We start from the raw sequence: 72,089 nt of genomic DNA on the forward strand, positions 1-72,089 counted from the left end.
AAGGTGAAATAAACGCCACCTAGCTAGGTAGTGGGCATAAGTTAGCTCATCACCGCGGCCCATTTTGAACATCAAATGTGTCTGTTTTGGTCTATTTTGATGAAAACACTAACAGAAAATCAGCTGTGCCGACCTCTTTGTCATTTTGGGTCGGGCAGCGGCCCGGCACATTTTGGTCCACGTTGCCCTTCTACCTCTTGTTTCTCCATTGTCACCCAATTGGCTCATATAAATGGAAAAGAATAATGTTGCAATCAAATTAAATTAAATAAATTATTTCAAATAGTGTGAAACAAAATAAACAACATAGTCCAACAAATAAACAACATAGTTCACATAGGAGAACAAACAAAATGAATGAGATGAGATGACTACTAGTCTCCTGCCAATGTCCACTGGTACTCAATCAAATTTGTTTGAAGTCGATTGTGGGTATGACGATCATAGATCTCATGATGCACATGGAGGAACTCAAACGTTGCTGGCCCAGGCCACGGCGCAATCAAATCGCCATGAAATTGTCACCCTTGGTTAAGGATACCTTCGTCATGCTCATTCTCAACGATCATGGTGTGCATGATTACACAAGCAGTCATCACCTCCCACATGGTCCCAACGCTCCATGTTCTAGCAGGGTGCCGAACAATAGCCCACCAAGATTGAAGCACCTCAAATGCATTCTGTAAGCATCTTGTGGTTTTACAAACCTCTTCTTCTCTTCTTCAGGAGCACAGATTGTTTTCACAAGTGTGAACTAGTTAGGATAGATGCCATCTTCTAGATAGTAGACCTTGTTGTATGCTTGGACATTGATCTCATGGTGAACAACTGGAGCATTGCCTTCCGCAAGCCTAGAGAATATCTAGGAGCGCTGGAACACGTTGATGTCATTGTGAGAATATGCCATGCCAAAAAAAATAGTGACAAATCCATATATCTTGTGATGCAGTAGCTTCAACAACGACATGTCATGCAAAGAGACAGTTGTTTCACTCTCAATGCATGCAATCTATGATTTCAATCATTTCCGGAAACCTCGTTGATCGACAACAGCCAAGAAGTGTCGTCAACATTTGGCTCCCTCAAGTAAATATCATTGAACGCCTCAATCACGGCTTTTGCAAAACTTTTATGTCAAGTCAAGTCATTTGGTCTCCTTTATTCGCAAGTACTCATCAACAAGATCACCAGCAACTCCATATGCAAACATGTGAATAGCTGCAAAACATTTTTGGTATAAGGTAAAGCTAAGATTATAGGCGGCATCAGGCATGCATCTGAAGTATGAGTCGTGGTCCCTCATGCCTTCCATAATCGTAAAGAACAACTTCGTTGACATCTAATAGCAGCACTAGAATATGTGCTTCAAATAGATTGGATTGGTAGAATGGAAGTAGTCTCTGTAGAGTCTCAATTGCGCTTGATATTGCCCCACACGCCTTCAGTGCCAGAGCTTTGAAGGCGAGGAACCAACCCAACCTTTTTAAGGGGCATTGGCGGCGGCCATTTCCTCGCACATGCCATTGCTATTGTCCTAGCCCTCACCACCTGCCTTCTCCTGACCTACGCCATGGGAAAAAGCTGGCCCTTCTGCAAGACGAAGCACGGCAGCAGAGCCAGCTCCTCGCGTGGTGGCAAGAAGCCGCAGCAGCGCCGCTACGTCCCGGTGGAGTGCCATGGTCAAATGCCAGCCTACCAGGTGTCGGTCCCTCGTGTGTGAGATCCGGCGGTCACCGGTTCATACTGCTATCGAACATGCGCGATGATCCAGCGTTCACCCTCAACCATACAATTGGATCACGTTCGGGACATGGGAGTTCGAACCGCACCACTTAGTGGGATACCTCAAAGACGTCGAGTTTAACAGGGAACTCGTGACCGGCCTCACCAACGACGACGAGAACGAAACCGATGAGGGCGAAGTCCAAGACTTTGTCGAGGGCGAAGACAACGACCACGGCGACGAGCACGGTGCACAACGGTGGCGATCGTGGGCTCTGAAGCATCAACTGCGACATCACACGAGGCCGAGGCACATAGAGCATGTGCCATTGCCTTAGTGGGATGACCAAAATGCATCCATCTGCTGGAGATCGCGATGACGAGTGAAGCATGGTAGTATACCTAGGCATGCGAAGCGCGCGTAGCCGTTGCCTTCTCCGGTGGTGTGGGATCCATGGCCTGAGCCGATAGCTTTGGCTCCCCTTCCTCCTCCTCCTCCTCCGCCGTCGGTATACAGTATGCCGCCGCCAGTGATGGACTGGCCATGGGAGATTCCAGAGATCGCCAACCTCAACGGCAACAACTAGACGCCCAGTAGGCATTGCTCCGTCGTTGCTCCGTTTTAGATTTTCCTATGCTTTTTCTTTTGTTTAAGCTATATCAACTATGTATTTCTATTAATGAAAATTATTTTAAAAAATACGTCGGGCCGCTGGGCAAATAGGTGCAAACGGTCAATCGTGGCTTGAAGATCAATTTCACATACACTACCCGATGCAAATAAACGCAAATAGACGTGTGCGGTTACTTTTGGTGACCAAAATGCATCCAGCTGCTGGAGATCGCTTAAAGATTGAAAGATGGTAGTGGTGCGTATGGGTAGGCAAAGCAAGAATACTACCGAGACTGGTCAGCAGCAGATGGGTCCTCACAGTACAGAGGCAAGGTTGCACTGCACTGTGGGAGGGCACAGTACCTTTGAATTCTGGTCACATGCAAGGGGTGGAACCTTGGAGGGGTCGTGGTGCCACGGGCGTGCATGGAACACGTACTTTGTCGATAGAGAATCGCTGTCATGTTTGGCCATTGGTGGGGTGGGGCTGGGGGTGGGGCTACCCAGCTGTTTTTATCAGCGCTGTGCTTCCGCCTCTCAAACCCTCTTCCCGATCACAGGATCAACATCTGTTTTGCTTGTGTGGGTGCAAACATGCAGAGATAATAGTTACCAAATATAGAATCACTGACCTGCGCCTGCAGAGTCCCACGTTGATTGTCCAAGCACATGACCGTGTTTCTGGTCTGATTGGGGCTGCCTCTGGCCGATCATCCTGGCAATGACATGATCATCTGACGCAGTTTTTCATAATTAAACATTTACCCTTGGCTGCATCTGGCCTCTGTGTGTGTGGAGCCGGGGCTATTCCCGTCAATCAAAAGTTCTGTATTGGCTTATCACAGGTCGAGATTAGGTGACCATATCAACAAAAAAGGATATATTCAAAGACCTCGTGTACGTGCAGTTTAATTGCTAACAAGGAAACAAAAGAATGTAGATTTGCACTGAGCCCACCACGCGCATCTTCATGTGCCCGCTCTAAGCTGATGATTGTGTTTTTAATCGTCCATATTGCATTGTAAGCCCTCATATTTTTCCATCCTCCAAATGGACCATTAATTGGTGGAATGCATGGCAATCAAGTCCAATATCAATCCTTCTCCTTTTTTTTCTTTTTTTTTCAATACAGTTTGCAACTCATCATAGGTATCCTTCTCCTTTTTCAGCAAACTGAACTTGCTCCCATAGACATTAATTGGAGGAGTACATAGTGTCCCAGAATACATGATGAAGTGTGTATCGATGCATTCGCCTCGACTGTAAATTCCCTTGAAAGTATTTTGGTTTGCTCTAAATCATAATCACCATGGCACAGTGCATACCCTTGGTAGCCATACAAGGATAAATTATTGCACCTTTCAGTGATCTAGCAACCATGTGATTGGTTAGCTTTGGGGCCAGGCGCTATGATAGGCTCATGTTATACTTGAGGGGATAAAATAAAGTGATAGCGAAAGGACATGGCTTTGATAATTAAGATTGTTTGGCAGAATCTGCTAACCAGTACAGCCCCATAGATATCATACTCAAAAAAGTGTAGCAAAGCAAAGGTTTCCTGAGACATCCAATTGGTTCCTTCATGGAAACATCCAGGCAAAGATGTGTGTAGGCAGTAGCCGCGCGGCTACACTTGACAGCATATCTGATCACAATATATAAAGGTAGAGATCCATTGAGATAGGAGAATCTACATGAAAGCTTAGAAGGTTTTAACGGCACTGCTAGCTAATCTGCAAAAGGCTCTTGGGCGAGTGGAAGGGGCGCACTAGCATATCGGCTATGGAACGAACAATAGAGATATTGATTCCGCTGGGTTCCTTTATTTCATTCGTCCGTACAAGGGTTGTGGGCTAGATGGAAGCTACCAACGTGCAAAAGTAACACCTAGCTATCTCGCTCTAGCTTGTATTTGACATTCTCTATTCGATCATTCTTCCTAATTTTCACTTTGTAGGAATATTCCATTTCTCTAATTACCATTTCCAATTGTATCATGCAAGCTGCACGATACATTTCTTAAAGTTGTAGGCAGAACAGTGCTAGTTTCAGGGTAGCAATTTGTGACCGAGACTTCATGGGGAAAGGCTAAATGCAATGGACGTGCAAAAGAGATGATACTAGCCTTTCTGCAGTTAGTTCCTTTTCTATTTTTGGAAACACTGATAAGTTCATAGGACATATTCTATCAAATAAAAAATCAACAAGGACTTTAAAAGGAAAAGGCGCAGGAATTTAAGCATCAAATGCAGTGCTTTCGTGGGGGGTCTTTCTGCAAGAATGAGAATCATTAGTAGTTTTTACTCTTATATTGATTGGTTGAATATTGATTTGATCTTTTTTTATAGAGCATGATATCAACATAATATAGAGCAGCACCATATTTGCATTGTTTTCTGAGGAGCAAGACTTGATTAGACTGTGTACCTGTCAGCCTGAAAGTTGTAATGTTGCGGGATCAAGTTCTGGAACACTCAAACTAACCAACAATAGCCCTTAAAATACCGGTGGTGGGCATACCAGCGACCGGCAATCAACACTGCATTGGAAACCAATAGAGGCATCTTCAAATGAAACTTAGGTGAATCCCAATGAGGCTTTGACTCTAGACAAAGACTCTGCATGAACCATACCAAATGTGAGCACATTTAGAGAAACATAGTTCAGAAATATATTGGGGAAAATAACCTCTTAAGGACAAGACAGTTGACATGATATATGACAAGGTTCACCTTTAATGAGGTCCAGGTAAACATACACAGCCTTTTCCATCTAAAGCTGAGGCCTGTGTTGACTCCTTTTTTTCAGCACTCGGCTCTTCCAAAATGTTTGTCAGTACGAAATTGTTACATAGTGCTATCAAATTCCCACAACACGGCAATTAAAATCTCAGGTTATCTTCCACCAAATCAAGCTTACTCTAAGAACCATCACTCTTTGTGCCAAGGGCAAGATTGTTGAACTATTATATATATACAAAAAAAAAAGGCACGGCTACGTCATCAGTTAAAACAGCAAAAATATCTGTTTAGACTAATATTTTATGGCATACAGAGTTTTAAATGAAAATCAGTTCTTATGATCATAGATTCATAATGCCTCCAGGTTTGCAAGCTTTAGCTGTTTATCTGCAGCCAAGTGATCTTCCACCGCGATGCACGTAGAGCGCAGCATGTTCGCAAGAAAAGTTGCGTTGTCAGCTTCACTCTCATGAATATGATCATAGCAAGAAAGGCGCTCTCCACGAGTCAATTGTTCTGCCCAAGTGTAGATGCGAGTGGTCAACAACCAGAGCTTGTCAGCGACAGAGTTTCTAAGCTCATCCCAGATGCTGCTGGAGAGAAAGGAAGGCAGGGTGACGGGAAAATCACTCAGTACATTTGTTGGATTAACAATGAGAAGTGGCATATAGATACAACAGCTACCACAAAGCAGGCCAACAAAACGCAGTGCCTGAAATATCCGAACAAAGAGGTGTGTGAGGCAATGTGTGACAGTAAGCAATGTATGTTCATGTTTGAGATCATGCACTGTGAGGAGTGAGGACATATTGCAACTGAACATATACCGTGGAGGGATGAGCTGTAACACAGCCTGTATCTAATGCATCCAGAAGCCACTGCTTCTTTATACCATTGTCAGCAGAGTATACAGCTGTGGCAACCTCAACAAGAACGTTCCACCAGACACCTGAAACAATGTTTGTTCATTAGCTTCATTGGGAGGAGGGTCGCCCGGCGGTAAAGAACGGAAAATATAAAAACTGAACGCTACTCGGAAGAATGGCCCAACAACAAACAAGTAGGAAATTTTGAAGGATAAGTCAAAAGCCGAGGGATGCAGTTGCCGGTTACCATCAGCTGGTGTACTCAGTATGGTAGTCTTTATGTTCCCCAACTCAAGTGCAGAAACACAACCAGTAGAGCACAACCTTGCTCTGATGATAATCTTCTTTGCCGCATCAACATGTTCTCCTTCACCCAAGGATGCAGTATTGTGCACCTGATAGGAAAGGTGAATATGAAGTTGTGAAATAGACATTACATGGGATGTACAGAACTTCCTAGAAAAGTAACCAATGCAGAATTAGTTGCCAAGGCAAACTATAGCACCTGCAGCATATCATCCAGCCAACTTTTCGGAGCAACCATGAGACACTTGATAGCAGCAGACCACTCATCCATGAATTCAGGTTGACCATCATTACAGAGATTCAAGAGGGTTAACAAGCATTCGATGCATTTCTTAACATAAGAGAAACTATCAGACTCTTCAGAGATCAACTCCACCAGGCACTTGCAGATTCCTTTCCAGAAAGACATTCTTAACATGCTTCTCTGCTCAGAGGAGTAATCCAAGTATGATGACGAGAGGGAATAGAAGTACACAGTTAAATCATCATACAGTTTCTTCGATCTTGAATCAGAGAACAGCTTCATCAAGTGTGACAAATATTGGAGCAAAACAGACTGCATGTTCATTTCTAATCTCCTGAACCTGGGCAAGTCTGTCAGATCATCCAAAAACTGCAGAAGGGGACTGATATGATCAGCATGAGCTAGAGAAAAATATAAGCATTCTTCCCTTAATAATTTAGGATCTTGATGGTTGCTTGACGTATGAGGAATATGTGCCTCAACTTTCATGCACCGCCGTACTATAACCCCCCAGTCTATAACGGGCAGTCTAGGAGCTTTAGTAAGGCATTTCAGAACTGTTGCAATTGTATTTACTGGCACAATATCACCAGGCTGTAGATAAGAAAATAACACAAGTCAATAAAAGAAAACAAGAATTTCTCATCTAGCTCCACAACCCTATAAGTAGAAGAGCTGCAGAGGGTTCGCCCATAACACCAAATTGTATACTTGCACTGCTAGGAAATATACAAGCAGTCAAGCACCATGACCCAAATTATCTGTCAAGTTCAAAACTTAGCATCCAATAATATGAATATATGATGCGCATCTATGTTTTTTTTATAATTGTTTAAGATGCATAAAAACTTAAAAAGGTTAGCCCTAAATTCAAGTACCCACCCTTGCATGTATAAAGTCCACTCTCTTAAATCTCTGTATCAAATCCAAGAACAGAACAATATAAGATGCATGTTTCTTAAGAGAAATGCAAAAAAATGCCCTTATGGGTGGGTTGCAAAGTATCCCAGCCGTCAATATGCCTCTCTGGTTGATGCACTGGTAGGGATACTTACATGAAATATAAAATTTAAGCAGTAAAATATATTTTCATGTTCACCTACTGAATCAGTAGGCAAAAGAATTCGCATTCAAGAGTCGAGAAAAAAAAAGGGAACAAGAATGTCTATTTCACATCACCAGCTTGTGTTTTTTCAATGCACATCTTACCTAGGTAAACAGCTATGATGAATAAAGCATACTCTCTATTTCTAGGATGTTCAACATAAAAGCCAGATCCTAATAAACGAGAGTTCAAAGTCATACTTTTCAGGAAAGATTCAGTTCAAACCTTTTCGAAGTTAAGATCCCTCAACCAGAGACTTAAGTTCCACACTAAGCTTTCTGGAGAAAAACTTGTTGAATCAATGGAAATTCTTTGAGAAGAATCATCATCATGAAGACTCTGATTCTTTAATAACCACCTACTTCTAAGAAATGATATAGCCCATGCAGCATAATTTTGTATCTGATTATCCTCTGCATCCTTGGCAAGAAGAGAGATTTCCTGAATCATTGCCGTTGAAAGAGTCTCACCAACAGGACTTGTGAGTAAAGGACCTCGCACCAAAGATGACTCCTGTGCCCATAAAGAAACACATTATACTAAAGATTACAGAAAAGTAAATACTTAAGGTATGCAGCCAAGGAGATAGACCTTCTCATGCTTTATCTGTGAATTCATGGATTTCGAACAAATCCCAGTGAGGTCTCCAGCACCTGCACCAAATGCATTGACAGCACCAAACATGCCACCCAAATGTACAAGAGGAGGATATGGATGGGTGTATATATTTCTAAGAATGTCGAGGAACTTTTTAACATCAGCAGATTTCATGGAATGCACACCATCATTCAGTATGCAAGACAGCAAAGATCCAGCACCAATACAGACAGCCATCAATAAATTCTGAAAGACAGATCCAGATTTCTTGAGGTTCAGGAGTTCAGTAGCTAAAGAAGTGTAGCGATTGAACAGAGCATCCAGATCATCATTCAGTAACTCCACTCTCTGGCAAAATGCTATGACAGATGGAAGGGCAAGACAAGATCCCATACATAGTGATACTGAATTTATTTCACCAAATAATTCAGAGCTTGAATCAACATCTGGTATCCATGATATCAATATGTTCTTGAGTTCAATAACATCTTCATAAGCTCCAAGCCTGTATAGAGCAATAACAGAGTTTCCCAGACCAAGAACCAGTCCTGCAATAGCCCAGGGGTCATCATCTAAGCTACCATAATTTTCTTCCATTCCTTCCATGGAGAATATTCCACAAACACTTAGTTTCTTGAGGGAATAATATGAGGATGGACATAGCTTCACTATTGAAGCAGTCATAGTGTGAAGAATTTCTTCAACTGATGCACGCTCCTTCAGTTCTGAAGTTGCTTCTAATTCTGAATCGGCTGTACTATCTGCTCTGGTTAAAAGACCTTGGCAAGCATAACCTAATCCCAGTCCACAAGCTCCTTTTACAAGACAACTATCAGTTTTTGAGATAACCTGGATATGAAAGGGCATAGGACATGATGAGAAACATTTTTTTAAACGGGAAGAGGGGTCTCAAAGGACCCTGACTGCTGCATTTATATCATCATCGGTGGAACATATTTTACATAGAGGACCTCAAAAATAAAGAAAAATACAGCTTGGCCCTTAATTTTCGCACCGAAGATCCTCGAACAAAATGTGGAAAAGCAATTGAGTCCAGGTCTTCTTGCAGGTCCTTCTCCACTGATTCCTTGACAAAGCAACCGAACACGGTCAACCGCAGCACTACCGGGGACATGGCCACTTGGGTGGAGCAGCGAGAGCACACCGCCTTGGAGCCAGAGGGCCTCCAATTTGGCAGGATGACCTGGAGGTTGAACACCTTTCGCCAGCTTGCTGGCGACCAGGGTGGAAGTGGCTGCCCCACAGCCATGAGTTTCAGCAGCCGGAAATGCTTGACTTGCAGACGAAGTGTACCGTGCCTGTGGATGGCGGGGTGGTTGCTAAAAAATCTGCGGCATCAATTATGCACTGACACATCAGTCCGTAAGAAAATTTCCGTAAGAGTCTATCTGTAGGTGTAGCATTACTGTTCAGCAGCTGGATGGCAGATGGCTGTCAAGGATGCGCTGCTGAGGGTAAACTCCCGAAGATCTGGAGCGGCTGCCCTTCAGCCATGGTGGTCGAAAGCAAGCATACCGTCAAGATTCGCTCCCATATGAAGCAGCATCCGAGCCACCTCCCCGCCGAACTCCAGATCTGCAGAACGTGGTGCTGGTCCTCTTATTCCCCTCGCCTCCATGGCCGGCCGGAAGAAGCCTCGCAGCACCGCTCCGTGCAATCAGGAGATGGCCAAAACCGCCCTTATTCAAGGGGCTTCCTGCCTCAGCAACTCCTACGTTGGCATCCCACCTCAGGAGCTCGCTGGAGAAACTCAAGAACGGCCTACCAGCGCCAAGCGGTGGCACACCGGAAGGAGTAAGCCTGACGGCATCTCGCCAATCGCCATGGGGGCACACACTACAAACCCTAAACCTAAATCTACAGCGAGAAGAACTAGCCCTACTATATACAGAGGAGCCCAGCAATCATCTCCAGCTCCACTCCGACTAGCAAGGCAGGCGGAGAAGAAGAGGAGTGGCGCGACTCTCAAGGTCTGGGTGAGGAGAGAGGACAAAGGAAATGACAGCCCCCAGTGCCGCATCGATGAGAAACTTATTATCACATAATTTGAAGTTGAAGGTATACTCGTTATATCAAATAATAATATTCCAAAAACAATGTCAAAAAATGAGCTGCCATCAACCCCAGCAAGTGTCAGCATTAACATCTTCCAACTGAATGAGCATATACTAGGCACGGTTGGCTGCATTAAGCAAGGCACCATAAGCTCCTAACATTATGTGTAGGCTAGTGGCAAGCACCGAGCAGTCATGTCACAAAAATATGTATGGCAACTAGGCATGCAAGTGACATGAATGTTGGTAACTGAATGTTAGGCATGTAAGTGACATAAATGCCAGTAACTGAATGTTTGTGTGTGAACATAAATCAAGAAACAAATCACAGGTATCTAGTTCTACACTTTCTAAAAAAAAATACCAAACCTAGCAAATAAATTCGAATATCAAGAAGAGCAAGATCATGTACCTCAAAGAGTCCATTGACAACCTGAAGCTTGCTCTTTTTGTCCGTGGGATGAAAACAATTGAATATTAGTCCCAAGGAGACAGCTGCAGACCATTGTTGGTGCTCATGCTCATATTGGAGTAACCATTCTAAGAGAAAATCAGATGCAGATGAGACTACTAGATGGGCAGTTGGAGGAACAACCTGCCAATAAGATATGATGACAGGAATTACATCAAAATCAAGAACCACCCAGCAACACACATGAAATACTAGGGATACAGACTCTATTCGTCCACACTAGAACACTAAAAGTGAGCCAAGAGTAGTAACGCTTAAAGCCTTCAATCGGAGTACCACTCACAGGCACTGTGGCATCTAAAAACACCACAGTTTTTTTTACTTTCTTTGTAGGAATGTAGATAGATGAAAGTTAAAGACTTAACCATAAATATAGAAAAAAGAGCCCCAGATAATTGAACAAACTTCACAGATTCATATCCTGCATCCAGCAGTAATGAGTGCATTCTATATCTGAGGCATGAGATACTACATCCAAAATTCAACTGGCCACATGATGTTGAAAGGGAGACGACTAAAAACATGTGGCACTAAAATCATCGGTACTACATCGTACTACTGCAATCACAAGCACTCTTTTGCAAATGACTAAAATGTCAAAAAAAAAAAACTTACCAAGCACAGTGCTCCAATTGCAAGAGTAATGTTAACTGCAACTCTAGGATTAGATACAGGGACGCACTTGCACAGAATCTGCAACCACAATTAGGAAAACTTAAGGAAAAAAGTTGCCATTAACAGAGAAATGGAGCTAACTTTGTTCATGAAAGTACACGAAGGGAAAGGAAGATAGCAAGATGAAATGGATGAATGCATGTGATAGTAAAATCATGATAATTACAACCAAATGAACCAATCCCTACTTAGCCTATGTAAAAATTACAACTAACACTCCACAGATTGTGACTATTTCAAGTCAGCACATTGTCAAAAAAAAAAAACACTAGAGTATTTCAGTAAGCACAAGGCATGACATGTACTGATGTACTTCAAAGACTGCATACATACAAACATAGAAAGGGTTGTTGGAAAATCAGAAGAAAAAAAAACCTAGGCTATTAGTGTTTGCATCAGCACGTCATCATCAACTGGCACTCAGTAGCATTTGTGGCAGGTTCTAGAACAGGTTTTCTCGAACAAGGACATCTATAAAATAAATAAATAATAAATGAATACGCTAGAGATATATGTACACACCTTAAATATATCGTTGGCTGCTTTTAAAGGTTTGTTCAGCTTTGAAGATTCCTTAGTGTCAAGCAAGGCTACAACTGCCTGCATCCAATGGGAAACAAATGATTTCCATGAATGCAGTGCAAGAAGAGCTACCACCATGTTTCTAGATATAAACATTGATTCAGCCATATCAACTAATGCTTGCTCATACGCAGCATGTACTCTTGGCAAATCCTGCACATAAATAAATGTAACTGATTAATATAGTATATAAAGGATGCCCATTTTGGTAATTAAAGATAAGAACATGCAGCTTCAAAGACTACTACCTTAGATTTCCCTTCACGGACGATGTCGTCTGGGGTGTAATTGATAGTTAAAAGAGCTGCGCCAGGCAACCGATGTTGTGCCGATTTTTCTACAATTCGAAAAGTTTAGAGGATTAAAAGCTAAAGCCATCATCAGACTGTATTAAACATAGAACAGAACAAACTACATATAGTTTTCATATTTATAACATTAAAAGGACAAGTATTTGAAGAAACATGATACAATGGACAAAATATCAAGCTCCACATATTTACTTCTATAAAAATTTAATTCATTTGGATCCAGCAAGCATACGTTTAAACATGGCCTGAGGGAGAACGTCCAATAACTTCTCAAATTTATGCACCGTGGTTCTTTTCTCTGCAGTCACCCTACGGCGGTTTCTGTGTGTAGGGAAAACCCCAGTTAAGGATGTACATAAGCATCTGAACTGAGAACTTTCAGAAAATATACTAACATGTGCTCAAATTTGATAATCTCAACTTGAAAGTTCTCCATGGCTTTCAGAACTTCCAGATTATGTTCATTAGTAAAACACTCGTGGTTTCTTCTCAAGAAATCAGGAACAGAATCTTGAATAAGTGAGACCTGAAAACACCCAAAAATAAAAAATAAATAAAAAAAGATAATGTGCAGAAGCTTAGGATACTTTTTCAGTAAGTAGAGAAGCAAAGTTATAGTTACAACAGACACAACATGGGGCTAATTTACCAAGGGAAACTTGCAAAATGCCAATTGTTAGGAAGATCCAAAGTAAATGAAAAGGAATGTCTAGTCAAAATGTTACAAATATGCAGATGCAGACAATAGCACAACAAAGTGCAGCATAACCTTGTAGTGGGACAAGGATTGAAAAGCAGCTCCTCTTGCTTTAATCCAAAGACGATCAGCTTCAGCATTATTTTTCTTATATGTGCCAATGCTCCACAACGTTTGTATCAAGTTCTTTGATGTTTCAGAATAAGCTTCAGCATCCATTGCTCCCCATCTCAACAGAATGCATAGGCTGAAAAGGGGAAGGAAAGGAGTAAAAACAAAGTAAACTGTTGTGCACATTTGGATTAAATGCAACATTCTGGTGGTCTTGCCTATTTGAAACCGTGGGATCAATTGAATAATCCAGCAGCTCCTTTGATATGACTCTCCAGGCAGTATAGAAATCTGCAGACATGTGAGCTGCTTGCCTCAGAAGTGAAGTTCGGAAGACATGACTTCCTTTTGCTCAATAAAATAAAGAAGACACGATTTTTATTCTTTCTATTCCACCATATTCTTTGCTAGCTTTATGATGACATTGCTTCGTATAACATGATATTCTGAACAGGTCAACAATCTAATGAATCAAGGGATGATCAGAGATCAACTTACCTATGACATCGGCCTCACAGAGATAGGAGAGGCTCTCCAGGCCAAGAGCTTGAACTACAGAATCACGGCTCTCAATACAAGACTACAAGGGAAGTGTTAGAAAGCGGACCAAGTCAATAATACATGGTCAGCCAAGAAAGGTCACAGAAATACACACCGAGACAGATAATATGAGATCGACACCTCTATCTGGGTTCTGCTTGCAAACATCACGCAATGATGCAGCAATACTTGTGAGAACTTCTTTGTCGGTAGTGAAGCTGGAAAATGCTTCAGGCTCCAGAATTCCCTATTTCAGAAATCAGATGTTAGTGCTGATCTTGTAAACTGTAACAGAATTAGAAGAAAAAATGCAGATTGATTTTTTTTAATTAATCATACTAATGGCATGTGTATCTTCAAGAACATTAAACGGAATGTTTTCAAGACTGGAAAAGAGCCTCTGTTGTTATGTTTACATGACATGGTGCTATTTAGCATCTTCACATTTTCATACTTCAACTGGAACTCTAGGAAAGGCGGCATGATGATCCACTTATCAGTCTTGACAGGATAATGTTTAAAAATACACGACACAAAGGCATAAAGTTATCACTCTAGTCATTCAAACCTACTTCAGAAACAAATGGTATGCATAGGATTTCAATACTTTGTAACATAAACACTCATAAGAGGTGTATTAAAACTCTTGATAATGAAAAAAAAAACAACTCTAAATTCAACTTAAAGTGTCTTACTTGTAAGTTTGGGAAAGCCCAGTCTGTGATAATCCATATCTTGCAAAGCAATCGAACAGCAATAGCATATAAAATCCTGCACGAGACCAAACGGAAGTAACATGATGAAAACAAATAATATCATGTAATACAAAACAATTCGTTATGAATAGAATATTATGGCAGCAGCACATAGTGCTATCATAGTAATGATATTGTGCATAAGGTATGTGTTCTCTTGATATATATTAGACAGGCTCCTAAGAAACCATGTATGATATCTTGGCAAATTGTTTACTTGTTACTGCATGGAAAAGACTCACAGGCAACCTTTAAAACTTCCACGTCATTTTCTGGCTATGTGCGAAAAAACGGTGATGCATGGAAAAGACTCACAGATAACCTTTAAGACTCACAGGCAAATTGTTTACTTGTTACTGCATGGCAAAGACTCGCAGACAACCTTTAAAACTTCCACGTCATTTTCTGGCTATGTGCGAAAAAAAGGTGATGCATGGAAAAGACTCACAGACAACCTTACATGCATGTCATTTTCTGGCTATGTGCTAAAAAACAGTGATGCCATGTTCATACTGTCAGCTGCTTCTTATTCTTAATCTTTTTTTCTTTTTTTTCTTTTTTTCGAGAAAACAGAAAAGCTTTGTGTCTCGACATATTGATAGGAAAAGATTTTGTACAAGCCCAAGAAAGGGCGACACCCGAGATTACATAATCATGTTTTTCTCTGAAACTGCCCAGTCCATGTTGGAAATGGGTTGATACATGTCATTTGCATGATGAGTTATGTTTCCCAATGTATGAAGAGGAGTTTGTAGACAATTTTCAAATATAAGAAAAGATGAAAACAATGTGTATGCACTCCACGCCAGAACAAGCGAATAAAAAAGATCCATAAGGAAATGCGCTCAGTGATGTCAAAATTGGATAAGGAATCGAGTTACTTACGGCTTTGCATCCTTTTTAAGCATTGGCGATATAAATTGCAGAGCAAGTGGAAGCACAAAACCATGTGTAGCAAGTGATGGCAACGACTCTAGCAAACTGAGCTGCAAATGATAGAGCAAATAAATGTCAAGTATTTCCTCCGTTTGCAGTTTTTCTATTTATGAGATACTGATATGAACCAAGATGCATGGGTTACCCTTTCCAAAGGGACACTCAATTTGGCCACTAAGATAAGGTATCAACCTCTGGGAATTAACCCATGTCACATCAAACATACCCAAGTATTGAAGCACATAACAGCAAAACTAATTATTCCAATCTCTAGTTTTTAACTAATGATACAGCAGTCTCATCTGAGGAAACAAGACTGCACAGGTGCTGCAGGCTGCAGCAACTCATTATGAAGGGTACCAACACTGCTTCTACATCAAGGATGCTATATCTCACTCCTGATGTCCAGATTCTACGGTGTTTACCGCTTATACATGTGGGCTCCCTATTTGCAACACATATTAATTAAAATAGTGAAGATCAGTGTCAATGTAGTGTGAGTTGTGTTATTAGGATTTTGCGTCTAGTGTGATGTCCATTCTGGTGTGTTTTAATGTCTTTATTTATACTTTCATGTATTCATAAACCACCAGCACACAAATGGAGGACAAAGATGAACTTACAGTACTCACCAAGCTATTTATTGAGAAGTTATCATTGCTGTAAATAATCTTGCAATAGAAGAGGATAACTAGCAAGAGTGGCATTCCCAATTTCGGATCTGATGCTCCAAGAATACCCAAGGACTGAGCAGCAGAAGTACCAAGTTTTGGGTGCATTACCAAAACAGATACAGCAGAGCTTAGAAGGGATGACATTGCTACTGCAAGTAATTAGGAGGAGTGAAGTTCATACGTGTTTTAAGGATTACGTAAAGAGAAACGGAAATGCAATATATGAAAAAGTACAGGTACATTTGTCAACCTGATGACATCTTTTTTGAAGATGAGCCATCCAGTGCAAGCTTTTCTCTGGCAAGGACTGACAGATACTCATTTGTTTCCTCTGTCCAATAATTAGCTTCCAAATAGTTGGCAGACGACTCAGGCAAACCCTTGCAAGTTGCATGCTTCGTAAAAAAGAAACCTGAAGCAGACTGCAACATGAAAGACGAATTAATACAAACATATATCTGAGCTACAAACATATGGTGAACCAGCTATGAAGTCAAAGCAGCATTTCTGGGGACAGAAGTTGAGCGCAAGGTGCAAAAACAATGGATAGACTAATATCTACATGAAATGTCATTTTCTTTCTTCCAGATTTGGTTAGTTTGTAACATCCTCAGAACAAAACAGAACTCTCTTCATGGACTGGGTCTATGTCTATGTGTTTAGTACGGTAATGAGTAGTAATTACGTTGGGTGATGTCAGATATGTTTAAACATCTAAAAATGTTATAGACATTATACTCAGATTTTGAAACTGATTCTCATGTAGCTTAATGAATATATTTCGTTCGCAAAAAAATGCCACATCAGCAGCTCAATTATTGAGGATGCAGAGTGTTGGATAATTGGATTCCCACCTTCTGGAAATTCAGTTTTCAATGTGTGCAGAAGGAACAAAAAGGTCACACAAACATAAAAGGGGGTAAAACGAGCAGAGTCGCATCATTAAGACAGCATAGCAAAAAAAAACAAGGGGTAAAAATTACCTGAGACCATAGATGATGTACAAGTTTAGGAAGGATAAAGGTAGGTTTGCTTATGTGGTGAACCATTGAGAAGTCTTGTTGCTCTGACGAACAAGAAGCAGGTAACTCCAAAACAAGCAAGCTAAATCTTGACAGGACATGGGATGCCACTTCTTTAACATATCTCGATGGAGAAATAACAAGGTTGATAACTGGCAGAAGACAGAGAAGCTCCTCACTGAAGTGATGTACTGATTCATTTGTTTTGAGCGCTGCAACCACAAAACATCAAACAGTATGAGGAGCCAAGTTCATAGTGTCTGCAACATGAAAGAAAATCAAGCTGCAGGTTGCAGATAAGAGGGAGCAGTGGAGTTCTCAAAATTAGGGATGTACCATTTTCATGTCTCCATTCAATCAGAAAGGCCAGAAGTTTCAATCCAGCCAGTTGCTCATGTTCAAACTCCAACCCACTGAGAATGCAAGAAAGAGAACTGAGAACACCAGAAATTTCCGGCAGATAGCATAAACCAATGTCCTTTTGCACCGAAAACAAATATTTTGATAACCCAAGAACTACACAAGCCATTCCGAGGAGCTGGTGATGAAGTGAACATTGCGACAGAAGTGTTTCTACCAAATCCACACTACTTGCTTGGGCATCATAGGCTGGCTGTTAAATGAAGCAAGTTATAGCACATTATGATTTACTGTTGATACATAGAACTATACAAGAAGGGCGGGCCTGGTGCAGCGGTAGAGCCTCACCGCCTGTGACCGAGAGGTCCCAGGTTCGAGTCGCGGTCTCCTCACATTGCACTTTGTGAGGGTAAGGCTTGCCACTAACACCTTCCCCAGACCCCGCACAGTGCGGGAGCTCTCAGCACTGGGTACGTCCTTTACATAGAACTATACAAGGATTGAACTAAAAAAAAGGACCCTGTGAGGATATAACTGGCTGGACAGTTATCTACATGACTACCTACCTCCTGTTCCACGAATGGATGATGAAACATAGAGGAGGCTCATGTGTAATTCAACGCTAGTTTTATCACTGTGAGTTTCAGTAGCTAAACTAGGAGACTGATGCAATTGTACAAGAGAAAAAACAGTGGGCAGCTAGAGAGTGTTCATTGTACAGCCAAACTACTCGTACCTTTGGCACTCCAATAGCAAGAAGTATGCCATAACAATAACAATCATACAACTACACATGGCAATGCTTCAGCTTTTCTTTCTAAAAAGGTTTACTATAATAGCCCAGATACACAGCATTGGAATTAATATGCAAGAACTCACAAAGAATTTAATCGTAGAATATTTCAATGGGAATATATAACTAATGGTAGATTATTGTTTGTAATGTCAACTACTCCCTCCAGTCGAATTAAATCAACGCGAGCTGGGCAGCGAGAATTTCTTAGGTACGCACATAAGCGACGTACAGACCAGAGGGAGTACAAGTTAAGATATTAAATCAGACAACCAGAGAAGAATAAGAGAAAAAGTTCAATGTTGAAGTTCCAAGATAACATTTGTATCGATACTTTTTTGGTAGTGTTAGCATAACAGATAACACAAGTGCAGCACCATACTGATCAGCATGTAGGAAGCATAACATTCAGTATAAACAAACCCAGGTCAAGTGGGCGAGTTCATTAAGGAAACTTCATAACCTTCCCAGTCAGGGTGTGGTGTTTTTTTTAGGGAAACCCTATTCTACTAGCGATCATACAAAAAATAGAGAAAATTAGCTCTCCATCTATTTAAGAACTCCTATGTTCCTGTAGATAAAGGGCAGAAGTGAACTGCTCATTGTACAGCACTACAGCCAAACTAGCCATACCTTCGAGAGAACTACCCATTGCAATGCTGCAGCTTTTGTATCTAAGAAGGTTTACTATTAAGAGCCCATATATACAGCACTGGAATTAATACACAAGAACTCACAATGAATGAAATTGTACTATATTTCAACTGGAACCTAAAATTAATGGTTCATTATTGTTTGTCATATCACCTATAATTTAAGATAGTAAATCACAGAAGCATAAAAGCGAAATTTTAACCTTGCAGTTCTCTAAAATAACATTTGTACCAATACTGCTTTGGTAATGTTGTCAGTATGACAGCATAGCACAAGTGCAGTACCATACTGATAATCATGTAGGCAGTATAACATTCAGTATAAACAAACCCAGGCCAAGTGGATGAGTTCATTAAGACAACTTCACGTTCCTTCACTTCAAGGGATGCGGTAATTTTTGTGAGGGAAGCACTATCCCACTAGCGATCATATAAAGAAATACATAAAATTAGCACTCTATCCATTTAATAACTCCTTAATTCCTGTAGGCAAAAGTTTTATAACCCGAACTGTTTGGTTCTAAGTTGTAGCAACTCAAGAAGCATAGCGTAGAATATGAATTTCCTGATTATCTAATTCATAACTAACATGGCTGAATTTTAAAATATCAGTTAGCCAGGAATACACTTATCCACACATGTTGAGAAAATGGCAGAGAGCAGTACCTTTTGAGCATGAGCTAACTTCCTGAGCAATATGACATAAGCATCCACCAAGCACTCCACAGAACTAAGCCAGAGCCGTGCTTCCTGAAGAAAAAGAAACGCAGGCAAATGTATGCTCAGAGACTCAGAGTAAGCTAACTTCCCCTTTTGAGGCTTCGACAATTACAAAATATCCAGCACGTTATGCATAGTGAACTACATGTGTGTTCCTGCAGTGTGCTATATCTACTGATCCCAACTAAACAATAACAGTATCATCCAGAAGAACAGGAAACAATTGTTTGCACACCACAATGGTCCTCGTCAGGGAAACAAAATGCAAAACGACTTGGCTATGTGCCCTAGATTCCTGGCAGCATTGCCAGAAAACTGACTGATAACATCAATAGGGAATAGTAGAGCAATACGCATACCTCTTCACCCCGGCGGCCGAAATGCAGCAAGCTCTCGCCGAGCAATTTCAGCAGTGGGACCGCGGCATCGGGTTTCGCCGCCGCGGTGGCCGCAGCTCCGGCGAGTGCGCCGATCAAATCCCTCGCGAACGCGGCGTCCCCTTTCCTCACCACCGCGAACATGACGAATGGCCTGAGGAAGCCCACCACGCCGTCGACCCCCTGGGCGACCATCCTGGCGGCCTGCCGCGGCAGCTCCGCGCGCGCGCCGTCCGCGGCCGACGCGAGCGCCTGGACGAAGGGGTGGTTGTGGGGCGGGAAGCGCGAGCCGGAGCGGAGGGCGCAGGAGACGAGCGCCGCGACGGCCTTGACGAGGCATGAGGCGAGGCGAGGGGGCGGGGAGGCGGAGAGGGGCGCGAGGAGGAAGGGGAGGGCGTGGTCGGGGGCGAGGAGGTCGGCGCGGGAGGCGGCGAGGCGGGCGAGCGAGGCGGAGGCGTAGGCGGCGACGGCGGCGTGCGGGGAGGCGAGGAGGGCGGAGATGCCGTCGTGGGCCGCGGCGGGGAGGGGAGCGGGCAGGGCGAGGAGGTGGCGGAAGAAGGCCGCGACGGCATGGCGCTGCAGCGCGGGGTCCGGGACGCGGGTGCGGTCGACGAGGCGGGAGAACGCCGCCGCGCCGGACGAGGCGGAGGCCATGGCGACGCGGTGGCCGGGGACGGCGATGGCTGTTGAGTGTGGACTAGTGGACTATGGGAAGACCAGGAGTCCAGGAGCAGTAGGCTAGGCCAGATCAAGCATTCGGCATGACATGGGCCCTTGTTGCTGCCCAGCCCATACCATCGATCGTAGCCTGGGCCTAATCTTCTAGTACGTTCGAATGTGCGGCCGCTTCACGAGGCAGCTTGGGGCGTAATTGGTTGCTCGCACCTCTTTTTTTATGACTCTCGATCGCTGGTACAGCTGTTGTGGATAGTGAGAGCATCAAAGCAATTCTAGGTCAGCCTCAAGAGGAACGTTTGAATTGGCAGTTTCGAGAGCCACCCTCACGGCTGCCTCTCTGGAGCCAAAAAAAAACAACAACGTCGCATGCACGAGGTCTTGCGACCATGAAGATGGTGTGAGATCCTGCGCTGCACCCGGCGGCAGTATTTTAGTCATCCCGCGCCGAAACCCTCCTCTTATTTCTACTCCCTCCCGTCACCGCCCAAATCCAAACCACCATTTCTCCCCTTCGAGCTCTCATCTTTGGTTGTTGAACAGGTAAGTAGACGGTGCTCGAATCACCATTATGATTTTATTGGCTTAACAAAGCTCCTATGATATATTGACATTACTCTATTTGTGTAGAACCTTTTAGGAAGAAGAAGTGGTGGTTTCTTGAGACTACTTAACTTTGTTTTCTCATTGTTTTAATTTAAACACTCAATTCTTTATGATTTTTGGTTTCTTTCTCAAGGACGATCAATGTTAAGCTTGGGGATGTTGATGGTTGTAAAAAACAACCATCTTTATCCATGTTTAAATCTGATATTAGTCAAGTAATCGATGAAATATCTCTCTCAACTTGCCACTGATCACTAATTATTGCCAAGAGGTGCAAATTCTTTCTTTTATTTCTCAGTGTCCAGATATGGACATTTTATATACATAATCAATGGCACTTAATGAAGATTTCCAAATTGCCTAATTTCCCAAGTCAAAAAGTCCACGAAGAGAAGCATCGGAGAATTTGGCGACCAATAATACGACTGTACGTAGCTCGCCCGTACCATGTGCCACCGCTTTCCCCTTGTCAAACGGAACAACTTTCATGAAGGAGCCTATATATAATTGGCATCACAACCGCCGCAAAACTAGAAGAGAAGAGAACAAGATGCGAAGGAGAAGTCAGAGAAAGAAGCCACCTGAGATTAGTTTCACCAAATCACATATGAGGAGAGGGGAACCTTTGTTCCATCACCATCTTCATCACCATCTCCATCCTCCCCCCTTTTTTTTTTGAAGCACATACAGTAGGGAAGACCCCTACTGTGCCATTTTTTCATTTATATGAGCCAAGAAGGCAATATGTACATAAAACAGAAAAAGTTACAGGGGATTCATAAGGCATCTATCCATTGTTGCATACCCTCCCTAAGGCTAGGTTTTGCTCTATGCATGATAAGAACAAAAGATTCCTTGAACATGGAAAAGCATCTGTCCTGACTAATGCTTTCATTGTCAAAGATGATTTTATTCCTATGGTTCCATAGACTCCAGCATCCAACAATCAACACTTCTCTGAAGCAAACACTGTTTTGCCTCTGTTTTCCTTCAATGAGCATCTCAATCAGGGGCATCTCTGTGTTCCATTCCATCTTTAGTTTCCACCAAAAATTTTGGCTGAAATCACATTCAAAAAAGAGGTGCATCAGATACTCACGATCTTCGTTCCGGCACAAGACGCACTCATCGCTTTCGACAAAAAATTCTTTCTTAGCATCGGATCTTTAGTGTTCAACTTGTCTAGTAAAAGTAGCCAAAAAAAGAATTTATGTTTGGACATGCAGCAAGATTTCCAGATCCACTTGAATGGTGCAGGGGCAACAGGCGGTTCCAAGATAGCTTCATAAATCTTCTTGGTGGAGTAATGTGCACCCCATTCAAAACCCCATGTGTCCAGGTTAGTAGATTCAGCCATGCTATCAAGTGTACTACTCAATTCCTCACATTGTTGCATAGCAATCATAGAAAGAGGCAGATGGAATAGGCCATATATATCATTTCTGCTATGTTGAGTTGCATTTAGAACTGTGATCTCCTTATTTTTTGCAAAAGAATGCAATTGTGAGTATGTTTCTAGCAATGGTGCAGTTTTCCATCTGTCCTTCCATAGAAGTGTGGAGTTCCCAGATTTAACATTGCATAAGGCAAGTTTCTTGAAAGTGTCAATCAGGGAAGTGCAGTCTCTCCACCGTAAAAGATCCTTTAGACGTTTTGCCCTGTGGTATCTTGCCATCATTGTAATGTGCTTCCCAGATAAGTTGTACCCACGGAATATCTTGCTTATTGTAGAATTTATATAGATATTTGATGATAAGAGCCTGATTCTGCACCCGAAGACTAAGCACCCCCAATCCTCCACTTTCCTTAGGTAGACAGATAGTTTCCCATTTGGCTAAGCATTTACCACTTCGCTGTATGCTTTTGTCATTCCATAGAAAAATTCTACATGACTTCTCAATATGATCCAGGATGGTAAACTGTACCATCAGTGTGCACATAGCAAATATTGGCATGGCTGAAATTGTTGATTTGATAACTAACAATTTGCTTGAGTAAGAGAGCAGATTAGCTAGTCCAGCAAGTCTTTTGTCAACTCTATGTGCAGGATATATAAGATCTTCAATCTTTGGTCTCGTAGTTCCCATAGGAAGTCCCAGGTATGTAAAAGGCAGACTCTCTGTTCTGCATCCAAAAACATCAGCTAGTGCTTGGCATCTTTCAGATGAAATATTAATAGGCGCCATAGAGGTTTTATGGTAGTTTATTTTAAGACCAGTAGAGTTTGAGAACTTTTCCAGTTTGTCTTTCAGTATAATAAGCTGGTCCGGGTCTGCAGGGAATATTATAAGTGTGTCGTCTGCATATTGGAGGATGGGGTAATCCTGCCCAAATGATCTATCCAATGGTAGAGTGATCTCTCCCTCAATCCAAGCTTTGTTAATAACAATCTGTAATAATTCAGCCGCAAGAACAAACAAAATAGGGGAGAGTGGGTCACCCTGCCTTACACCTCTTCTGCATAAGATCTTTTTACCAGGGACACCGTTCAAGATAATAGAAGTAGATGCACTCTCCAATATCATCTTTATCCAATTTATAAATATCGGATTAAATCCCAAATGCTTGAGCATGTAAGTAATGGCACTAAATTCCACTTTGTCAAATGCCTTTTCGAAATCAATCTTGACAATGACTATCTCCTTTTTTGACTTATGGCAAATGTCCAAATACTCAAAGGCCCATGCAAGGCAGTCCTGGATATTCCTTGTTTTGATGAAACCATATTGGTTTTTGTGGATCAATGGAATGATAACCTTTTGGAGCCTATTAGCAAGTAACTTGGTGATGATCTTCAGAGCCATACTTACAAGAGAAATCGGTCTGAAATCAGCTGGTGTTTCAGGGCTATCGATTTTGGGTATCAAGGTGATGAAGGCTGTATTAATGCTTTGGAGATCAAGGTTCCCTGCATGAAATGCATCACATAGTTGATAGAATTGCTGCTTGATAGATGGCCAATATTTCTTCATGAATTGCCCATTAAACCCATCAGGTCCAGGTGATTTGTCACTGGGCATATATTTTATTATATCATCTATTTCTTGATGAGAGAAAGGTACTTCTAGCTCAAGCAGATCAGAGTTTAGAGCATGATCCTGTAGATCAAAGAGTATATTAAGATTTTCAGATACTCCAAGTCTATTCTTGAATGACTGCCAAAGAATTGCTGCCTTTTGTTCATGTTGAGTAACAATCCTTCCATCTTCTGTAGTTAGGCTAGCAATATAATTGTGCCTGTAATTTCTAGTAGCAACCGCATGGAAAAATTTAGTATTTTCATCTCCAAGTTTAGCCCATCTTATATTTGCTCTTTTCCTCCAATATTTCCTCTTAGCTTCCAAGAGATTCAGAGTGTGTTTCTTCAAAGCAGCTCTGAAATTGTTTTCAATAATAGAGAGTGGCCTTTGATCCTCCAATCCATCAAAAACAGCCGTGACATAGCAACAGTTGGTGATAATTTTATTCAACTGGGAGAGATTTCTACTCCATTTTTTAATAGCATGTCTGAGATTTTTAAATCTTGCTGCAATGTCCTGTGCTGGATTTCTGTATAATCCTTTATTTAACCAGTTGGAGGTCACCAGCTCACCAAAACCATCAATATCCAACCAGAACTCCTCAAAGCGAAAAATATTAGCTCTAGGTATAGCATTCCCAATTTTCACCTGAATGGGTATATGATCCGAGGATAATTTTGCAAGTGGAATAGCCATGGTGTCAGGATATGTAGAAGTCCATTCTGATGAGGTAAATATCCAGTCAAGCTTCTCAAGCAGTGGGTCAAGTTGCATATTACTCCAAGAAAATGCTCTGCCTTTTAAGGGTATTTCTTCCAAGTCCAGATGTTGGATAATACTGTTGAACAGCAGCATATTATTATTGTCCCCTCCTCCTCTGTTTCTATTTTCTGGACTTCTTATGAGGTTAAAATCACCCATCAATATCCACATATTATAATCATCACGGTTAAGTGAGAGCATCCAGTTGGTAAATAAAGTTCGTCCCTCAGTATTTGTAGGCCCATAAATATTAGTGACAACCCATATCTCTCTGTTGATATTGCAAGTCAATTCCACAGTAATTTCAAATTGATGCTGATGGAGAATCTTTCCACTGAACTGAGAACCAACCCAGATAATTATGAGTCCTCCAGAGTTTCCAATAGATGGCACATAGGCAAACTGGTTAAACTTCCGTGGACAGAAATTTCTTATATAAGCCTGATCAAATTCCTCCCTTTTTGTTTCTTGTAAGCAAATAACATTGCAGTTACTTTCCTCAATTTTTCTATATATATCATCCCATCTAGTTTGGGAGTTTATGCCCCTCACATTCCAATCTAATATACACCAGTAATTATTCATTAATTAACCAGAGAGGAGAAACAGGATCGCCATGTGAATACAACAGAGAGGATCCTAGATGACATGCCCAGATTATATATAGCTGTCTGTTATGCAATTTTGTATTGCTTAGAGCATTCTGTTTGTCTCTTTCCTTAGCCATATATCCTACTTGTACTCTTGATCTCATCGCATTTTGTGGCATTGTGAGACTATTTTATATTGATCTTAGGAAATCCTTTACAATGTTTATGATTGTTGATCGTATCATGTGTGAGTAGTCTTCACATGCTGAGGGATGAGGCCTAGCCTCGCAGCATCATGTGCATCTAACTTTACATGGTCATTGTGCTTAATTTTCATTTAAAGATTTGAATAATTGTATCTCTATCTCCTACCTCGATCTAGGACTTGTCAGGCACCCAAGACCTCGGATGATTGATAAAGGTAATGAGGTGATATTAGTGGTAATCTGCTGCTTCTTGCGAACTCCAGTGATAGTAGGGGGAGTACGGTGGTGTTTGAGATCCATTAGGGAATAACGGTGATGTCATTGATCTTAATGATTTGGCATGTACTTAGCACTTAATAATCCTTCATAACCAACTCGACTTGAGTGATTGAGTTGGACAATAGCCTGTAGATAACCAGCTCAATTGGAGTCTATAGTACATAAGGAAACATCGCTCATAAGAATCTAATATTAATTGTTTAAGTATAATTACGCTTATTATTATCTTTTATCCCATACCATGTATGCACAGCTGCAGGTAAAACATTAGTCATGGCCTATCTCCATCAATTGATTCAAACCCTAAGTAAACTCGAACGTCCCGTGAGACGAAGATTTCACAAATTAGCAAGGTCTTGCTTGAGTAAATCACCACAATAGTCGCTTCCTAAGGATCAATATAAATCTAGATCTTCTAAGGAAAAAAGTAATTATACTACATCCGGTATTCCAGATCGAATGTATCAACACCCACTTTTGATGTGGTGGTAGGTTAACACCATAGTGGTAGGATGAACTTGTGATCCCTTTTTAGTAATAATCTGCATGCTCCCCTTAGTTTATGATCTGCTTTGAACTTGCCATGCTTGTGAAGTTATACTTAACTTGGTATTTTTGTTCCATGATAGTGGTACGTGGTGTACAAATGGAGGAACCAAGAAGTCTATAGTTCTTGGAGGATTTATCAAGATCAAGTCAATGGTTTTTCCGACAACTGCTATTGAGATTATGAAATTAGAGAAGAAGTGGATGAATATCACCACAAATTCTTGATTGAGTAGGCAATTGTTGTTCAAGGTATGGCTATTCAAACTATGGATGTTCGAGCTATGGTTGTTCAAGCTACGGATGTCAAAGCTGTGTCAATGTATCATCAGGCCAGGCGACTAGGCTAAGAGATTTCATCGTCGTTGTCCTGCTGGTGGTGATCGTGAAGCAACTCTTGTCCTGATCCCTCTCTATGATCATGTTGTGTTTATGTACGATCGGATGTAATGGTAACCTCACCAAAGCTTGAACGTGGTAACCATATGCAGGTTCCAAAGGTCTTCTATTTATATCAACCTTCTACAAAACCATGCGTGCATCGAACATAACAAAGGTCTCATAGCTGATCAAGAAATGCAACCAAATTCCATGTGGGCAATCAAACGACTAAGCAACCAAACACAACCTTAGTCTTTGATTTGACTTTCCACTCGCTCCTCTTCCCATTCCCAAATTTGGCAGGTTGGCCGCATTCTGTCCTCGAGCCATTTTCAGGTCTCTAAAGACATTCCGAGTATATTCGAGTAGATTGATTTGCTTGCTTCTTTTTAAGGATCGATTAATTATCTTGTTGCTTCAGTTCTTTCGAACGGAAACAATTCTAAGAACAGAAGCAGACAAAGAAAGCCTTTATAAGAATTTGAGAACAAAGCACGAGCACCGATGGAAAACAAGAAAAACAAAAATCTGCCCATCTCCTTCCTTCCTTCCTACCCACACACTGCTCTACTACACATGCTCGGCGCGCCACACGACCGGCATGCATGCTTAACGAAGAAGCCTGACTGGACATTGATGATCGCCATGGTCTTGGATCACTTGAGGGAGGCGAGGCGCCTGACGAAGAAGTCGAAGGCGTCGTCCCTGTCGAGCATGCTCACCCGGACGTACCTCGTGTCCGCCCCGAACTGGCTCCCGCACCGCGTCAGGATCTTGTGCCCGCGGAGGAACCCCGCGCAGTCCACCACGTCCTCCCTGTCGCACCGCAGCCACGCGAACGCTGCAAGCAAGAAAGCAAAACAATGGCGCGGGGGCGGTCAGAGAACCGATCGGACATGCATTCGGCCATGGGCAATGTGACAGCACGGCGTACATACCGGGGTTGTTCCCGGCCGTCTCGTTAGCGAAGTTGCAGTAGCCGGTGGTCTCCTCCGGCAGGCTGAAGATGCCAGAGGCAGCGGCCGCGGCGCGCAGCATGTTCCAGCGCTCCACCATCTTGCGCCGCCCGAAGTCGAACAGGCGGTGACTCCGCATCGCGCCGCCGGAGGAGTGCTCGTCGTCGTAGCCGTCGGAGACCGCCCTGAGCACCTTGGCGGCGCGCAGCTGCGAGTCCTTGGAGACGCCGATGGTGTTGAGCTCCACGAACTTGGTCATCCTCCGCGCCACCTCCCGGTCCTTCACCAGCGCCCACCTGCAGAACACATCGCATTTCGTTTCAGGTTCAAGCCACATTGTTTTGACTGGATTGGACTGAAGATGCATCATGCGGGGAACAAATTCTTACCCGATCCTGGTGCCGGCGTGGCCGGTGCTCTTGGAGACGGTGAAGAGCATGATGTCGTGGTCGGCGCGTCGGGTGATGGGCGTGTACTGCGGCCAATAGTAGGCCAGGTCGTGGACCGCCTTCCCGGCGTCGGAGCTCAGCACGGCCTCCCGGATGGCGCCGTCGGGGTTGTTCGGGGAGCACACCAGCTCAATGTAGGTGTCGCCCACGAACGTGTCTGCGTCGCCGCCCCACCGGAAGAGCCCGGACCGGAGGAAGTCCGTCACGGCCGGATAGGACTGCGGTGGCACATGATCAGATTAATACAGTTTTATTTAAGGGTGTGGCTATTTCTCAGTCAACATTCTCAGTCACATGATATCGTGAAATCTAAGTTGTAACTCATGTTGCAACTGATAACTAGCACGAATCACAAAATAAATCTAACAATGTTGAACTTGACTGAGCACGAGACATAATGGTTTTATTGTTAAATCTGAATTGTGTGGGATTTTGTTACTCGTTGCTCTAAATTACACCTAATATCAAGTAAATTTTCGTCAAATATATAGAAAGGGAAAGGATATAAACACCAATAATACTCTCTCAAAATGGTCCTAGTTAGGAGACCCCCGCCACCCTAGGCGACATAGGGGCCGATCGCGACACCGGTCTCAGGCCCCCTCCCCCCATCAACCCCTCCCTCCCGCCATCCCTGCAGGTCTGTCGGGCAAAGCCCGGATGGTGGCGGCGGGGCTTCCTCCCTTGCGCGGTGGTGAGCTTCTCGCTGGCGGTGGCGCGTGGCGTGGTGGCAGCTCGCCAGCGAGGTGCTGCGGGGCTCTTGTGACAGTGGAGGTGCAACCCGCCCCATGGCGGAGGCCTCCCTTTGGAAGCAGCCGGGAGCTTAGGGCCCACTCAACCTAGATGGGCTTTGGCGGGCCTGCGGCTCTGGGCCCTTGGCTGCATGTGGGTGTGATAGCTCCTGACAACGTCGACCGTTGGGCATCGTGGCGGTCCCAATGGCTGGCCAAGCGGTGGCGGGCCCCGTTTAGTGGAGTTACGGTGGGACGGTGGTCAGCGCCTCCTTCTCTGATGATGGCAGACCAAACTCGCCTCTCATCGATGGGCATAGGCGGCGCCTTGCAGGGCATGTCCAAGGTGCTTCGCGGTGGACAACACTGCCGAGGTGAAATCCCCGCGCCAAGCTAACGACAGCGACGCCCACAGACGCCGTCACCTTCTTGGAGGAGTCGTCATGGTGATGTCCGGCTTCCCCGCCTGAGCACCAGGGAAGCCCCAGATCTAGTCATCGGATTGGGCGACGACGGCACATCTGTGTCGTTCCCTCCTTGGAGGAGGTTGTTCGAGGAGTCCTTGGTGTGCCAACTAGAGTTGCCGCTCTGAAGGTGGGCTTGTGAGGCACTATGTACACCGCCATCGACACTTTTTGGTTGGCGCCTCCTTTGGCCTGCTGCGGTCCCACTGTTCATTCGCCAACTCTTAGGTACTTATGGGTGGGCGGTACATTGGCTTGTGCCATCCATGAGTTGGAGTCGGTCTATCGAGTTCCCTTCTTCAGTTGTGGCGCGGCTTTGAAGCTCGGCGTGTCGTCCCCAAAGAGACGATGCAAGGCGAGTTCTTGTTTTTTTTTGTTTTCGAGGTTGGAGTTCTTGTTGTTTGGCAAGTGTGGGTTGTGTTATAAACCGTGTGGCTCGTTCTTGTATTGTGTTGCCTCCTTAGCATTGTATCGGCCATTTTGGCCTCTTCTTCTATGCAATCTGATGCACCTTTGAAAGAAATCTCAAAATGTAACACATCAAGACCTTTGATGCTCAACTGTGGCTGTTAATATATACCAAATTATATGGGTTGTGCTTGTGCAAATGGTTTAGTTCTATTTGTCGTGTGAATTTTTTTATTTCACATATTTTTATTCTAACTTAGCATATATATTATGAATAAAAATTCTACTGTGGGATGGGGTACGAAATACGTGATATATTCATGATGCTTTCAATAATACTGATGGGATTCTACATAAATTGATAATTTTCTAAATATATAGTCAAACTTTAAAAATTTAGAAATTTGAAACAAAATCATCCTATGTTTGGGATTCGGCTGAGAGCAATGAAGATTAGATCACCAGGACTATGGGCTTAAGCAAAATTGAATCTTAGATGATCTTTATTTTCTCAAGCAGATCTAAGTCAGTCAGTGAATTGACTCGTAGTATAAAGGGCAAAGTACTAGTGCTACACACTATATTTTGTTATCCATTACATTACCACCAGGGTGGTTCAGATTCAGTTAAAAAAAGATTAGTTCAGATTGAGAACATGAAAGCCGGGAAATAAACTATCGCCGACACCCCATGACTGACCCACATGATTCATGGCCAGATGTGGAACACACACATGACAATGGAATCGCAAGAACAGAATGCCTCTACTTTTCTGTTCTTCCAGGTTACCTAAAAAGATGAATGATGCCACATGAACATCAATACACCGGCGGCTAGTGCATCAATTCTATAAGCTCTACTCTCATCATCAGCACATGCAGATAGAATTTGTCAGGACATGGGAGAGAGTTCTCTTCTCCGGATTATGGGTAGGCGGTGTGTTGGCTTGTGTCATCTAGGAGTTAGAGCATCCCCACTCGTTTGGGCTCCCCACGCCCAAATCCGGCGAAATTTTCGTCCGGATTGGAGGAAGATTTGGCGTGGGGAGGCCCATTTTCCCAGCCGCGAGCCCATGGTCGCCTTCACCCACCGCGTGCATAGCGACGGTGTCGCCGGGAAGGGCAACCGTCGGAGTGCCCTCGTCGCTTTGAACCGCCGTAATGATCCGCGAAGTGGTCTGGAGAGCCCAAACGCCTCGTCGGGAACGGTCGAAGTCGCCTCGAAGCGACAACCGCCGTAATGGAGCATGAACTCGAGGAAGAGCAACCGCCGCTCTCTTCGTCGAGAGAACTACATATACGGTTTCGAACGGCCGACGCCATTCATCTATTCTCTCCTCCATCTTCTCGTCAACCATGAGCGATCGGTCTTGGCCATCGGACACCGACAGCGAGGGAAGCCGCCGAGATGGCGCCATTGGTGGGATCGAGTTGCATCGTCCAGCAGCGACGATTTCCCCCCGCCGTCCAGCGAGGACGATTGGGATGACGATGAGGAGGAGGACGAAGAGGCCGTGGAGCAGGCCATGGAGCCGGCCGAGGAGCAGCCCGAGGAGCCGGCCGATGAGCCGGCCGAGGAGGAGGCCGAGGAGCAGGCGGAGGAGGAGGAGGACGCAGAGGCGAAGGAACCTTCCTCCGACGAGGAGGTGACGAGCCGGAAGCGTCGCCGCCACGACGATGAGGCGGGGCCATCTAGGAAGAAGTAGTAGTTTAAGTTTGTTTTTAAGTTTTTATATGTAATTTTTATGTTTATTCGAACTATATGTAATTATGTTTATTCGAACTATATATAATTCGACTATGTTGAGAGTTCAAATCTTTCGTTCGACGATGGTCTTGCCGTAGATCGGGAAGACAAGGGTATTGCCGTAGAACGGCATGCCATTGTCGCCGACAGGTCGGGGCCACCAATGGTTTCCCGCGATTTTCTCTCATCCGGAGTCCCCGAGCGCTCCCCGGGGGGCCGGGGATGGCCTGGGCTCCCCGGACGGATGAAAGGCCTAATCCGGACGAAAACGAGGAACCGGGGGCGCGACTGGGCCGTTTTCGTCCATCCGGATGACAAATCGCCGTCCTGGGGGCCTCGTCGGGGGGACGAGTGGAGATGCTCTTAGAGCATCTCCAGTCGCGTCCCCCAAAGCGTCCCCCAAAGGGATTTGGGGCGCGCCGGACCAAAAAAGCGTTCCAGCCGCGTCCCCCAAAGCCCTTTTGTCCGGCGCGCCCTATACGGTGTCCGGCGCCCGAGCCCGTCCCCCGTCCCACAGGGGACGCACCGGGGACGCCGGACACAACGAAAAGCGAGGCGGGGAGTGGCGGGGCCGACCCGTCGGCCGGCACAATTAATTCTAACCCTAACCGTCGCCTACCTCGCGACGGAAGTTATTGGCGCTCGGCCGACGGTGCAGCTTCCCGCAGCGACGGTGCGAGCTCCCGCAGAGGGCGCAGCCGACGCGTCCCGTCGCGCCTAGCTCGCGTGCCGGCGTTAATGAGCGCCACCGCTCATCCGCCCTCTCCGGCCTATAAAAAGGGGCGCCTCTCGTCGTCCCTCTCACACACAAACCCTAGCGCCTCTCTCCCAAACCCTAGCCGCCACCATCTCTCAACAAGACTCGTCGCCATGTCTGGTAGAGGCGGAGGCCGACCTCGCGGCCGCGGCCGTGGTCGTGGTCGTGGTCGTGGCCGCGGCATAGCTGAACGATCGCCGCCGCCTCCCGCGCCGTCGTCATCGTCGGAGCCGGACGTGGAGCCGGACGTCCTGTTCGAGTTCGTCCACGTCCTCAAGGGCGATCCGCGCGGCATCCGAGAGGCTGCCGGACTCCTTCGCCGAGTACGTCGGCGGCGTACGCCCGCGCACGATGCATCCGCGGGAGCATTCGTGCGGCTATCGCCGGTGGATCGTCGACGTGATCTACGACGGGCGCGGCAAGATGTACCTCAACATCGGGCCGGGAGAAGTTCGCGCGCCACCACATCCTCCAAGCCGGCTTCATCCTCGTGTTCTCCTACTTCGGCAACAGGGACATGAGCATCAAGGTCTTCGACGAGAGTCGCCGCCGCCGGGACTACCACGTCGACAGGGACTCCCACGACGACAACGACCGACTCGGAGGACGACCGAGTGTTGCTTCTTCGCAGCGAATACGTGCACGGAGGTTGCTCGCCTGTTCGCCTCATCGGTAGAACCAACAAGGGCACCATCCTCCCGCTGGATTTTCCAGCTTAGGTGACTCGGGTGTGCCCCGTAGTGTTGTTTCTTAGCAGCGAACACAGGAAACCGCCGATGCACGGCCTAGTTAGGTTTAGTTTATTTGCAATATTTTATATTTGTGTCCACCATGGTTCAAACTATGTATTAGTTTGTGGAAAACCATGTTCCAAACTATGTCTTCGTGTAAACCACGTTCCCAATTATGTATTAGTTTGTGGAAATTGAAATAAAAATGCCAAGAAAAATTATTTTAAATGTTTGGGGGCGACGTTTGGGGGACGCGGCTGGGGAGCGACGTCCCCCAAACGCGGCACGAACAAAACACGTCCCCCAAACGCTCGATCCGGCGCGGTTTGGGGGACGGTTTGGGGGACGCGGCTGGAGATGCTCTTAGAGTCGGCCTATGGAGTTCCCTTCCTCGGTTGTGACGCGGCCTTGAAGCCCAATGTGGGTTGTGTTGTAAATCGCGTGGCGTTGTACCGGTCATCTTGGCCTCTTCTATGCAATCTGATGCATCTTTCAGGGTGTATCCTTGAAAGAACTCTTATCAAAATGTAACGCGCCAAGACCTTTGGATGCTCAGCTGTAACAGTTAACATGTACCAAACTATATTGGTTGTGCTTGTGCAAATGGTTTGGTTGTATTTGTGTTGTGAAGAACTTTTATTTCACGTATTTTTATTCTAACTTCGCATATATATTATGAATAAAAATTGTAGTGAAACTTGTGGGATGGAGTACCAAATAGGTGATATATTCATGATGCTTTCAATAATATTGATGGGATTCTACATATATTGATATTTTTCTAAATATCTAGTCAAACTTTACAAATTTTGATTTCTAACGAAAGCTAAAGCACAAAATAATTTGAAACGAAATCATCCTATGTTTGAGATTCGGTTGAGAGCAATCAAGGTAAGATCTCCCAGATGATATTTATTTTCTCAAGCAGATCTAATTCTGACTCGTACTATAAAGGGCAAAGTACTACTACTCCACCAGGGTACTGCTATATTTTGTTATCCATTACCACCAGGGTAGTTCAAATTAGTTCAGATTCAGTTTAAAAAATGATTAGTTCAGTTCGAGAACATGAAAGCTGAGAAATAAACTATGGACTGGACGCCGACACCCATGACTGACCCACATGATTCATCGCCAGATGTGGAACACACACATGACAATGGAATCACAAGAGCAGAATGCCTGTTCTCCCAGGTTACCTACAAAGAGGAATCATGCCACAAGAGCATCAACAGAGGCCGCATACCGCGCGCCGCCGCCATGTGTGAGCTTACGAACGGGATTCTCTGACTTTGACTGTCTTGATTTTGGATCATTAATAGCCGGGTCTCGCATTTGGTAGGCCCCACGTTTCCAGTGACTTGAAATTAGAAAAATGTTAGAGAGGTAAAGTCAGAAAATCCGTGCCAGTGAGCTTAGCTCTACTCTCATGCAGATGGAATTTTTCAGGACAGGGGAGAGAGCTCTCTTCCCTGACTTCAACATGCCAAGTCGGCCCGCAGAAGTGACTACTGAGATTCAGATTTGGTTCTAGACTAGATGCCCATGTCCTGACGATTGTCTAGAGGGACATGTCGTCGGCGAATGACAGTATTGCCGGCCCCTACGCGCAAGACAGGTTAAGTCTCGTCGAGGATTAGCACGCCATGAGCTTGCTTGATCACATGGCTAGAGTGGGGGTTTGGGACAAGTGAATGGGGACAGAAGCCAGTGGCACCATCGGTGTCCCCCATTGTCTTAATCCCAGCACCCATCTCCCCATCATTTAGTGGGGAATGATAGGACAATGACAGCGCCCTTGCCATCCTTGTCACACAACAATCTCTCATCATCACCCCCAATGCCCATTTGTTAAGTTTTATGTCACTGGAATCTACAGCGCGTCTTTGTGCTTATAAAATCTGAATTAGCGCACTTACCGAATAGTAGGGCGCCGTGGAGACGACGCTCATGGGCTCGGCGGCGCCGTCGGCGTTGGGTGGCGACAGCGCGTAGAGCGCTGCCATGAAGAGCTGCGTGGAGCCGGTGCCGACGAGGACGTGGTAGCCGTCGACGGCGGCGTTGCCGACGGTGCGATGGAGGCGGCGCACCTGCTGGTCGAACTCCGGCTCCAGGAACCAGCACACGTTGGTCACGTCCGAGAAGTAGCTCATCGTCTGCCACCCCGGGATGACGATCTCCGCCGCGTCCCCCGTCTCCCGCCAGAAGGCCTCGAACATGGTCGGGTCCCCGCTGCAACCGACAGCGCGAATGTCAAACCTTGTTTCTCTGTACATGATGTTGTGAGCTGAGAATCGAGCACGGCCGTCGTGCTCATGCTCATGTGGTTTCTTTTGCTTGCATCGATGGCGAAAATAGACTATGGCGAAAACGAAAGCAAATCTTGGCGACAGGTGCATGCATGATGCATCGGTTAAGGGTGGAGCTGGCGCCAATCGGCCCTTGGATCGGCATTCATTCCTCCTTGACATTGACATTGCACAGGGACATGCTCCGCGGGGAATTGCAGATATTTTAATGGACAAAAAAATTACAGTACTGAGAGTTTGAGACTGAGAGAGTAGAGGACTGAGGGAAGAGGGAGGCGGAGACTCACTGGTCAAGGTTGATGACGGAGTCGTGTGTCACCGCCGGCTTTCCGGTCGAAGGCGCCCTCGTATCTCTGTCCCTGGGCTCGACAGTCGGCGCCGCTGCGCCATCCTCTCTCTTGCCGCTCGTTTCAGGTTGAACGCAGGTGTCATGCCGCTGGTCAGGAGAGGCAGCGGCGGCGTGGTGCTGGTGGCTGACGGCGTAGTGGTGGAGCAGGAGCGCGAGGGTGGCGACGTTCAACGCGACGGAGGCGAACACGGCGACGCGCCACAGCGGTGTTCCCGGCGCAGTCCGCCTCCTGCCGATAGCCTTGGCCGCCGAGAACGCACCGCCTCTCGGCCTGCTCGCTCCCCGGAGGGCCACTCCGCCGCCGCCGCTCGCGGTCACCGCGTGCTCCTCCCGGCTGGGCGCGCCGCCGGCAGGAGACGCGAGCATGCGCGGCATTAGGCCTCCTCCGTTCCCCTGGAACTCCCCCCGTGCGTCGATCAGGCGCCGCTGGAACGCCGCCATGACGCCCTGAATCGAGGTGTTTCTTCTAGAGAAAAAGCAAAGAAACGCTAGCTTCTCGGATGGACACAGCACTGCTGGTGCTGGGCCGAGGAAGGAAAAAATATTCAGTGATCCACCGTCGGGATCGGACGGAGATACTAGCTCGGAGCAAGGCTGATGTTGCTTACGCACGCCTCCTGTTTCAGCGTCTAGCGCTGCAGCAGACTGTTCTTCGTCAGTGCGCTAGCTTGCTAGCTCACGGGTGCAGCTGAGCAGGAGCAGACGGGACGAGGACGACAGAGAGAGTGGGGCGAGGAAAGAGAGCTGATGGGAGCTATCGAAGGAGTCAGCTGCTGCTCTGGGCGCGGCAGACGGAGGTGGTAGGAGGACAATGCAGTGCAGATGCGGCAGTGTGCCTGGACCTGCACGGCTTTATTTATAGCTAGAGGGCGCCCCTAGACGGTACAATATTCCTTCTGCCGAAACGGCGTTGTAGGCTTTCTTTTCAAGTTCAGCACCTCACTCATTTATAAAATTTCAAAAGGTGGGAATAAGGAAAATTGTAAGGGTAGGATGTCATATACTCGGTTGTCGTGTTGAATTACACACATTTCATATCATTTCCGAGCTTGAATCTATTTTTCCGATAAAGAAAACATATTAGCATCGAGAGATACCAATTACATTCAGCTTTTGCAACAACGTACTACCTAATGGTAGTACATATGCACATAGCAAAAAAAAGTAAGAAAATAAAAGACCCTGTATTCCAGCCCTAGCAGTAACAATACAACCACCACCAACACAACACCTGAACTCCATGCTCTCCAAAAAAACAACGCCTCAAAGAAGTAAAAATGCAGGAACGGCGCCATCTCCCGATAAAAGATCTTAGTTTTCACCCTGGAGATAGCCACCGCTACATTCTCCATATAATAGAACTTTTTTTTAAGTACATATAATAGAACTTTAGTAATAGGTTCTCCAACTTTTCTTTATGATATTCCTTTGAACCAAAAATATCATGAACTTCGGCCACGGATATGCATAGATTGTCTTGAATGGTGCTTTTAGAAAACTGTAACTTATTGGGATTAAAACTGTAATTTTATTAATTGTATACATATATTGCTATTCAAACATGTTTGTTTTTTTATATTGTTAGTATGTTAGAGTACATTACAATCTACATATGCAAAAAAAAAATCTGGATTTTTTGGTGAACTTTTGATGAGATGAGTTTTCTCCATGATTTTAGACTCTTAAACGTATTTCATGTCTTTTTTTGGATCGATTTCGTTGCAGAAAAACTATATAACGTTTTGCGAGAGTGAAAATACTATGGAGAGTTACCTTCATGGTAGAGTACAAAAGATCTGAAAGAATATTTTCAAATGAAATATAATTCTGTGAATTCAATAATTGACCCAGGAAAATTATGGCTATCATAGCATCTTTAAAAGAAAGCAAATATAAGATAATTTTGTAATGCTATGCCCTTGCATATGCTTTTCTGATAAAATCTACAACATACATCGCAAAAGAGAAGCCTATATCTTGGTGTGTCCATGATCTTTGAAGAATCCCCCTAATTAATGTAAGACAGTATCATGCCTACATTAATCCCATGTGGTTCACATAAAATGTTTCAAGCCTCTTAAATTACTTGTTCTTGTATCGTAATCTGAACACATGAGACACAGATAGTTACTATGTGCCAAACAATTGAGATTCTGAAATTAGGAAATTTTCCATACCACTTACTGTAATTAAAGTAAATTACTTTTTTAACAGGTACATGTTTCGCGTGCATGGTGACAACCATGGCGTTTTGTGCATGCTGATACAATGTGTCTTCCATTTCTTTTATTTCTATAATCGGATCCAATCGAGTTTCTCTTTCCAACATTCCAATGAAACAATTTTAATAGACATGACATTTTTTGCACCTTTTTCTAGAATAAATTATAGGAAGCTAAACCAGTATAGTCGGTAAAAGAAATATAAAAATTTCGACCATATATATAAAAGACACTTTGCATTTCTGTAAGAAATATAGCAAAAGATAATTCTTAACTAATTAAAGAGATTTACTTTAGCTTTGAAAATGCAACAAACGCCCTTCATTGCATGCATTGTTTAATGTTTTCAACGCGTTTTTATGTTCAGCCCAATCCTTTCGTATGGTACTTTCCATGTATTTTAAGATGCAAGTGCTCCCCTTTTCTTGTATATACTACCTCAACTTTTCTAAAAGTTCATTCTAGCTTTAGCTTAATTTATAGTTTTAAAGATTGTCCTTATCATTTGTTTATGATCATACGTGGGGAAAAGACTGTGGACGGATTTCTATACAGGGAAAAGGACCACTCAGGTATGAAAAGCATCAATCGATTAACAAGACAATGATATTCGTTTGATGATTACACAAAACATACCTAAAACAATATCCTACCTGGTGCATATTGTTCATACATGCATGTAGAATTAAAGGAGTACGAGACAGAGAAATATTTACTTGCATGGCTTGCGAGGTGGTTATATTACACTAGTCGGATGTTGCAGATTAGCCACACACCACACGTATTATTACCAGTGGCGTGTCATGTCATAAGATAGTGGACACGACACTTGTGTGTGGGACCACATGTCCGCCAGAAAACATTAGTTGCGTGGATTTTAATTGCAACACCACTAATATTTTTGTAACAATGGTGCCCATTTTTTCAAGCACCACTAGTGTTTTAAAAAAATAGTTTAGTTTATTTCTTGTGAAACTCCATTTAAATAAATTAAAATAAGGGGAAAAAAGAAAAAAAAAAGGAGAGGGGGAATATGCTTACACTTTCTCCTCTTCCCCACTCGACGCCTTCACCTCTCCCCCTCACCCTTGGTCCAATCCGTCACTGTGTCACCCTCTCCTTCTGCTCTCTACAACTCTTGGCACCCCCTCCCTCTCCCTCTCCCACCTGATTCGGTTTGACCCCACGATTCACCGCAGCATGTCTCGTGTGCAATGCCACAACCGTTGCCCCGTCTCTTCCACCGCGCCACCGTTGTCGTCGTCCTCATCTTCGTGCAGCCAAGCCCTCGGCGGCGGCAATTTGTGTCTCGTCTCCACCGCCACCAGTGAGTGCCCACTACTCCTCTTTTCTCATTGTGGTAGATGATTGGTTAATTAATTTTTGTAGGATTTGTTAAGTTACTATTAATGTCCGTATATGAATTGGTTGGGTGAATAGGTGAAAATGTTAGATGAAATGTATAGTGTTGTTTAAATTAATTTGTTAATTACATTTTTGTATAAAATGTTAGATTATGTGTGGAGATGAATTGGTTACATTGTTAGTACTTTGTTTAGATACATTTGTTTAAGAAGTGAGCCTAGCTCACTTGGTTAGCGAAGTGGATGTACAACCTAGCCACCCAGGTTCAAGTCCCGAGGGACGCGAATTTAGGTTCTTATTATTTAAAAACAAAATCACTGTAGGGACTTCCCCTACCGTATTTCTTTAAAAAAAGATAAATTTGTTAAAATATATAGATGAAAATGTGAAAATGTTAGATGCAATTTTAAATGAAATGTATATTCCCCCCTAACAGGATATGGTGTCGTGTCATGTATGCCACACTATCTGCGCGTCGAGTTTATCAACCGGCACGACTCGTTGAGTGTGCTTTTGCAATGATTTTCTAATTGAATTGGTAATAACATACCACCATTTTTTGTACACTTTAACTACTTTTGTTGGCAATAATGAGGATGAAGATGAGGAGGATGCACATTGGTGGCTACCGTGTTCTCTCGAAGATGCAACCTTAGAAAGGGTGAGCAAGAGCATATCTTGGAAATTCTACTACGACTCAGTACCTTCTTTGCGGTGCCATTTGTGACCTGTCTGACAAACACAATTGTCAACAGAAACACTATGGTATGTTCGTTTTCTTCTATATTGTGTCCATGCATAATGACTTGCTGGTACTCGTTTGAGATTGCTCTTTATGTTGACATACTAGAATTTATAAATGAAGTTGGTTTCCTTCCTTGGCATCTCTGTTGAAGTTGTAACTAGAGTACACGTTGGAAAAATGCCTTAACCAACACAGTGTACCAAACAGATAACGATGGCGGCCTAATGTTCATTATTGAGGGGTGGAGGAACTTCATTAGGGACGTACATCTACATGTTGGACAAGGTGTGCTATTAATTGATAGAACAACCACATACAGGAACCTGAACATGGTGTTTGTCATCAACGTCATGAATGATTAGTTCTTTGTGTGATGGTGTACTAATAAGTCCTATGTGAACTAAATGTGCAGTATTATATATGTGTATCGCGAACTATGTTGAGAGATTTGGATGGTGAACTATGTTAAGTCCTATGTGAACTCAATATGTAGTCTTACATAAGTGTACGGTGATGATCCAATATGTTGTTTGTTGACGATGTTAATAATATATGTGGGTGAAATTCTGGTATTTATTTTACTATCAATCATTAACTGTAGTGCATTTTTTAGTTCTTAAAATTATGATTAGTGGTGTGGCTGATCAATAGCACAACCCTAGTATTTATTTTACATGTGGCACGTCCCGGACACGCCACTGGTATAAAGTACTAGTGGCGTGCTCAAAATATGCCAGTATGCCACCAATAGATATTTAGCAACACTATTAATAGTTTGTTTCCTACAAATGTAAACGTCCCATCGTGGAATCAAATATTAAGTTTTACGATCCTTCTGCCTCATTAAAGTTGATTGTTTTATCAGTGGTAGGTGACATTCATTTTGTAAATTCTGAAGCTCGTGACTTCAGCCTTCAACAAATGTTGTGTAGACGTTTGTTTGTGTTCTTCCATCTATGTTGTGTTTGGTGTTATGTAAGGGATTCTCTTATAACCTCAAAAATAAGGGATCAACTAGAATCATGTATTTACAGTATAAAGGCATGTGTTGTCCTTTGAGAAGCACGCCCTTGTTTTAGGATTGCCAGCAGATAACCATTAAAAGCGTAAATATATGAATTAGCGGGCATGAAGATTTCACGGAGTGATTTGAGTTGTAAGAGAGAAATTGTTGCCACAAGAAATGGTAGCAAGTAGGTAGGTCCGCACCAAACAATTACCTACAAACAAAAAATTAACAACGATTTATAAACATATGAACCTATTTTCACAACAAAATGAACAAAAAAAAAGATTAAGTTGTAATTATATTTATTTGTAGCTATTAAAGGGTTAGTTGAACACGCTGGTTGACTTCTAGATCTGCACATAGAGAGAATGGTTGTGGGAAAAAGTAGGGTGGTCCACTTTGGAACAAACAAATCAATCGCACATCAACGAGGCACATGCTGGGTGGGTTTCGAATGTGCTACACAGGATGCAAGCACCTTGGAAGATTCTTTGATGTCTAATCCACTGGATGGTGTTCATGATTGGTAGTTGGCCCACAAAACCACATCCAGTTTCTTGGAACTATATGTCTCTCATCTTTTTGTTATTTAAGAAATTTTATCATGCGGTTTCTGAAGAAATGGAACAGTGTGTTGCAAAATACCTGCGGAGTTCACGAGTCTCGGAAAATTTACAAGAAAAACTATGATGTTAAATAGTTACTTACCTTTTCTTTTAGCATGGGTAGAACTAGTTTGGAACAATTGCTATTTTTATTTTTGATGTGAGATAACCGTATGGCGGATATAAGTCGTGTTTTCCTAAGACTTTTTTCATGGTCAGAAAAATATGCTATCTTGATAATGATGCAACACATAATATACCCCAATCTTATCAGATTGAAACAGTTGCAGGGATAATTTTTGCGCCACTAGTAAAAATAACAGATATGCTCCTCTGATAAAAGGTATATACTTATATAGTACTCCCTCGCTTTAAAATACTTTAGTTCAGGTTGAACTAAAACCACAACATCTATTTTGATCGAAAGGAGTAACTAATTCTCTTGTACTAAAGTTATGGAACAAGGAAAATCCACCCGGACGTTTTAAGTTGCTCCAAATACTCATGGTTGGTTGTTAGAACAGACCTAACCCTCCCGTCCTCCTCCCGAGCCGCCCTCGCGTGGCGGTCGGGGGGAACTCTACCCCGCCGTCGCCGCCTCCCCCCTCTCCCCCTCCCCTCCCTCGCCACCGCCAGGGGGCGCGGTTTGGCAAAGGCCAGCCGGCGCCGGCGGGGATTCTTCATCATCTCGCGCGAGGAGGTCGGGCATGGGTCGTCTTCCTCGGGCCGGAGCGCGGCCCTTTCATTGGGGACCTCGATGGTGGCGCCTGGCCTTGGCTCGGGGACGCCATGACGGATGACGAGGTGGTGGAGTGCCCTGCCGGCGGCGGAGGGATGGGTGGGGCGGGTTGCAAGGGGAAAACCTAGGTCCCCTTCTCCTCGCCTCTCGGCGGCCGACGGTGGAGGGCTGGCTTTTGGCTGCGGCGGTGCCCAGGCGTGTGTGGTGTCTTCGGACTACGCGATCTGCTTGGTGTCTCCGGCGGCAACCATGGCCAGCCTGGGATGGTCGCCGGTGTGGGGGCCCGGCCTGAATAAAGGCGGCGGTCCTAGGGTCTCTCTTGGGCGAAGATGAAGACCTGCCGGAGGCCTGCCCTTCATGATCTGGCCGGAGTGTTGAGTTTCGGAAGGCTCCGACGGCGAATGTAACAATGCTTCTATTGTCTGGAGTTTGTTGGATCGGTGGTATTCGGTCGTGCGCGCGCGCCCATATTTTATTTCGACCGTTTGGTTCTTGAGGGTGCGCGCCCAAGTGACAGCTGATCCATGGTGAAGTCATAAGAAGAGAATATCATGAAGGCAAGATATGGAGGACTGGCTAATGGAGGTTCAGGTCTTTGCGATGTTGAGGGGCTTGCTTGATGTTCCGGACTTCGCAACAGTGGTATGAAAGGGGGGTGGCAGCACATGTAAAGTTCGTAGTCTTACCTTTCAGGGTGAAAACCCAAGATCTGGCCTTAACTGGTTGTGCCTGGCAATGTCCTTGTTGAAGGCATTGTTTTGAGAGCGGAGACTGTCTTCAGGGTGAAAACCTAAGATCTTTGATCGGGCGACGACGCCGCTGGTGCACTGTTCCCTTCTTGGAGGCGTTGCTTTTGAAGAGTCTGAATTTCAGGTGTTGTCTTGCAGCAAGACTCTTGCTGGTAGATGTATTACTGTTGCTAGGGCTGGGGACTTTTATTTCTTAGTTTTTTTTCTCCTTTTTAGCTATGTGCATCTGTAATGTTATTAGGACATTGCGTTGTTGCAGAGGGCTGAATGTAATTGGTATCTTCTGATATTAATATATTTCCTTTATCGAAAAAATACTTATGGTTGGTGGGTTATGCGGAAAAAGCAATAATATCGATCGCACGGCCCTTCTTTCTTACAACTATCGATCACACTGCCCTGTACGCTCTGTGTGCATTTGTTTTCCTGGGCACGAAGCTTCGTGTATGTAGTACGTAACCAGATAAAGCAGATGCCTCTGCATTTTATACTTTTCGTATGTGTCAATGCCCATACATAGATCCGTTATTAATATTTGAAAATTTAAAGGAGCCTAGTAGATAGAATAGAGCGGTGTATGTGCCCATGACCCGGGTCCACAACTCCAAATACGCCAAAGCATCAGTGCTTGAAAATGGCTCGCCAAATCTTCATTCTTGGGAGCCAAGGAGGCCCAGGTAAGATGACCGTTAGGCGGTGCTCTGGCGACGCGGGTGGCGATCTCGCCACTCCCGCTCCGGCGACGGCCCGGCGCCGACTCTTCGACGGAATCTCTCCGGAGCATTCTCTAGGGGGTCGCTTCTGGGTGCTGTCGCCATCTGATGACGAGGATGATGAAGAAGTCGCCATGGACGCTGCGTCTCCGCTCCCTGATGCGGGTTCATGGAAGTACCTCTGTCGTACGCCAGAGGAGATGGGCGACAGAGATCTCTGTGATTCAACTCAGGGCATGGCAAGGAGAGCAACCAAGCGACTTCATCGACGTATCTTACAACGGCAGGCGGCCATAGAATTCATGGCGATCGGAGGTAGGCCATTTTCGGGGGTTGCGCTGCCGTTGGGCAGGTCTGTTTCAAAAAAAACGGTGACTTTACCAGTGATGCCGCCGTCTGTTTTCACTGATGATGGTAAGGGGGGTTGGACGGTCGTCCGCCGGCGACGTTGGTCGCCGGAGTCCGACAAGAAAACGTCTGATCCGGTGTCTGTGCCGCGATGTACGGGACGTTCAAAATTGATCGGCATGGGCTCAAAGAAATTGAGGCCTTCTTCTGTCTCTGCTCCTCGTGGCCCAGATAGGCCGTTGGTCCGAAGGCCCGCAGCTGGGGGTACTGATCGATCTGTTGAGATCGATCGTCCGATTCGCGTTAAGGTTGGTGGCGTGATCGCTGGGCACGCTTTTCGTCGGCTGCTAGGGTTTACCTGGCGTAAGATTGAGAGAGGGGCGCAGGTTGACCATCGGCAGACTACCGACGCGCTGATGAACGGCGACGGTGGTCAAGGAGGTTTCAACCCAGGCAGAGGTGGTTTCAATCATGGCCGCGGTGGTTATCATCCTCGTGGAGGACGATCTGCCAATGCCATGCGCGGCCGAGCGGGGCAAGGGGCTGGCCGTGGAGGACAAGGTCTCAATGGTGGACGTGCATATCAAGGTACATCTACTTTTGGCCGTAACTTCGTTCAGGGTGAGTCCAGTGGGGCAGCCGGAGGAGGAAACTATTCAAACTTTAGGGATGACAATTGGGGAGGAAATAGGAACTACAATAACAACTACTACAGTAATCAGAGGTCTGGTTTTGGGAATAATCAACAGCGTTGGGCAGTTCAGAACAATGGAGGAAGAGGGGGTGCTGCTCAGCCAAGGTTTCGAGGGAATGCTGATGGGGCGTCGGCTAGAGGTCCTATTGATGCCGATTTGTTACACCAAACTGTCCAGGCAGTTGTGGCGGCAGTGACGGCGGCTCAAAAGGGTCCAGAGGTGAATATTGTTTCAACCTCAAATGGGGCGGCCGAGGTGGTGAATCCTACCGCCAGCACCAAAGTAGTGGAGACTCAAGTGGTGCAAGGGAATGCAAAGGAACTGGATGGTGCAGGACCGGCAAAGAAAAAAAAGGAGGACAAAGAGGCTTGTTTTCGTTGCAAAAAACCGGGTCATTATATTGATGATTGTACTACACCATTTTGTGACATATGTGAGTCGGTTCACCATGTTTCTTCTGCATGCCATCTCTTGCAAGCTCCAAAGCCCACAGCCATTCTTCATGGATATGCTAATGAGGCCCTAATGTTTTTTGAAATGCCATGTGGTGCTTTCAAATCCAAGGTGGAAAACCCAAAACTATGCAAGGTTTCGGTTGAGGGGGAGGTCTTGACTATACCAGAAATTATTGATCATATGAAGAGAATTGTACCTTATGACAAATTTCATTGGGAGGTTTTTCATTATAGGGATAATATATATAGAGTGAAGTTACCAAGTAAGCATGAAGTGCAGAGGCTCAAGAATTTTGGCTCTTATGTTTGCCCTCAGAAGGATACTGTTTTGTTCTTTGATTTTTGGTCTTCAGTTGAGGAACCACTATATATGTTGCCTGAGGTGTGGGTTCGTGTAGATGGAGTACCAGCAGATATGAGATCTGATTATTTGTCTCTTTGGGGAATTGGTTCTCTTTTTGGTAAAACTTTGGATGTAGATATGCCCTTCACTCGTAAGAATAAACTGCTTAGGATCAAGATTGGATGCTTGGACCGCAACCTTATTCCCGCGGATAGTGATGTCTTCATTCGAAGGGGTTTTTACAAACTTCGTTTTGAGGTGGAGTCAGGAAATGTTACTCAGGAGGTGAATATGGTTGAAGCAACTTTTGACAAGGATGAGGGAGGTGACCCGAATAATGATTTGGGGGAGTTTGATGGACACAATGAGATGGACATGGATGCTAGAGGTGGAGAAAATGAGGCAACTTCTAATAAAGATGGTCATGGTGGAAATGTTACAAAAAATGGGGTTGAGGGGATGCAAGAGCACAATGAGCAAGTGGATGAAATTGATATTGGGTCACTTAAGGTGCCATTATCCCCAATAGGTAATGCTTGTTGTCTTTCAAATTCGGTACAAAAAAATTTAAATTCTTCTTCTATATTGCATGGCACAAATCAGTCACTAAAAAACAAAAACTACACTGATTGTAATGCAGATTCTGGTTCTGTCCTATTCTCCTCGGGATTGCCAAGGAGCAGGGCGCCAGGGGTCCACTCTGGCGGGCTGTCTGCCAACTGCAGCCGCAGTGCTGGGACCCAGCCGAGTGGCCAACCAGGGGCGCTACTTGCTGTGCAGCCTACCAGTGGCGCGTCGCCATTTGTCCAGCAGCAGGACAGTGCTGCTGTCCGGCCTGGCGTGAGGACAAGCCCGCCCAATCGTGTGCCGGGGTCCGCTGGGGCTCACGCGGACGAGCAGGCAGACGACAGCACTGGCAGCTCTGGTACGCTGCCAACTGGTCGACCAGAGCCACTCCGGGAGTTGCTGACCAGTAGCACGTCGCCACTTGTACTACAGCAGGTGAGTGCTGTGGTCGGGACAGGCGCGGGGCCACGTTCGGCCAATCCCATGCTGGTGGTAGCGCCAGGTAAATGCGCAGGGGACAGAGGACCGAGTGGCGCTGCGGTCCTGGCAGGATCGGCTGAGGCCATGGTCGCTCTTCCCACGAAGCTGGCCTCGACTGTGCGGCCGCAGAAGATCCCACCGGTGGTTAGCACTGTCGCATCTGCAGCCCATGGGGTCCAGGTCAATCATGAAGCAATGATGAATTCGGTAGGAGTGAATCTGAGAGGATCTGATATAATGGGCAATGGTATGGCCTTTGGTGTGTCTTCTGGTTGTTCAAATTTAAATTCCTCTTCTTTTGATTTGGAGACTTTTATGTCAACTGAGTTACCTGTGCAACCAGATGCTAAAGGATGCTCCATGGTTCAGAATAAGGGAGAGAAATTCGGAGTGGGTCTTCAGAATACAATGAGGGATGCCTCATATATGAAGACTAATGGTGAGTTAAATACACATTCCGAATATTCACCTAAAGAACATATTCTTTCATGCAATTTATCTTTAGTGGAGAATGACTCGTTTTCTCATTGTCCTTCCATAGAGGAGGTAATTGCTTTTGGGGGTATTCCGAAGCCTACTTCTGTTGTGAGATCGAGTGCAAGGCTGGGTGGCCGGCCAGATGCAGACATGCCTCAGATGGAAAAGGCAATAAAGATGGCGAGTTTGCGTGATGAATCCTCCCTTTCAGGTAAGTTCGCAATCCCCAGTCACTCTATTATTCATATTCCAGATTCTGAGATTGCTAGGAGAGCAGATCGCCTAGGTATATCTCTAGGTAAATCAGCAGGAGAGATAGGTAAATCGGTTAAAGGGCTTAAAATGATAGAAGAAGAACGTATTTTAACTATTCTAGAGAAAAAGAATAATGACAATGAAATTATGAATGAAGGGTTGGAGACTCTTGTATTGTCAAAAGTATCCAACCTTAGTGAAGATTTGGTGGATGAAGATGACACTACTCTCGGTTTGGATGATCACCTAGAGCATCTCAAACCAGTGGTCAAAGTTAAGAAAAGTAGGCAACGCAAAATATATGATACTATTAATATTCGCAAGAGCACTAGGAAAAGAATCAAGAAACAATGGTAACAATGCAGAACTTAAAAGGTATTAACTGGAATTCAGGAGGTTTTGGAGATACTGCTAAACATTTGTTTGTCAAAGAGGCGATTAGGGAACATAAGTTGGACTTCATAGCTTTGTTGGAAACTGGAAGATCCAATTTCTCGATTCCTTTTTTGAACCAATTGGCAACGGGATGTAATTTCTCTTGGTTTTGTTTACCACCACACGGTCGCTCAGGAGGTATTCTAGTGGGAATAAACTCCGATACGCTACAAGTGGTAAAAGTAACTACAGGAGATTTTTGTGTTAAATTACATATTAAATGTAAGAATGATGGTTTTGAATGGATCCTTGTGCCTGTCTATGGGGCTGCCCAAGATGAGCATAAGGCTGAATTTTTGGCTGAATTAGTGAGAACTTGTGAATCTGAAACACTACCTATGTTGGTAGGTGGTGATTTCAATATTATTCGTAAACGTGAGGAGAAAAATAATGATAATTTCAAAGCGCGTTGGCCCTTTGTTTTTAATGCAATTATTGAACACTTGAATTTACGCGAGATTGCTCTAACTGGAAGACAATTTACATGGGCGAGTAGAAGAATTGAGCCTACATATGAGAAGCTTGATAGAGTTCTTGCAACAATCTCATGGGAACAAAAATTTCCATTGGTAACGGTTAGAGCCTTAACTAGAGCTGAATCTGATCATACTCCAATACTAATTGATTCAGGTATCAAAGCACACCTGGGTAATCAAGCAAAGTTCTCTTTTGAGTTACATTGGTTGCGTCAAGAGGGTTTCTTTGATATGATAGTTAAGGAGTGGAATTCAGCTATAGGTGGAGCTACTCCAATGGATATCTGGTTGAATAAGTTAAGACATATACGACGTTTTCTTAGAGGATGGGCAAAGAATCAGAGTGGAAAGTATAGAAAAGAAAAAGAACGATTATTGAGCATTATTGATAAGTTAGATTTGAAAGCCGAAACAAACCTTTTGAATAATAATGAAACGGAAGAACTAAAAAAGGCAAATGAGAGTTTGAACAAATTAAGAAGAGATGAGGAATCCAAATGGGCTCAGCGAGCAAAGGTTAAACATATTCAAGAAGGGGGTAATAATACGAGATATTTTCACCTTATAGCAAATGGTAAACACCGAAAGAAGAAAATCTTCCAGCTTGAACAACAAGAGGGGACAATTGTTGGGGAAGATAACCTTAAGGTCTATATTACAGAATTCTATAAGAAATTGTTTGGAGCACCTAATCCAACAAATATTTCTTTAAATGAAGAGGAGACTCATGACATTACGCAGATCTCGGCAATTGAGAATGAAATCTTAACAGCCCCTTTTACTGAAGAGGAGGTGCGTCAAGCTATTTCTCAAATGGAACTAAACAAAGCCCCGGGGCCAGATGGGTTTCCAGCTGAGTTCTATCAACATTTTTGGGAAGTAATAAAGTATGATCTGATGGCCCTTTTTTCTCAGTTTTCTAATGGGGATTTGCCTCTATATAAACTGAATTTTGGGGTTATCACATTACTACCCAAGAAAGAAAATGCGGTTCAGATTCAACAATATAGACCTATTTGTTTACTTAATGTTTGTTTCAAAATATTCACTAAGGTTGGTACTAATCGCATATCGGGGATTGCCCCAAGAGTAATTAAACCGACCCAATCCGCATTCATGCCGGGTAGGAATATTTTGGAAGGGGTAGTCATACTCCACGAAACAATTCACGAGTTACATACGAAGAAGATGGATGGTGTCTTATTTAAGATAGATTTCGAAAAAGCATATGACAAAGTGAAATGGCCTTTTTTACAACAAACTTTACGAATGAAAGGTTTTGCTCAAGAATGGGGTAGATTAGTGCAACATTTTGTTCAAGGAGGTAGTGTTGGTGTGAAGGTGAATGATGATATTGGTCATTATTTCCAAACAAAAAAAGGTTTAAGGCAAGGGGATCCGTTGTCTCCAATGCTTTTTAATATTGTAGTGGATATGCTTGCCATCTTAATTGAGCGAGCCAAAGAAGATGGTCAGGTGGGAGGACTCATTCCACATTTGGTTGAGGGAGGTCTCTCTATACTACAGTATGCAGATGATACTATCCTTTTCTTGGAGCATGACCTAAACAAAGCAGTTAATATGAAATTAATTTTGTGTCTGTTTGAAGAATTATCGGGACTCAAGATTAATTTTCATAAGAGTGAGATTTTTTGTTTTGGCAAGGCAAAGGAGGAGGAGGAACAGTACAAACAAATCTTTGGATGTGATGCTGGACAACTCCCCTTTAGATACTTAGGTATCCCAATCCATTACAAGAAACTCAAGAACTCTGAATGGTATCCGGTAGAAACAAGGTTTGAGAGTAAATTAGGATCTTTGGAAAGGGAAGTTGCTATCCTATGGCGATAGGTTAGTGCTTATCAATTCGGTATTAACTAGCTTACCGATGTTTATGTTGTCTTTCCTTCAAATACCTGTTGGGGTAAGGAAACGTTTGGACTACTATAGATCTAGATTCTTTTGGCAGTCCGACGACAATAAAAGAAAATACCGGCTTACAAAATGGAACATCGTTTGTCGACCGAAAGATCAGGGAGGCTTAGGCATTGAAGTCCTAGATATCAAAAATAGATGTTTATTGAGTAAATGGTTGTTTAAACTTCTTAATGAGGATGGGGTGTGGCAGGAATTGCTACATAATAAATATCTGAGACATAAAACATTATCGGAGGTTCATGCCGGACCCTGCTGACTCGCCTTTACGGAAAGGATTAATGGAGGTCAAACAGGAGTTTTTTTCCGGGGGTTTTTCAAGGTGGGTAATGGTAGCGAGTACTCGCTTTTGGGAAGATATCTGGTTAGGCAAGACTTCGTTGGCCCAACAATACCCATCATTATATAATATTGCCCACCATAAGAATGTCACGGTTGCACAAGTTCTTGGTCAATCGCCCTTGAATATCACATTTCGAAGATTGCTAAATGGTAATAAGTGGTCTTCCTGGTTACAACTATGTCGGAAACTAATGATGGTGCATCTAAATGAAGATGAGGATCGTTTTATTTGGAATTTGACATCTAATGGTTTGTTTACGGTAAAGTCGATGTATGAGGATCTCATGTGTGATCATACCCCCTTCTTGCGAAAATATTTATGGAAGGTTAAAGTTCCATTAAAGATTAAGATTTTCATGTGGTTTTTGAGTAATAAGGTGTTACTAACAAAAGATAATTTAGCTAAACGACAATGGAATGGGTGTACAAAATGTGTGTTCTGTGGGGAACAGGAGACTATTCAACACCTTTTTATTGAATGCCCTTTAGCTAAACTCTTATGGCGTACTGTGAACTTTACCTATGCTCTTCCACCTCCCACCAATATTACTAATATGTTTGGTAACTGGTTGAATGGAGTAGATAGACAATCTAAAGCATTTATCCGGATTGGGGTTTCTGCTCTATGTTGGTCTATTTGGAGGAGCAGGAATGATATAATTTTTAATAACAAACGTTCCTTTCATTTCTTGCAGGTTATTCATATGGTCTCCCATTGGGTCCAACTCTGGGCCCTACTCTCTCCGGAGGGGCAGCGGGATGCCATGGCTTCTGGATGCACACGGCTCCTGATGGTCGCTCAGGATATCTTGTGCCCGAGCTGGTTGGCGTCATACTAGAAGGCTATGTTGATTTGTAGTCTTGCTATGTGTTTCTTTCGATGGTTGATTCTTGTATCAATCCTCGTCGATGAGTGATTTGTAAACAATAATATTTTGGATGTTTTTAATAAAAGGCTGTGTGCATCACCATGATGCAGAAGCCGGGGAAGACCCCCATTTCGAAAAAAAAAATCTTCATTCTTTATTTTCCTTTCATACGAAAATCGTGAGACGATTTCCTTTTTTTTCTTCTATTTTTTTTCCTGCTAGTTGTTGTGGAAAACGGCCGCCCATACATAGAGACAGAGTACATGCATATACAATGTGGATAGCATTTAGCGATCTCAATCGACCTTTCTTAGAGAGTTCTATAAAAAAAAAACTTGGCATGCTCTTTTTAGACCTTGTCTGGTACTAGAGTTTTTGTAGGCTTTACCGGGATAATCTCACGAAACCCCAAAAAAATTCTGAGTTGCTCCTAAAAACATGTCACTGTAGTGTATTGGCTAGTGCCTTTTCTGAGATACGTGATATAATCATCCATACCTAGTGATTTGGGGATTTAAATTTTATTAGAATTTGAGGAGATTAAGTGATGGTAGGGATTTTACCAAATCCTGCAGGATTATCCCACTACTAAACAAAGATACCGAACAAAGCGTTAGTGGTAGTAACTACGTTACTACAGTAGTTATAATGAGAGTAACTTAGGTAGTACATGCAATGCCTGCTAGGTATTTTAATGACATCAAGTGACTATGGATCCATGATGAAAGTCGGAAGAAGAGAAATTCTTGAAGGCCGGAGGGGAGGACTAGCTAAGGGAGGTTCAAGTCTCCGCGCTGTTGAGGGGCTTGCTTGGTGTCCCGGCTTCGCAGCAGCGGTTTGGAAGTGGGGGCGGCAACACAGGTGAAGCGCAGAGTCCTACCTTTCAGGGTGAAAACCCAAGGTCTGGCCTTAACTGGTTGTGCACGGCGGTGACCTTGGTGGAGGCATTGTTTTGAGAGCGGGGACTATCTTCAGGGTGAAAACCTAAGATCTTTGATCGGGCGACGATGGTGTTTGAGCACTGTTCCCTTCTTGAAGGCGTCGCTTTTTGGAGAGTCTGTAATTCAGGTGTTGTCATGGTGGTGGATGTATTGCTGTTGTTAGGCCCGAGATACTGTAGCGGGACTTTTGTTTCTTAGTTTTCTTTTCCTTTTTTTTTGCTGTGTGCATCCATAGTGCCATTAGGGTGGTGCGTTGTTGCAGAGGCTGGGTGTAATTGGTATCTTCTTGATATTAATATATTCCCTTTATCGAAAAAAAGGTATTTTAATGACATGGTATGTCATTAAATAAAGAGAGAGATGCATGTGTTAACTAGCTACTCCCTCCAGTTTTATTTAGTTCACGCTCTAGGTTTAGTAAAAGTCAAACCTTTTCAAATTTATTTAAAAATATTGCAAACAATATCAACATTTTATAATACGAAAAGCATATAATATCAAAATATATAATGATGATTCTAACAATATAGATTTTACATTATAAGTGTTGGTATTTTTTTCTAAATATTTAGTCAACCTTTACAAATTTAATTTTAACTATAGCTAGAACGCAATCTAATTGTGAAGAGTATATTACCATAACATCACATATCATATGTCAATCACATATGTCAAGATAAAATGAGTCTAGAAAGCTTATTAATGTAGTCATAGATAATACTAGGACCTCTACTTTACTATGCACTATGAAGATACTACCTCTATCCAAAAAAGAAGGCCCATAAACTTTTTTGTCAAATAGCGTAATGTTTCACCAAATTTATAGAACAAACTATCAACATTTACAACACTAAATAGACATAATATGATAGTGTATTGCATGATGTATGTAATGATATGATTTTTTTAGTATAGATATTGATAATTTTTTCTGTAAACTTGGTCAAACAGACTTTTAGAAAAAACGGTGTGCCTTATTTTTCTTAGAATGAAAGTAATAGTAACATTGATTAGTGTCATATGCATGATACTAGTGTAGGTTCCTCCCTGCTATGACTAGCCTTTTTTTTCTTTTGACAAACAATAATACGTATATTTATAGAAATAAATAATTACAAAATATTTAATTCTAAAATAAACGAGCAAATCTTCTAGATTTTCAAATTCTTTATTCTTCCATGACATAATTTTGTATTTCTCTGAAGGCAACCAAAGATAGATGCCAAACCATAGACCGGTAGATACCAACAAAGGTTCTTTTCACTACAAGAAAAGTTGCCATGGCCGACGAAGTTGAAGTCGCGCCGTGGTTGCTGGTGCACCATGGCCGACGATTTTTGGTCCCTCCGTGGTTCATGTCAAAACTTTTTTTTTCTCGTTTTTGAGGCCACCTAGCCCGACGAAAGCGGCCAAAACGTCGCGTATGGTGGCCCGGGACGTGGTGCATCACGAATTCTCGGGTTTGCCGGCCGAGTCAACGCAAATCCGCACCGCCCAGGGATGTACGGCCCAGATGGCAGCTTCTCTAGCATTATTTTTTTTCTCGATCGCGCCATCTCGTTCAACGCTCTCCGATCGAGCCGTTTACGATGCAGGATCATGGGTCCCGCATGTCATCCTCTATGAACCAAAATTCTTTCTTTTCTTGGATTTTTTTGACCCCCTGATTTCTGGCTACTTCCTTTTTCTTTTGATCCAGTGCCGCCTTGGAAACGTTGAGACCGCTGCAGCTAAATGAGACCCGCATGTCATCCTCTATGTACTATAAAACTTGTTGCAGTCCGGCGATCCTTCCTGCCGTGGCAGTCCCTCCTGCTGGAACCTGGCTCATCCAGTTGTTGCAGTCCGGCACGTATGTGCACACGTACCCATTTGGAATCTCCTTGGGCGGCTCATACAGGAATTGGTAATCGCCGGGATCACCTCCAACCTTGTAGACAACGTACGCCGGCGAACCTTGTTGCTGTGGAGCTGCCATAGCGTACGGCAGTGGTGGCCTGGTGTAGAACGGTATCTCTCCCTGATGAGTCCCTAGTGTAGGTCCTGAGGAGAATATTGATGCTTCATGATTTCTTGCACCACATTAAGCGCGACACGCTCCAAAGTGTTCACCAGGCTCTCAGAGTGCCGATGTAGAGAATGAGCAACGGCATAGTTAATTTCTTGTCGCAGGGCTCTGGTACGTTCATCCGAAGGGAGAGATAGATCTAGTCCCTCCAACGCGCCTTCGGGTTGGAACCCTTTGAACTTGATCCCGTGCGAACGGGTCTTCTCGAAAGAGCCGATGAGATCGGCTTCGAAGATGGCCTTGAGCTCGTTATACTTCTTCTTATGCTCAGCAGGCAGATCTTCGTACTTGATCGGTTCCTCCGCCATCTCCGATGTAGATGTCGACGTGGTTGCTGCGGATGATTATGCCGACGGTCCCACCGGGCGCGCCAGAATGTGTTGCCTGCCAAAACCCACCGGCGAGCAGTGGTTAAGCAACACGAAGAGCCGGGAGGCTTCCAAGACTGCAGTGGGCCCTGGTCCCTCGACGTCGTCCCGCAAAATGTTCCGGCACACGTCCTGGCGTTTGCAAGGGCGTGCCACCTGACCTATACCTGGCCAGGAAGGTGTGGATTGCTTCGATTAGTTTCCTGCATGGCAGACACGTAAAAATTAAATACGAGCCCTATCGGCTCTCAGGTTGCCCTGTGGATCGGCTCAAAGAGCCGATCGCCCCATGGCTCACATCGGGTTAATGATGACATGGGGCTCCTGCTTGATCAATATAAAATTAATCTAATCTACGATAGTTTAGGGTTTTCACCGCATGATCGGAACATCCTGCGCGTAGTTGAGCCTAATAGACACGCAAGATAATGGAAAACTAACCCTAAAAGAGGCCTAAAAACCAACATTAAGTCAATTCCCGGAACATCCCTCTTAGGACTAACAAGCCATACCTTACGTGCTACCGGATCGTTCAACCCGTTTGCAAGGCCTAACCATACGGATATCAAACCAATCCTTGAAGAATCAAGGAGCAACTATAACAGATTGGATCTACTAAATAACGAACAAGCAAGGTGCTGCCCTTACACCTAGGTAGGTGTAAGGGCAGCTAGATATCGTGGGGCAGCATAGCCAAACAAGCATGTATAAGAAAAAGCATCCATGCAAGCCCCAAAACACCTATGATAAATAGTGCTACTCGCCATCAACAACGCTTCAGCACGAGCAACACAAGGTAAACGAATAAACGTACGCTGCCTAGATCGCAAGATGCAATCTAGGCAGCATGATGCTTACCCGGGAGAAACCCTCGAAAGAAGGGGTGGCGATGCGCCTGATTTGTGTTTGTTGTGAACATGATTGTCCTCTTTTTCGATAACCCTAGATACATATTTATAGTCCAAGAGACTTTCTAATTCGGGCGTGCACCTAACCGTGCACGGGTTAAACTCTATCTTTTAATTCTAAACTAAGATGCGATCTACTATATTACAGATACACGGGCAATTAAGCCCAAACTCTTCGTGCAAGGCCGCTTCAAAGATGCTCCACGCGTATATCCTTCAAGCCCATCTTCACTTACGGCCCATCTCCTGATTTGGCCAAAATCTGGTGATAACAGACCCGCATGTCATCCTCTATGTACTATAAAACTTTCTTTTCTTGGATTTTTTTTGGCACCTCATATTTGGTCACTTGCCTTTTTCTTTCGATCGCCTGCCGCCTCTCAAACGTTGATACAGCTGCTTGCTAAATGGGACCCGCATGTCATCCTCTATGTACAATAAAGTTTCTTTTCTTGGATTATTTTTGGCTCCTGATATTTGGTCACTTGCCTTTTTCTTTCGATCTCATGCCGACTTTGAAACGTTGAGGCTGCTGGCTCATGGGTCCCGCATGTCATCCTCTATGAACAATAAAATTTTCCTTTGTTGGATTTATTTTTTACCCTACTTAATTTCTGGCTATTTCCTTTTTCTTTTGATCCCCTGCCACCTTGGAATAGTTGAAGATGCTGCTGCCTCATGGGTCCCGCATGTCATCCCCTCAGAAAGGTAAATGTTTCTTTTCTTGGTTTTTTTTACCAACTGATTTTTGGCTTATTTTTTCTTTCGATCTCCTGCCGCCTTTAAAACGTTGACGACGCTGCTGGCTCATGGGTCCCCAATGTCAGCCTCCCCGTACTGCAAATCCTCTTTAGGCAAAGGTTGAGGATGCTGCTGCCTCAAGGGTCCCGCATGTCATCCTCTTAGAACGATAAATGTTTATTTTCTTGGATTTTTACCAACTGATTTTTGGTTTATTTTTTCTTTCGATCCCCTGCCGCCTTTAAAACGTATACGACGCTGCTGGCTCATGGGTCCCTGATGTCAGCCTCCCCGTACAAGAAACATGTGATATCTTGATTATTTTGCAGACAATAAACAGTGTATTTCGCTCTGAGCTATTGCAAAGGGATAAATTAAATCTTTGTTTTTACATAAACAAACTTATATGTTGAATCTCCTTGTTTTTTGTTTTTGCCAAGCATAGGACTTTCCTGTTTTGGAGTGGGCTTAAATTGTACGAGTCAAAAGGCTTCCAGCACGATAGTTCGAAGGCCCAGATGTCCAGATGCAGCCCAATTGAAATCTTTCTTTTCATGGAATTTTTGACACCCTGATTTCTGGCTACTTCCTTTTTCTTTTGATCCTGTGCCGCCTGGAAACTATGAGACCGCTATTGCAAAATGGGACTGATGACCCACAAGTATAGGGGGTGTATCGTAGTACTTTCGATAAATAAGAGTGTCGAACCCAAAGAGGAGCAGAAGGTGTTGACAAGCAGTTTCGATGATAGATTCACTATAAATGCTCAGAGACAAGTATTCAGGGGGTTTTGATATAGCAGATAAATAAAGTACAAGTAAATAAAATGCGAGAGAAATAATTGCAGCGAGTGGCCCAATCCTTTTTAGCACAAAGGACAATCCGGTTTGTTTACTTATAATGACCGAACGTTCTTGAGGACACACAGGGATTTTAGTCTAGTGCTTTCGCTTCATACGGCTGATTAATCTTCATTGTTTTGATAAGTGTTGTGTGGGTGAACCTATGCTAATGCACCGCCCTTCATAGGACTAATACATACTTGTGATTATACCCCTTGCAAGCATCCGCAAATACAAGAAAGTAATTAAGATAAATCTAACTACAGCCTTAAACTGCGAGATCCCGCTATCCCTCCCGCACCGATATACTTGACGGGGTTTAGGTTCGTTGTCACTCCGAGCAACCCCACAATTAGCAAACGAATACAAGATGCACTCCCCTAGGCCCATAAAGGTGAAGTATCATGTAGTCGACGTTCACATGACACGACTAGAAGAGTAACACCACAACTTAAATATCATAACATTGAATACTACTCAACAATAATTCACTACTAACATTTAGACTTCACCCATGTCCTCAAGAACTAAACGAACTACTCACGAGACATCATATGGAACATGATCAGAGGTGATATAATGATGAATAACAATCTGAACATAAACCTTGGTTCAATGGTTTCACTCAATAGCATCAATAACAAGTAGTAATCAACACCGGGAGAGTTTCCCCTATCAAACAATCAAGATCCAACCCAAATCCTTACAGCGGTGACGAGATGCAGCGGTGGAGATGGCGGTGTGGATGATGGAGATGATGGTGATGATGATGGAGATGATGTCCAGCTCGATGATGATGGCGATGGCGTCGATTTCCCCCTCCGGGAGGGAATTTCCCCGGCGGATTCCTGCCCGCCGGAGAGCTCTTTTCTCTCTGGTGTTTCTCCGCCCCGCAGAGGCGGCTCTGTCAATTCTCCGTAACTCCCTGGGGCTTAGGTTTTCGGGGCGAAGAAGTACGCGAAGGAGAGGCGGCCAGAGGGGGCTGTGGGCCCCCTCCCCACAAGGCGGCGCGGCCAGGCCTGGGCCCATGCCGGCCTATTGGGGGGCCCATGGTGGCCCCTCTCGGCTCCTCCTTTTGGCTCCCTTCATCATCTGGAAAAATAGGATTTTCCGTATAATTTCCGTCAATTGTTGATCTTCCGAAATATGGTGTCCTGACGGTGCTTTTTCCAGCAGAATCCTGACTCCGGTGAATAATTCTCCAATGATCGCGAAACATGCAAAATAGATGAAATAACATAAGTTATGGCAAACTTTGTTCTTGGTCAGAGAACTACTAATGGATTGTACTTATCTTCTAAGCAAAGCTTTCATATTAGAATTTATATAGCAGGGCTTTCATTCTCAATCATAACAATCTCCTCATAATCATTGATAGCTTTCAAGGTCATATTCATTCAGATAAAATTTGTACTAAACAAGAAAGCATAAAAGACATGATTAAATGAATCATAGCATAAATGGTTGGTTCACAACAACTCAATTGCTTGCTTAAGATAGAGGGAAATAGGTTTACTGACTCAACATAAAAGTAAAAGATAGGCCCTTCGCAGAGGGAAGCAGGGATTAAATCATGTGCTAGAGCTTTTCAAGTTTTGAAATCATGTAAAGAGCATAAAAGTAAGATTTTGAGCGGTGTTTGTTGTTGTCAACGAATGGTAGCGGGCACTCTAACCCCCTTCCCAAACAGACCTTCCAAGAGCGGCTCCCATGAAGGACGTCATCTCTACCAGCAAGGTAGATCATCCCCCTTCTCTTTTGTTTACACATGTATTTTAGTTTTATTATGGATGACACTCCCCCCAACCTTTTCTTTCACAAGCCATGGCTAACCAAATCCTCGGGTGCCTTCCAACATTTCTCAAACCATGGAGGAGTGTCTATTGCAAAATTAAGTTGCTTACTGATAAATCAGGGCAAAACATGTGAAGAGAATTATTAATGAAAGTTATTAATTGGGGCTGGGAACCCCGTTGCCAGCTCTTATTGCAAAATTATTGGATAAGCGGATGTGTGATACGTCTCCGACGTATCGATAATTTCTTATGTTCCATGCTACATTATTGATGATATCTACATGTTTTATACACATTATATGTCGTATTTACGCATTTTCCGGCACTAACCTATTAACAAGATGCCGAAGAGCCAATTGATGTTTTCTGCTGTTTTTGGTTTCAGAAATCCTAGTAAGGAAATATTCTCGGAATTGGACGAAATCAACGCCCAGGGTCCTATTTTTGCACGAAGCTTCCAGAAGACCGAGGGGGAAAGGAAGTGGGGCCACGAGGCGCCGCCACACTAGGGCGGCGCGGCCAGGCTTGGGCCCGCGCGGCCCTGGTGTGTGGGGCCCTCGTGTGCCCCCCGCCTTGCCCTTCCGCCTACTTAAAGTCTTCGTCGCGAAACCCTCTGTACCGAGAGCCACGATACGGAAAACCTTCCAGAGACGCCGCCGCCGCGAATCCCATCTCGGGGGATTCAGGAGATCGCCTCCGGCACCCTGCCGGAGAGAGGAATCATCTCCCGGAGGACTCTTCATCGCCATGATCGCCTCCAGAGTGATGAGTGAGTAGTTCACCCCTGGACTATGGGTCCATAGCAGTAGCTAGATGGTCGTCTTCTCCTAATTGTGCTTCATTGTTGGATCTTGTGAGCTGCCTTACATGATCAAGATCATCTATCTGGTAATACTATATGTTGTGTTTGTCGGGATCCGATGGATAGAGAATACTATGTTATGGTGATTATCAATCTATTACTTATGTGTTGTTTATGATCTTGCATGCTCTCCGTTATTAGTAGAGGCTCGGCCAAGTTTTTGCTCTTAACTCCAAGAGGGAGTATTTATGCTCGATAGTGGGTTCATGCCTCCATTAAATCCGGGACGAGTGACGGAAAGTTCTAAGGTTGTGGATGTGCTGTTGCCACTAGGGATAAAACATTGATGCTATGTCTAAGGATGTAGTTGTTGATTACATTACGCACCATACTTAATGCAATTGTCCGTTGCTTGCAACTTAATACTGGAAGGGGTTCGGATGATAACCTCGAAGGTGGACTTTTTAGGCATAGATGCATGCTTGGATAGCGGTCTATGTACTTTGTCGTAATGCCCAATTAAATCTCACTATATTTATCATACCATGTATATGCATTGTTATGCCCTTTTCTATTTGTCAATTGCCCGATCGTAATTTGTTCACCCAACATGCTTTTATCTTATGGGAGAGACACCTCTAGTGAACTGTGGACCCCGGTCCTATTCTTTACATCGCATACAATCCATCGCAATTGTTCTTTACTGTTTTCTTCGCAAACAATCATCTTCCACACAATACGGTTAATCCTTTGTTACAGCAAGCCGGTGAGATTGACAACCTCACTTGTTTCGTTGGGGCAAAGTACTTTGGTTGTGTTGTGCAGGTTCCACGTTGGCGCCGGAATCCCCGGTGTTGCGCCGCATCACATTTCGCCACCATCAACCTTCAACATGCTTCTTGGCTCCTCCTGGTTCGATTAAACCTTGGTTTCTTTACGAGGAAAACTTGCCACTCGTGCGCATCATACCTTCCTCTTGGGGTCCCAACGGACGTGTACATCTACGCGCATCAAGCCTGTTTTACGGCGCCGTTGCCGGGGAGATCAAGACACGGCTGCAAGGGAGTCTCCACTTCCCAATCTCTTTACTTTGTTTTTGTCTTGCTTTATTTTATTTACTACTTTGTTTGCTGCACCTAAACAAAACACAAAAAAAAATTAGTTGCTAGTTTTACTTTATTTACTTGTCTTGCTCTCTATATCAAAAACACAAAAAAATTAGTTACTTGCATTTACTTTATCTAGTTTGTTTTATTTACCGTTGCTAAAATGAATACCCCTGAAAATACTAAGTTGTGTGACTTCACAAACACAAATAATAATGATTTCCTATGCACACCTATTGCTCCACTCGCTACTACGGCAGAATTCTATGAAATTAAACCTCGCTTTATCGAATCTTGTTATGAGAGAGCAATTTTCTGGTGTTAGTACTCGATGATGTTGCTGCCCATCTTAATAATTTTGTTGAACTTTGTGAAATGCAAAAGTATAAGGATATAGATGGTGATATTATAAAACTGAAATTGTTTCCTTTCTCATTAAGAGGAAGAGCTAAAGATTGGTTGCTATCTTTGCCTAAGAATAGTATTGATTCATGGACTAAATGTAAAGATGCTTTATTTAGTAAATATTATCCTCCTGCTAAGATTATATCTTTGAGAAGTAGCATAATGAACTTTAAACAATTTGATAATGAACATGTTGCTCAAGCATGGGAGAGAATGAAATCTTTGGTAAAGAATTGCCCAACCCATGGATTGACTACTTGGATGATCATCCAAACCTTTTATGCAGGATTGAATTTTTCCTCGAGGAACCTATTGGATTCAGCTGCTGGAGGTACTTTTATGTCCATCACTCTGGGCGCCGCAACTAAATTACTTGATGATATGATGATCAATTACTCTGAATGGCACACTGAAAGAACTCCTCAAGGTAAGAAGGTAAATTCTGTCGAAGAAACCTCTTCTTTGGGTGATAAGATTGATGCTATTATGTCTATGCTTGCAAATGGTAGATCTCATATTGATCCTAATAATGTTCCTTTAGCTTCATTAGTTGCTCAAGAAGAAAATGTTTCATTAAAAATAATAATTTCAACAACAATGCTTATAGGAACAATTCTGGTAATAACTATAGGCCATATCCTTCTGCTCATGGTAATGGTTATGGTAATTCTTATGGGAATTCTTACAACAATAATAGGAGTGTACCCCCTGGTCTTAAAGCCATGCTTAAAGAATTTATTAGTACACAAACTGCTTTTAACAAATCTGTTGAGGAAAAGCTTGATAAAATTGATATTATTGCTTCTAGAGTTAATAGACTTGCCTGTGATGTTGATCTATTAAAATTGAAAGTTATGCCTAATGAGGATATTGATAATAAGATTACTACTACAGCAAATGCCATCCAAGTTAGAATTAATGAGAATATAAGATTAATGGCTGAATTGCGTGCTAGGTGGGATAGAGAAGAAAATGAAAAACTAGCTAAAGAGAATAATGTAGCTAAAGTTTGGACAATTACCACCGTTAGTAATGATAATGATTCACATGTTGCTGCACCTCCTACTATCAATGGTAAAATAATTGGTGTTGGCAATGTTTCTACTCCTAGTGCAAAGCGTACAAAACTGCCTAAAATTGCTAAAACTGCTGAAACTGCTTGTGATAAAACTGCTGAAATTTTTTCCAACCTTGGGGACAATGATCCCATTGCTGTAGCTCATAATGATTTAGATTTTGATGATTGCCACATCTCTGAAGTTATAAAGTTCTTACAAAAACTTGCTAGAAGTCCTAATGCTAGTTCTATAAATTTGGCCTTTACAAAACATATTACGAATGCTCTCATAAAAGCTAGAGAAGAGAAACTAAAACTTGAAACTTCTATTCCTAGAAAGTTAGAAGATGGTTGGGAGCCCATCATTAAAATGAAATTCAATGACTTTGAGTGTAATGCTTTATGTGATCTTGGTGCAAGTATTTCTGTTATGCCTAAAAAGATTTATGATATGCTTGACTTGCCACCATTGAAGAATTGTTATTTGGATGTTAATCTTGCCGATAATGTTAAAAAGAAACATTTGGGGAGGATTGATAATGTGCGCATTACGGTTAACAATAACCTTGTCCCCGTTGATTTTGTTGTCTTGGATATCGAATGCAATGCATCTTGTCCTATTGTGTTGGGAAGACCTTTTCTTCGAACCGTTGGTGCTGTTATTGATATGAGGGAAGGTAATATTAAATATCAATTTCCTCTCAAGAAAGGTATGGAACACTTCCCTAGAAAGAGAATGAAGTTACCTTTTGATTCTATTATTAGAACAAGTTATGATGTTGATGCTTCTACTCTTGATGTTACTTGATTCACACTTTCGCGCCTAGCCGAAAGGCGTTAAAGAAAAGCGCTTATGGGAGACAACCCATGTTTTTACTACGGTAATTTGTTTTATATTTGAGTCTTGGAAGTTGTTTACTACTGTAGCAACCTCTCCTTATCATGTTTTTGTGCCAAGTAAAGTTTCTATGTTAAAGTTGATGTTATATTTGGGATCGCTGCGCAGAAACAACATTGCTGTCTGTCACGAATTCTGGCATAAGTCTCTGTAGAAAATTCGAAAAAATCTGAAAAATTACGAGCGTGATCCACAGATATGTACGCAACTTTCATTAGATTTGAGTTTTTCTATTTGAGCAAGTCTAGTGCCCCTTTCAGGTTCGTCTTTACGGATGATTACGTTTTTGACAGATTCTGCCTTTTATTTCGCATTGCCGTATTTGCTATGTTGGATGAATTCCTTTGATCCATTATTGTCCGAGTAGCTTTGTGCAATGTCCGGAAGTGTTAAGAATGATTGTGTCACCTCTGAATATGTGAATTTTTAATTGTGCACTAACCCTCTAATGAGTTTGCTTGAAGTTTGGTGTGAAGGAAGTTTTCAAGGGTCAAGAGAGGAGTATGATATACTATGATCAAGAGGAGTGAAAGCTCTAAGCTTGGGGATGCCCCCGTGGTTCATCCCTGCATATTTTAAGAAGACTCAAGCGTCTAAGCTTGGGGATGCCCAAGGCATCCCCTTCTTCATCGACAACATCATCGGAGTTCCTCCCCTGAAACTATATTTTTATTCAGTCACATCTTATGTACCTTGCTTGGAGCGTCGGTTTGTTTTGTTTTTGTTTTTGTTTGAATAAAATGGATCCTAGCATTCACTGTATGGGAGAGAGACACGCTCTGCTGTTGCATATGGACAAATATGTCCTTAGGATTTACTCATAATGTTCAAGGCGAAGGTTGAAACTTCTTCGTTAAATTGTTATATGGTTGGAATCAGGAAATGCTACATGTAGTAATTCTAAAATGTCTTGGATAATGTGATACTTGGCAATTGTTGTGCTCATGATTAAGCTCTTGCATCATATACTTTGCATCCATTAATGAAGAAATACATAGAGCTTGCTAAAATTTGGTTTGCATATTTGGTCTCTCTAAGGTCTAGATAATTTCTAGTATTGAGTTTTGAACAACAAGGAAGACGGTGTAGAGTCTTATAATGTTTACAATATGTCTTTTATGTGAGTTTTGCTACACCGGTTCATCCTTGTGTTTGTTTCAAATAACCTTGCTAGCCTAAACCTTGTATCGAGAGGGAATACTTCTCATGCATCCAAAATCCTTGAGCCAACCACTATGCCATTTGTGTCCACCATACCTACCTACTACATGGTATTTCTCCGCCATTCCAAAGTAAATTGCTTGAGTGCTACCTTTAAAATTCCATCATTCGCCTTTGCAATATATAGCTCATGGGACAAAATAGCCTTAAAAACTATTGTGGTATTGAATATGTACTTATGCGCTTTATCTCTTATTAAGTTGCTTGTTGTGCGATAACCATGCTTCTGGGGACGCCATCAACTATTCTTTGTTGAATATCATGTGAGTTGCTATGCATGTCCGTCTTGTGTGAAGTAAGAGAGATCTACCACCTTAATGGTTGGAGCATGCATATTGTTAGAGAAGAACTTTGGGCCGCTAACTAAAGCCATGAATCATGGTGGAAGTTTCAGTTTTGGACATATATCCTCAATCTCATATGAGAACATTAACTGTTGCCACATGCTTATGCATTAAAGAGGAGTCCATTATCTGTTGTCCATGTTGTCCCGGTATGGATGTCTAAGTTGAGAATAATCAAAAGCGAGAAATCCAAAATGCGAGCTTTCTCCTTAGACCTTTGTACAGGCGGCATGGAGGTACCCCTTTGTAACACTTGGTTAAAACATGTGTATTGCGATGATCCGGTAGTCCAAGCTGATTAGGACAAGGTGCGGGCACTATTAGTATACTATGCATGAGGCTTGCAACTTGTAAGATATAATTTACATAACTCATATGCTTTATTACTACCGTTGAAAAAAATGTTTCATGTTTTCAAAATAAAAGCTCTAGCACAAATATAGCAATCGATGCTTTCCTCTTTGAAGGACCTTTCTTTTACTTTTATTGTTGAGTCAGTTTACCTATCTCCCTCCACCTCAAGAAGCAAACACTTGTGTGAACTGTGCATTGATTCCTACATACTTGCATATTGCACTTGTTATATTACTTTACATTGACACTATCCATGAGATATACATGTTATAAGTTGAAAGCAACCGCTGAAACTTAATCTTCCTTTGTGTTGCTTCAATACCTTTACTTTGATTTATTGCTTTATGAGTTAACTCTTATGCAAGACTTATTGATGCTTGTCTTGAAGTACTATTCATGAAAAGTCTTTGCTTTATGATTCATTTGTTTACTCATGTCATTACCATTGTTTTGATCGCTGCATTCATTACATATGTTTACAATAGTATGATCAAGATTATGATGGCATGTCACTCAGAAATTATCCTTGTTATCGTTTACCTGCTCGGGATGAGCGAGAACTAAGCTTGGGGATGCGATACGTCTCCGACGTATCGATAATTTCTTATGTTCCATGCTACATTATTGATGATATCTACATGTTTTATACACATTATATGTCATATTTACGCATTTTCCGGCACTAACCTATTAACAAGATGCCGAAGAGCCAGTTGCTGTTTTCTGCTGTTCTTGGTTTCAGAAATCCTAGTAAGGAAATATTCTCGGAATTGGACGAAATCAACGCCCAGGGTCCTATTTTTGCACGAAGCTTCCAGAAGACCGAGGGGGAAAGGAAGTGGGGCCATGAGGCGCCGCCACACTAGGGCGGCGCGACCAGGCTTGGGCCCGCGCGGCCCTGGTGTGTGGGGCCCTCGTATGGCCCCCCGCGTTGCCCTTCCGCCTACTTAAAGTCTTCGTCACGAAACCCTCTGTACCGAGAGCCACGATACGGAAAACCTTCCAGAGACGCCGCCGCCGCGAATCCCATCTCGGGGGATTCAGGAGATTGCCTCCGGCACCCTGCCGGAGAGGGGAATCATCTCCCGGAGGACTCTTCATCGCCATGATCGCCTCCGGAGTGATGAGTGAGTAGTTCACCCCTGGACTATGGGTCCATAGCAGTAGCTAGATGGTCGTCTTCTCCTAATTGTGCTTCATTGTTGGATCTTGTGAGCTGCCTAACATGATCAAGATCATCTATCCGTAATACTATATGTTGTGTTTGTCGGGATCCGATGGATAGAGAATACTATGTTATGGTGATTATCAATCTATTACTTATGTGTTGTTTATGATCTTGCATGCTCTCCGTTATTAGTAGAGGCTCGGCCAAGTTTTTGCTCTTAACTCCAAGAGGGAGTATTTATGCTCGATAGTGGGTTCATGCCTCCATTAAATGCGGGACGGTGATGAGAAAGTTCTAAGGTTGTGGATGTCTTGTTGCCACTAGGGATAAAACATTGATGCTATGTCTAAGGATGTAGTTGTTGATTACATTACGCACCATACTTAATGCAATTGTATGTTGCTTGCAACTTAATACTTGGAAGGGGTTCGGATGATAACTCTGAAGGTGGACTTTTTAGGCATAGATGCATGCTTGGATAGCGGTCTATGTACTTTGTCGTAATGCCCAATTAAATCTCACTATATTTATCATACCATGTATATGCATTGTTATGCCCTTTTCTATTTGTCAATTGCCCGACTGTAATTTGTTCACCCAACATGCTTTTATCTTATGGGAGAGACACCTCTAGTGAACTGTGGACCCCGGTCCTATTCTTTACATCGCATACAATCTATCGCAATTGTTCTTTCTTGTTTTCTTCGCAAACAATCATCTTCCACACAATACGGTTAATCCTTTGTTACAGCAAGCCGGTGAGATTGACAACCTCATCTGTTTCGTTGGGGCAAAGTACTTTGGTTGTGTTGTGCATGTTCCACGTTGGCGCCGGAATCCCGGTGTTGCGCCGCATCACATTTCGCCACCATCAACCTTCAACGTGCTTCTTGGCTCCTCCTGGTTCGATTAAACCTTGGTTTCTTTCTGAGGGAAAACTTGCCACTGTGCGCATCATACCTTCCTCTTGGGGTTCCCAACGGACGTGTACATCTACGCGCATCAATGTGCCACTAGTCCATTGGTGAAAGTCCGCCCAACAAGATTGAAAGATAAAACACCACATACTTCCTCATGAGCTATAAAACATTGACACAAATAAGGAGTAATATAGTTTGAATTATTTAAAGATAGCACATGAAGTATTTACTTGGAGTGGCGCAAAATACCACATAGTAGGTAGTTATGGTGGACACAAATGGCATGGGTTTGGTCTAAGGTTATGGATGCATGAGAAGTATTCCCTCTCAATACAGGTCTTTGGCTAGCAAGGTTTGATAGCAAGCATAAAGGTTGAGGGAAACAAACAAATATACATGTGATAGAAACAATCATGCATCTTTCTCATAAGCACAAGCAATTTTAACTTCAGAATACTAACTCATTAGCATAAAGATAATAGAGTAATATATCTACATGTATTTCCCTTTTCTATTCAAACATCAAGGTGTTGTTGCTATTGACCAATGCTAAGTTTGCCAAAACCAAATAGATTTACTTGATGCTCCCAAAGTGATATCAATACTAATGTCAAGAGTAATCATATAAAAGAAATTGCAGACTAAAATAAGGTGTGCAAAAAGTAAATGATAAGACTTCTCATTAATATTCCATAACGATAACTCACACCAACGGATACATAGATAACCAACTAAGAGAGATACTTCCACACTGCAACCTATTCTATATGATAACTTCCTGATGCGCGTAGATATACATGTCCGTTGGGAACCCCAAGTGGAAGGTATGATGCGTATAGAAGCAAGTTTCCCTCAGTATGAAACCAAGGTTTAATCGAACCAGTAGGAGCCAAGAAGCACGTTGAAGGTTGATGGTGGCGAAATGTGATGCGGCGCAACACCGGGGATTCCGGCGCCAACGTGGAACCTGCACAACACAACCAAAGTACTTTGCCCCAACGAAATAGTGAGGTTGTCAATCTCACCGGCTTGCTGTAACAAAGGATTAACCGTATTGTGTGGAAGATGATTGTTTGCAAAGAAAATATTAAAACAAGTATTGCAATAGATTGTATGTGATGTAAAGAATAGGACCGGGGTCCACAGTTCACTAGAGGTGTCTCTCCCATAAGATAAAAGCATGTTGGGTGAACAAATTACAGTCGGGCAATTGACAAAATAGAAAAGGGAATAACAATGCATATACATGATATGATAAATATAGTCAGATTTAATTGGGCATTACGACAAAGTACATAGACCGCCATCCAACTGCATCTATGCCTAAAAAGTCCACCTTCAGGTTATCATCCGAACCTCATTCAGTATTAAGTTGCAAAGCAACAGACAATTGCATTAAGTATGGTGCGTAATGTAATCGACAACTACATCCTTAGACATAGAATCAATGTTTTATCCCTAGTGGCAACAACACATCACAACCTTAGAACTTTCTCGTCACTCGTCCCGGTATCAATGAAGGCATGAACCCACTATCGAGCATAAATACTCCCTCTTGGAGTTAAGAGTAAAAACTTGGCCGGAGCCTCTACTAATAACGGAGAGCATGCAAGATCATAAACAACACATAAGTAATAGATTGATAATCACCATAACATAGTATTCTCTATCCATCGGATCCCGACAAACACAACATATAGTATTACAGATAGATGATCTTGATCATGTTAGGCAGCTCACAAGATCCAACAATGAAGAACAATTAGGAGAAGACGACCATCTAGCTACTGCTATGGACCCATAGTCCAGGGGTGAACTACTCACTCATCACTCCGGAGGCGATCATGGCGACGAAGAGTCCTCCGGGAGATGAATCCCCTCTCCGGCAGGTGCCGGAGGCGATCTCCTGAATCCCCCGAGATGGGATTCGCGGCGGCGGCGTCTCTGGAAGGTTTTCCGTATCGTGGCTCTCGGTACTGGGGGTTTCACGACGGAGGCTTTAAGTAGGCGAAAGGGCGGCCTCGGCGGGGGTCTGGTGGGGCCAGACACTAGGGCAGCGCGGCTAGGGCCTAGGCCACGCCGCCACCATGTGTGGGCCCCACGTGGCCCCTCTCTGGCGGCTCTCGGGTGTTCTGGATGCTTCCGGGCAAAATAGGAACCTGGGCGTTGATTTCGCCCAATTCCGAGAATATTTCCTTACTAGAAAACAGCAACTGGCTCTTCGGCATCTTGTTAATAGGTTAGTTCCAGAAAATGCGTAAATATGACATATAATGTGTGTAAAACATGTAGATATCATCAATAATGTAGCATGGAACATAAGAAATTATCGATACATTGGAGACGTATCAGCATCCCCAAGCTTAGTTCTGCTCGTCCCGAGCAGGTAAAACGATAACAAAGATAATTTCTGAAGTGACATGCCATCATAATCTTGATCATACTATTTGTAAACATATGTAATGAATGCAGCGATCAAAACAATGGTAATGACATGAGTAAACAACTGAATCATAAAGCAAAGACTTTTCATGAATAGTACTTTAAGACAAGCATCAATAAGTCTTGCATAAGAGTTAACTCATAAAGCAATAAATCAAAGTAAAGGTATTGAAGCAACACAAAGGAAGATTAAGTTTCAGCGGTTGCTTTCAACTTATAACATGTATATCTCATGGACAGTGTCAATGTAAAGTAATATAACAAGTGCAATATGCAAGTATGTAGGAATCAATGCACAGTTCACACAAGTGTTTGCTTCTTAAGGTGGAGAGAGAGATAGGTAAACTGACTCAATAATAAAAGTAAAAGAAAGGTCCTTCAAAGAGGAAAGCATCGATTGCTGTATTTGTGCTAGAGCTTTTGTTTTGAAAACATGAAACAATTTTGTCAACGGTAGTAATAAAGCATATGAGTTATGTAAATTATATCTTACAAGTTGCAAGCCTCATGCATAGTATACTAATAGTGCCCGCAACTTGTCCTACTTAGCTTGGACTACCGGATCTTCGCAATGCACATGTTTCAACCAAGTGTCACAAAGGGGTACCTCCATGCCGCCTGTACAAAGGTCTAAGGAGAAAGCTCGCATTTTGGATTTCTCGCTTTTGATTATTCTCAACTTAGACATCCATACCGGGACAACATGGACAACAAATAATGGACTCCTCTTTAATGCATAAGCATGTGACAACAATTATTATTCTCATATGAGATTGAGGATATATGTCCAAACTGAAACTTCCACCATGATTCATGGCTTTAGTTAGCGGCCCAATGTTCTTCTCTAACAATATGCATGCTCCAACCATTAAGGTGGTAGATCTCTCTTACTTCAGACAAGACGGACATGCATAGCAACGCACATGATATTCAACAAAGAGTAGTTGATGGCGTCCCCAGAAGCATGGTTATCGCACAACAAGCAACTTAATAAGAGATAAAGTGCATAAGTACATATTCAATACTACGATAGTTTTTAAGGCTATTTTGTCCCATGAGCTATATATTGCAAAGGTGAATGATGGAATTTTAAAGGTAGAACTCAAGCAATTTACTTTGGAATGGCGGAGAAATACCATGTAGTAGGTAGGTATGGTGGACACAAATGGCATTGTGGTTGGCTCAAGGATTTTGGATGCATGAGAAGTATTCCCTCTCGATACAAGGTTTAGGCTAGCAAGGTTATTTGAAGCAAACTCAAGGATGAACCGGTGCAGAAAAACTCACATAAAAGACATATTGTAAACATTATAAGACTCTACACCGTCTTCCTTGTTGTTCAAAACTCAATACTAGAAATTATCTAGACCTTAGAGAGACCAAATATGCAAATCAAATTTTAGCAAGCTCTATGTATTTCTTCATTAATGGGTGCAAAGTATATGATGCAAGAGCTTAAACATGAGCACAACAATTGCAAAGTATCACATTATCCAAGACTTTTTAGAATTACTACATGTAGCATTTCCCAATTCCAACCATATAACAATTTAACGAAGAAGAAACTTCGCCTTGAACATTATGAGTAAAGCCTAAGGACATATTTGTCCATATGCAACAGCGGAGCGTGTCTCTCTCCCACAAAGTGAATGCTAGGATCCATTTTATTCAAACAAAAAACAAAAACAAAAACAAACCGACGCTCCAAGCAAAGAACACAAGATGTGACTGAATAAGAATATAGTTTCAGGGGAGGAACTCGATGATGTTGTCGATGAAGAAGGGGATGCCTTGGGCATCCCCAAGCTTAGACGCTTGAGTCTTCTTAAAATATGCAGGGGTGAACCACGGGGCATCCCCAAGCTTAGAGCTTTCACTCCTCTTGATCATAGTATATCATACTCCTCTCTTGACCCTTGAAAACTTCCTTCACACCAAACTTCAAGCAAACTCATTAGAGGGTTAGTGCACA

General features: G+C 43.4%; 2 protein-coding genes across 3 annotated transcripts; both read right to left on the bottom strand.

Moving 5' to 3' along the window:
• Positions 1–5,307: 5,307 nt before the first annotated feature.
• LOC124667623 (protein RST1) lies at positions 5,308–20,164 on the bottom strand. Of its 2 annotated transcripts, none has more exons than XM_047204891.1 (24): positions 19,930–20,164; positions 19,517–19,600; positions 17,381–17,657; positions 17,006–17,256; positions 16,273–16,444; positions 15,981–16,168; positions 15,298–15,398; positions 14,353–14,428; positions 13,773–13,904; positions 13,616–13,697; positions 13,336–13,408; positions 13,079–13,253; positions 12,705–12,835; positions 12,542–12,630; positions 12,247–12,335; positions 11,939–12,151; positions 11,357–11,434; positions 10,682–10,864; positions 8,189–9,043; positions 7,823–8,110; positions 6,448–7,086; positions 6,190–6,337; positions 5,904–6,025; positions 5,308–5,788 (listed from the first exon to the last, which is right to left on the bottom strand). In XM_047204891.1, the coding sequence occupies exons 1-24, from the start codon at positions 20,140–20,142 to the stop codon at positions 5,426–5,428; spliced, it is 5,022 nt and encodes a 1,673-aa protein (XP_047060847.1). In that variant the 5' UTR covers positions 20,143–20,164; the 3' UTR covers positions 5,308–5,425. The 2 variants fall into 2 exon arrangements, with proteins under 2 accessions (XP_047060847.1, XP_047060846.1); XM_047204890.1 differs by having other exon boundaries at positions 15,981–16,171.
• Positions 20,165–27,477: 7,313 nt separating this feature from the next.
• LOC124659660 (tryptophan aminotransferase-related protein 2-like) lies at positions 27,478–36,510 on the bottom strand. Its single transcript, XM_047197493.1, has 5 exons — positions 35,851–36,510; positions 35,174–35,486; positions 28,358–28,635; positions 27,951–28,264; positions 27,478–27,853 (listed from the first exon to the last, which is right to left on the bottom strand). Exons 1-5 carry the CDS (start codon positions 36,351–36,353, stop codon positions 27,669–27,671), a joined length of 1,593 nt encoding a protein of 530 aa, XP_047053449.1. The 5' UTR covers positions 36,354–36,510; the 3' UTR covers positions 27,478–27,668.
• Between the last annotated feature and the right edge of the window lie 35,579 nt (positions 36,511–72,089).

Source organism: Lolium rigidum, chromosome 6 (assembly GCF_022539505.1).
Source record: "Lolium rigidum isolate FL_2022 chromosome 6, APGP_CSIRO_Lrig_0.1, whole genome shotgun sequence".
Classification (NCBI taxonomy): Eukaryota; Viridiplantae; Streptophyta; class Magnoliopsida; order Poales; family Poaceae; genus Lolium; species Lolium rigidum.

Bases quoted from the DNA above. Each gene is read 5' to 3' on its own strand.
- LOC124667623 (XM_047204890.1), bottom strand. From the start codon at position 20,142: ATGGTCGCCCAGGGGGTCGACGGCGTGGTGGGCTTCCTCAGGCCATTC. The intron at 12,152-12,246 runs GTAGTAGTCTTT...ATTTATGTGCAG, and splicing joins TCCGTGAAGGGAAATCTAAG to GATTTGCCAAGAGTACATGC. The intron at 5,789-5,903 runs GTATATGTTCAG...CGGATATTTCAG, and splicing joins TTACAGCTCATCCCTCCACG to GCACTGCGTTTTGTTGGCCT.
- LOC124659660 (XM_047197493.1), bottom strand. From the start codon at position 36,353: ATGGCGGCGTTCCAGCGGCGCCTGATCGACGCACGGGGGGAGTTCCAG. The intron at 28,265-28,357 runs GTAAGAATTTGT...TGTGTTCTGCAG, and splicing joins CACGCCGGCACCAGGATCGG to GTGGGCGCTGGTGAAGGACC. The intron at 27,854-27,950 runs GTATGTACGCCG...TCTTGCTTGCAG, and splicing joins GACGGCCGGGAACAACCCCG to CGTTCGCGTGGCTGCGGTGC.